Source organism: Theropithecus gelada, chromosome 11 (genome assembly GCF_003255815.1).
Source record: "Theropithecus gelada isolate Dixy chromosome 11, Tgel_1.0, whole genome shotgun sequence".
NCBI classification, from domain to species: Eukaryota; Metazoa; Chordata; class Mammalia; order Primates; family Cercopithecidae; genus Theropithecus; species Theropithecus gelada.
The window spans coordinates 97,117,311-97,185,972 of record NC_037679.1 but is presented as its reverse complement, the minus strand read 5'-3'; the positions used below and the strand labels follow the sequence as shown (position 1 = coordinate 97,185,972).

General features: G+C 37.8%; 1 protein-coding gene across 3 annotated transcripts; it reads right to left on the bottom strand.

Annotated features, from left to right (window-relative positions):
* Positions 1 to 15,944: 15,944 nt before the first annotated feature.
* CD163 (CD163 molecule) lies at positions 15,945 to 42,105 on the bottom strand. 3 transcript variants are annotated; one of them, XM_025403253.1, is made up of 16 exons: positions 41,857 to 42,105; positions 40,683 to 40,769; positions 39,321 to 39,644; positions 37,080 to 37,400; positions 35,035 to 35,355; positions 33,316 to 33,636; positions 23,580 to 23,894; positions 23,166 to 23,480; positions 22,702 to 22,794; positions 22,307 to 22,621; positions 20,873 to 21,193; positions 19,471 to 19,779; positions 19,063 to 19,101; positions 18,744 to 18,860; positions 17,257 to 17,352; positions 15,945 to 16,003 (listed from the first exon to the last, which is right to left on the bottom strand). In XM_025403253.1, the coding sequence occupies exons 1-16, from the start codon at positions 41,900 to 41,902 to the stop codon at positions 15,981 to 15,983; spliced, it is 3,363 nt and encodes a 1,120-aa protein (XP_025259038.1). In that variant the 5' UTR covers positions 41,903 to 42,105; the 3' UTR covers positions 15,945 to 15,980. The 3 variants fall into 3 exon arrangements, with proteins under 3 accessions (XP_025259038.1, XP_025259037.1, XP_025259036.1); XM_025403252.1 differs by having other exon boundaries at positions 15,959 to 16,086; XM_025403251.1 differs by lacking the exon at positions 15,945 to 16,003 and having other exon boundaries at positions 16,856 to 17,352; positions 23,166 to 23,894.
* Between the last annotated feature and the right edge of the window lie 26,557 nt (positions 42,106 to 68,662).

Genomic DNA, 68,662 nt, shown 5'->3' with positions numbered 1-68,662 from the left:
AAAAAAAAAAAAAAAAAAAAAAAGTCAACAAACTAGGTACATCAGGTATGTACCTAAACAAAGTAATTTTTATGCCATATATGACAAGCCTACAGCTAATACCAGATTCAAGGTTTGAAAAAAATTATTAAGTTTTTTCCTCTGAAATAAGGAAAGAATAAGAATGTCCACTCTCCCCACTTCTAGTCAACACAAGAAGATCTAGTTAGAGCAACTAGGCAAGAGAAAGCAATGAAAGACATCTAAATGAAAGAGAAAGAAGTTAAATTGTCCCTTTTTACAGATGACACAGACAGACCGACACACACATACACACATATAATAAAGACTCCACCAAATAACTGTTAGAACTAACGAATTTAACAAGGTTGCAGAATACAAAGTCAACACATAAAAATCAGTGGTGTTTCTATACACTAATGATGAACTTTCTAAGGGAGAAATTTTAAAATCCCATTTGCAATAACATCAAAAAGTATAGAACACTTGGGAAGAAGTTTAACCAGTGAGGTGAAAGGCCTACTTGTATACTGAAACCTATAAAACATTGATGAAAGAAATTGAAAACACAAATAAATGAAAAGACTTCCCATATTTATGGATTAGAAAAATTGATATTGTTAAAGTATCCATGCTACCCAAAAAGATCTACAGATTCAATGCAATCACTGTCAAAAATTTCAATAACATTTTTTTTTCAGAGAAATACAAAAAGTAATCCTAAAATTTGGATAAAATCACAAAATACCCTGAATAGCCAAAGCAATTTTGATCAAAAAGAAAGTTAAAGGCATTGGTTTACCTTATTTCAAAATATATTACAAAGCTATAGTGATCAGAACAACATGGTCCTGGCATAACAACAGACATATAGAGCAATGGAACAGAATAGACAGCTTGGAAATAAATCCACTCATTTGTGGTCAATTGATTTTCAAGAAAGTTGCCAACAACACAGACCAGAGAAAGGGCAGTCTCTTTAATAGACAGTGTTGAGAAAATTGGATATCCACATGCACTAGAATAAAATTAGAGTCTCATCTCACACTGTATATAAAAATCAACTCAAAAGATTAAAGACTTCAATATAAGACTGAAAATTTTAAGTCGTACAAGAAAACATAGGGGATGCCTGTAATCGCAGCACTTTGGGAGGCTGAAGGGAGGATTACTTGAGACCAGGAGTTTATGACCTGACTAGGCAATAAAGTGAGGGCCTGTCTCTATTAGAAAAAAAATTTTTAAAAATTTGCCAAGCATGGTGGCACACATCTAAAGTCTCAGCAACATGGGAGGTTGAGGCAGGAGGATCACTTGGGCCCAGGAGTTCGAGGGTGTAGTGAGCTATGAAAAAGCCACTGCACTCCAGCCTGGATGACAGAGCAAGGCCCTGTCTCAAAAAACAAACAAACAAACAAACAAAACACAAAAAAACCCACAAAACAATAACACAACAACAACAACTTGGGAGAGTGTATGTTTCTAGAAATTTATCCATTTCTTCTAGGTTTTCTAGTTTTTTTGTGTAGAGACGTTTATAGTATTCTCTGATGGTAGTTTGCATTTCTGTGGGATCAGTGGTGATATCCCCTTTATCATTTTTTGTTGCATCTATTTGACTCTTCTCTCTTTTTGATTTTATTAGCCTGACTAATGGGCTATTTTGTTGATCTTTTCAAAAAACCATCTTCTAGATTCATTGATTTTTTAAGGATTTTTCATGTCCCTATCTCCTTCAGTTCTGCTGTGATCTTAGTTATTTCTTGTCTTCTGCTAGCTTTTGAATTTGTTTGCCCTTGCATCTCTTCCTCTTTTAATTGTGATGTTAGCGTGTTGATTTTATATCTTTCCTGCTTTCTCTTGTGGGCATTTAGTGTTATAAATTTCCCTCTACACACTGCTTTAAATGTGTCCCAGAGATTCTGGTACATTGTCTTTGTTCTCATTGGTTTCAAAGAACATTTTTATTTCTGTCCAATTTCTTTATTGACCCAGTAGTCACTCAGGAGTAGGTTGTTCACTTTCCATGTAGTTGTGCAGTTCTGAGTGAGTTTCTTAATCCTGAGGTCTAATTTGATTGCACTGTGGTCTGAGAGACTGTTATGATTTCCAATCTTTTGGATTTGCTGAGGAGTGTTTTATTTCCAATTATGTGGTCAATTTTAGAATAAGTATGATGACGTGCTGAGAAGAATGCATACCCTGTTGATTTGGAGTGGAGAGTTCTGTAGATGACTATTAGGTCCACTTGGACCAGAGCTGAGTTCAAGTCCTGAATATCCTTGTTAATTTTCTGTCTTGTTGATCTGTCTTATTGACAATGGGTGTTAAAATCTCCTGCTATTATTGTATGGGAGTCTAGGTCTATTTGTAGGTCTCTAAGAACTTGTTTTATGAATCTGGGTGCTCCTGTATTGGGTGCATATAATTTAGCACAGTTAGTTCTTCTTGGTGCACTGATCCCTTTCCATTATGTAACAACTTTCTTTGTCTATTTTGATCTCTATTGGTTTAAAGTCTCTTTTATCAGAGACTAGGATTGCAACTTCCACTTTTTTTTGTTTTCCACTTGCTTGGCAAATATTCCTCCATCTTTTTATTTTCAGCCTATGTGTATCTTTGCACATGAGATGGGTCTCTGAATACAGCACACTGATGGGTCTTGACTCTTTATCCAATTTGCCAGTCTGTGTCTTTTAATTGGGGAATTTAGCCCGTTTACATTTAAGATTAATATAGTTATGTGTGAATTTGATCATATCATTATCCCTGACTAGACCAATAACAAGTTCTGAAGTTGAGGCAGTAATTAATAGCCTACCAACCAAAAGAAGTCCAGGGCCAGATGGATTCACAGTCAAATTCTACCAGAGATACAAAGAGGAGATGGTACCATTCCTTCTGAAACTATTCCAATCAATAGAAAAAGAGGGAATCCTCCCTAACTCATTGTAGGAGGCCAGAATCATCCAGATACCAAATCTGGTAGAAACACAACAAAAAAATTTCAGACCAATACCCCCGATGAACATTGATGCAAAAATTCTCCATAAAATACTGGCAAACTGAATCCGACAGCACATCAAAAAGTTTATCCACCACAATCAAGTAGGCTCCATGCCTGGGATGCAAGGCTGGTTCAACATAGCAAAGCAATAAACGTAATCCATCATAAAAACAGAACCAATGACAAAACCACATGTCCCAATAGATGCAGAAATGGCCTTTGACAAAATTCAACAGCCCTTCATGCTAAAAACTCTTAATAGGCTAGGTATCAATGGAATGTATCTCACAATAATAAGAGCTATTTATGACAAACCCACAGCCAATATCATACTGAATGGGCAAAAACTGGAAGTATTCCCTTTGAAAACCGGCACAAAACAAGGATGCCCTCTCTCACCACTCTTATTCAACAGAGTATTGGGAGTTCTGGCCAGGGCAATAAGGCAAGAGGAAGAAATAAAGTGTATTCATATAGGAAATGAGGAAGTCAGATTGTCTCTGTTTGCAGACGACATGATTGTATATTTAGAAAACCCCACTTTCTCAGTCCAAAATCTCCTTAAACTGATAAGCAACTTCAGCAAAGTCTCAGGATACAAAATCAATGTGCAAAAATCACAAGCATTTCTGTACACCAATAACAGACAAACAGAGAGCCAAATCATGAGTGAACTCCCATTCATATTTGCTACAAAGAGAGTAAAATACTTAGGAATACAACTTATAATAGATGTGAAGGACTTCTTCAAGAAGAACTACAAACCAGTGCTCAAGAAAATAAGAGAGGACACAAATAAATGGAAAAACATTCCAGGTTCATGGACAGGAAGAATTGATACCATGAAAATGGCCATAATGCCCAAAGTAATTTATAGATGCAATGCTATCCCCATCAAGCTAACATTGACTTTCTTCACGGAATTGGAAAAAAGCTACTCTAAACTTCATATGGAACCAAAAAAAGGCCTCATAGACAAGACAATCCTAAGCAAAAAGAACAAAGCAGGAGGGATCATGCTATCTGACTTCAAACTATGCTACAAGGCCACAGTTATCAAAACAGCATGGTACTGGTACCAAAACAGATACATAAACCAATGGAACACAACAGAGGCCTCAGAAATAACACCACACCTCTACAACCATCTGATCTTTGACAAACCTGCCAAAAACAAGCAATGGGGAAAGGATTCCCTATTTAATAAATGGTGTTAAGAAAACTGGCTAGCCATATACAGAAAGCAGAAACTGAACCCTTTCCTTACACCTTATGCAAAAATTAAGTCAAGATGGGTTAACAACTTAAAAATAAGACCTAAAACCATAAACATCCTAGAAGAAAACCTGGGCAATACTATTCAGGACATAGGCATGGGCAAAGACTTTGTCTAAAACACCAAAAGCAATGGCAACAAAAACCAAAATTGACAAGTGGGATCTAATTAAACTAAACAGCTTCTGCACAGCAAAAGAAACTATCATCAGAGTAAATAGGCAACCTACAGAATGGGAGAAAATTTTTGCAATCTATCCATCTGACAAACTGCTAATATCCAGAATCTATAAAGGACTTAAACAAATTTACAAGAAAAAAACAACCCCATCAAAAAGTGGGCAAAGGATATGAAACAGACACTTCTCAAAAGAAGACATTTATATATGCAGCCAACAATCATATGAAGAAAAGCTTGTCATCATTGGTCATTAGAGAAATGCAAATCAGAACCACAATGAGATACCATCTCACACCAGTTAGAATGGTGATCTTTAAAATGTCTGGAAACAACAGATGCTGGAGAGGATGTGGACAAATAGAAACACTTTTACACTGTTGGCAGGAGTGGAAGTTAGTTCAACCATTGTGGAAGACAGTGTGGCAGTTCCTCAAGGATCTAGAACTAGAAATACCATTTGACCCAGCAATCTCATTACTGGGTATATACCCAAAGGATTATAAATCATTCCACTATAAAGACACATGCACACGTATCTTTATTGTGGCATTATTCACAATAGCAAAGACTTGGAACCAACCCAAATGTCCATCAATGATAGAATGGATAAAGAAAATGTGGCACATATACACCATGGAACACTATGCAGCCATTAAAAAGAATGAGATCATGTTCTTTGCAGGGACATGGATGAAGCTGGAAACCAACATTATTAGCAAACTAACACAGGAACAGAAAACCAAACACCGCATGTTCTCACTCCTAAGTGGGAGTTGAACAATGAGACCACATGGACACAGGAGAGCAATGTCACATGCAGGGGTCTGTCAGGGAGTTGGGTGCAAGGAGACGGAGAGCATTTGGACAAATACCTTAAAACCTGCAGGGCTTAAAACCTGGATGACAGGTTGATAGGTGCAGCAAACCACCATGGCACATGTATACCTATGTAACAAAACTGCATGTTCTGCACATGTGTCCCAGAACTTAAAGTATAATAATAATAATAATAATAAAGGGCGGGGCACGGGGGAAATTTCATGACAATGATTTTTTGGAAATAAAACACAGACAACAAAGATGAACGTAAACAAATGAGTTTACATCATACTGATAATGGGTTAATATCCAAAATACAGAGAGAACTCAACCCAATATTGAGAAAACAACCTGATTAAAAACGGGCAAAACAACAGATATTTCTCAAAAGAAAACATACAAATGACCAACAGGTATATGAAAAAAAAAATGCTCAACATCACTACTCATCAGGAAAAGGTAAATTAAAACCACAATGAGATATCACCTCACCTTATACCTATTAGATAGCTATAATCAAAAAGATGAAAGATGAGGATTGATGAGGTTGTGGGGAAAAGGGATCCCTTGTAAATTAGTGGTGAGAATGTAAATTAGGACAGCCTTAAAAATTAAAAATAGAATTACCATGTGATTCAGCAATTCCACTTCTGTGTACATTTCCAAAGTAAAGGCAATCAGTATGTTGAAGAGACATCTGCATGCTCATGTTTATTGCAGCACTATTCACAATAACCCACATATGGAATCAACCTAAGTGTCCACTGATGGATGAATGAAGAAAATGTGGTATATATACACAATGGAATACTATTTAGCCTTTAAAAAGAGGGAAATCCTGTGCTTTGCAACAACACAAACGATCCTAGAGGACATTATGTTAAGTGAAATAAGCCAGGCACAGAAAGACAAATGCTATATTATTTCATTTATATGTGCAATGTGAAAAAGTTGAACTTATAGAAACAGAGAGTAGAGTGGTGGTTACCAGTAGCTGGGGGAAGGTGTTGGGAGGATGTTTGGTCAAAGGGTACAAAATTTCAGTTGGGTAGGAAGAGAAAGTTCAAGAGATCTACCACACAACTGTAGTCACAACTGGTGACTACAGTTCATATCCCGGTATTGTATTCTCAAAAATCACTCAGAGGAGTAGGTTTTAAGTGTTCTCCACCAGAAAAAAATAAGTATGTTAAGTAATGCATATGTCAATCAGCTTGATCTAGTCATTCCACAATGTATACATATTTCAAAATATCATATTGAACATGATAAATATGTAAAATTTTGTCACTTAAAAAATAACACAAAGGATATATGCTTGAGGTGATGAATACCTCATTTACCCTGATGTGACAATTACACATTGTGTGCCTTTATCAAAATATCTCATATATCCCATAAATATACACACTTACGGTGGACCCACTGAAATTTTTAAAAAATTAATTGCATAGAAAACTACGATAGTTAGCAAGTTAGTGGACCCTAAGTTTAGTGTTGTACTACTTTAAATGCCAACTTTTCTTTATGTGAATATGTATCATAAGTAACTTTTAGTAATATACAAACTTACCTTATGACCATTATATTTATATAGAAAAGACATAGCTTATGTATTTATTTCAGCTTTAGTTATAATGTCCTGAGGAATGAGAAACTAAACCACTGAGTCTTTGTGCCCTTACCAGGTGTGGCTATGCATTTCATTCCAGTGAACAGAATTACAGTAACAAAAAGCAGTTAAAGAACTGTTGTGAGTCATGCCTTATAAAATTAACCATATATTATTTACAGACCCTTCAATACCATTAACTTTCCCTTTCTTAGAAAAACTAAAGTAAAAATAAACTTATTTTTATTTAGTAATAGAAAAATTATTCAAACCAAATAAGAAAAAATATATATAGTACTCTACATGAAAATTGAAACACTGTCAAATAAAACACATTATAATACGCCTAGGAAACTCTACAAAAAATTAGGAAGCTCATTTAGAAATTAATAGAATTAAGGACAAGTAATTAAAGCAAACTCAAATCAGTAATATTCTTATTTATTTACTTATTTAATTCCCTTGAAAGTCTCATATACACTATTAAGTAGTCACATTCACAAACTTAATTTTTATAAAGTCAGCAGCAGTCTTAGGAATACTAGAAGAAGAAGAACTCCATAAAAATGCAACTGTAATAGTCAGTGAGGGAGGTGAATTTCTGCTCCATTCAATAGTCCAGGTCTTCATCAAGGTATCTTCAAGGCTGAACCAAAACCATAAATAGAAAATTGTCATTTTCCTCTTCATATGCATATAAGAATTCATTACATTATAACACAGAGACAAACTGACTTGTGTTAAAAATTATACTACTTTCCCGAGCAGAAATTTTAAATGCTATTTTTTTTTAACTTCAGTGTGTGTAAGAATTACTTTTATTCCATGGAAATACAGTAAAATTAAGAAATGCCATTTTTAGAAGCTGGCAAGATGGCTGAATAGGAACAGCTCCAGTCTGCAGCTCCCAGTGAGACCAGCGCAGAAGTCGGGTGGTTTCTGCCTTTCCAACTGAGTGGCGCCTGGAACCCCAGGGAGACAGAACCGTTCGCTCCCCTGGAAAGGGGGCTGAAGCAAGGGAACCAAGTGGTCTCACTCAGCGGGTCCCACTCCCACAGAGTGCAGCAAGCCATGAACCACTGGCTTGAAATTCTCGATGCTAGCACTGCAGTCTGAAGTAGACCTCGGACAATCAAGCTTGGTCAGGGGAGGGACATCTGTCATTACTGAGACTTGAGTAGGCAGTTTTCCCCTGACAGTGCTAAGGAGGCCAAAGAGGCCATGGCCAGAAGTCCTCTCTAGATTCCTCCTCTCTGGGCAGGGCATCTCTGAAAGAAAGGCAGCAGCCCCAGTCAGGGGCTTATAGATAAAACTCCCATCTCCCTGGAACAGAGCACCTGGGGGAAGGGGCGACTGTGGGTGCAGCTTCAGCGGACTTAAACATTCCTGTCTTCTGGCTCTGAAGAGAGCAGCAAATCCTGACAAGGAGAATTCTCCCAGCACAGCACACGAGCTCTGCTAAGGGACAGACTGCCTCCTCAAGTGGGTCGCTGACCCCCATGCCTCCTGACTGGGAGAGACCTCTGAGCAGGGGTCAACAGACACCTCATACAGGAGAGCTCTGGCTGGCATGAGGCCAGTACCCCTCTGGGACAAAACTTCCAAAGGAAGGAGAAAGCAGCAATCTTTGCTGTTCCGCAGACTTCACTGGTAATATCCAGGCAAACAGGGTCTGGAGTGGACCTCCAGCAAACTGCAGTAGAACTACAGAAGGGGGCCTGACTCTGTTATAAGAAAGATTAACAAACAGAAATCAGTAACATCAACATCAACCAAAAGGACCCCCACACAAAAATCCCAACAAAGGTCATCAGCCTCAAGTATCAAAGGTAGATAAATCAATGAAGAAGGAAAAACCAGTGCATAAATGCTGAAAGTTCCAAAAACCAGAATGGCTCTTCTCCTTTAAATGATCACAACTCCTCTCCAGCAAGGGCACAAAACTGGACAGATAATGAGTTTGATGAACTGACAGAAGTAGGCTTCAGAAGGTGGATACTAACAGACTTGTCTGAGCTAAAGGAGCATGTTCTAACCCAATGCAAGGAAGCTAAGAACCTTGATAAAAGGTTACAGGAACTGCTAACTAGAATAACCAGTTTAGAGAACATAAATGACCTGATGGAGGTGAAAAACACAGCATGAGAACTTCATGAAGCATACAGAAGTATCAATAGCCAGATCGATCAAGCAGAAGAAAGGATAACAGTAATTGAAGATCAACTTACTGAAAAAAGGAATGAAGACAAGATTGGAGGAAAAAAGAATGAAAAGGAACAACAAGGCCTCCAAGAAATATGGGACTATGTGAAAAGACCAAACCTATGATTGATTGGTGCACCTGAAAGTGATGGGGAGAATGGAACCAAGTTGGAAAACACTCTTCAGGATATTATCCAGGAGAACTTCCCCAACCTAGCAAGACAGGCCAAGATTCAAATTCAGGAAATACAGGGAACACCACTAAAATACTCCTTGAGAGGAGCAACCCCAAGACACATAATCTCAGTTTCTCCAAGGTTGAAATGAATGAAAAAATGTTAAGGACACCAGAGAGAAAGGTCAGGTTACCTACAACGGGCAGCCCATCAGACTAGCAGTGGATCTGTCTCCAGACACCATACAAGCCAGAAGAGAGTGGGGGCCAATATTTAACATTCATAAAGGAAATAATTTTACCCAGAATTTCATATTCAGCCAAGCTAAGCTTCATGAGTGAAGGATAAATAAGATCCTTTACAGAAAAGCAAATGCTGAGGGATTTTGTCACCACCAGGCCTGCCTTACAAGAGCTCCTGAAGGAAGCACTAAATATGGAAAGGAAAAACCAGTACCAGCCATTGTAAAAACACACCAAAATATAAAGACCAATGACACTATGAAGAAACCGCATCAATTAATGTGCAAAATAACCAGTTAGCATCATGATGACAGGATCAAATTCACACATAACAATATTAACCTTAAATGTAAGTGGGTGAAATGCCCCCAATTAAAACACACAGACTGACAAATTGGATAAAGAGTCAAGATCCATTGGTTTGCTGTATTCAGGAGACCCATCTCATGTGCAAGACACACATAGGCTCAAAATAAAGGGATGGAGGAAAACATAACAAGCAAATGGAAAGCAAAAATAAAAGGAAAAAAAGAAAAAAGGGTTGCAATTCTAGTCTGTGATAAAACTGATTTTAAGCCAATAAAGATAAAAAAAAGACACAGAAGGGCATTACATAATAGTAAAGGAATCAATGCAACAAGAAGAGCTAATTATATTAAATATATATGCACCCAATACAGGAGCACCCAGGTTCATAAAACAAGTTCTTAGAGACCTATAAATAGACAGACTCCCACAAAATAGTAGTGGGAGACTTTAACACCCCATTGTCTAATATTAGACAGATCAATGAGACAGAAAATTAACAAGGATATTCATAACTTGAACACAGCTCTGGACCAAATGGACCTAATAGACATTGACAGAACTCTCCACTCCAAATCAACAGAATATACATTCTTCTCAGCACCGCATAGCACTTGTTCTAAAATTGACCTCATAATTGGAAATAAAACACTCCTCAGCAAGTACAAAAGAATGTAAATCATAACAAACAGTCTCACAAACCACAGTACAATCAAATTAGAACTCAAGATTAAGAAACTCACTCAAAACCTTACAACTACATGGAAACTGAACAACCTGCTCCTGAATGACTACTGAATAAGTAACGAAATTACAGCAGAAATAATGAAGTTCTTTGAAACCAATGAGAATAAAGACACAACATACAAAAATCTCTGGGACACAGCTAAAGCAGTGTTAAGAGGGAAATGTATAGCACTAAATGCCCACATCCAAAAGTGGGAAATATCTAGAATCAACACCCTAACATCACAACTAAAAGAACTAGAGAAGTAAGAGCAAACAAATTCAAAAGCTAGCAGAAGACAAGAAATAACTAAGATCAGAACAAAACTGAAGGATAGAGATATGAAAAACCCTTCAAAAATCAATCAATCCAGGAACTGGTTTTTTGAAAAGATCAACAGAATAGACAGATCACTAGCCAGACTAATAAAGAAGAAAAGAGAGAAGAATCAAATAAATATAATAAAAAATGATAGAGGAGATATCACCGCTGATCCCACAGAAATGCAAACTACCATCAGAGAATGCTATAAACACCTCTAAACAAATAAACTAGAAAATCTAAAAGAAATGCATACATTCCTGGACACATACATCCTCCCAAGACTAAACGAGGAAGAAGTCAAATCTGAATAGACCAATAACAAGTCATGAAATTGAGGCAGTAATTAATAGCTTACCAACCAAAAAAAAAAAAAAAAACAACAACAACATGACCAGATGAATTCAAAGCCGAATTCTACCAGAGGTACAAAGATGAGCTAAGAACTAATACCATTCCTTCTGAAACTATCCCAAACAATAGAAAAAGAGAAACTCCTCCCTAACTCATTTTATGAGGCCAACATCATCCTAATACCAAAACCTGGCAGAGACACAACATAGAAAAGAAAATACCAGGCCGATATCCCTGATGAACATTGATGCAAAAATCCTCAATCAAATGCTGGCAAACCAAATCCAGCAGTACATTAAAAAGCTTATCCACCACAATCAAGTTGGCTTCATCCCTGGATGTAAGGCTGGTTCAACATATGCAAATCAATAAATGTAATCCATCATATAAACAGAACCAATCACAAAAACTCAATGATTATCTCAGTAGATGTAGAAAAGGCCTTCGATAAAATTCAACATGCTTCATGCTAAAAACTCTCAATACACTGGGTATTGATGAAACGTATCTCAAAATAATAAGCTATTTATGACAAACCCACAGCCAATATCATACTGAATGGGCAAAACCTAGAAGCTTTCCTCTTGAAAACCAGCACAAGACAAGGATGTCTTCTCTCACCACTCCTATTCAACAGAGTATTGGAAGTTCTGGCCAGGGCAATCAGGCAAGAGAAAGAAATAAAGCATATTCAAACAGGAAAAAGAACTCAAATGATCTCTTGTTGCAGACGACACAAGTGTATAGTTAGAAAACCGCATCATCTCAGCCGAAAAACTCCTTAAGCAGATAAGCAACTTCAGCAAAGTCTCAGGATACAAAATCAATGTGCAAAAATCACAAGCATTCCTATACACCAATAATAGACCAGCAGAGAGCCAAATCATTAGTGAACTCCCATTTACAATTCCTACAAAGAGAATAAAATACCTTGGAATACAACTTACAAGGGATGTGAAGGACCTCTTCAAGGAGAACTACAAACCAGAGCTCAAGGAAAGAAAAGAGGACACAAACAAATGGAAAAACATTCCATGCTCATAGATAGGAAGAATCAATATTGTGAAAATGGCCATACTGCCCAAAGTTATTTATAGATTCAATGCTATCCCCATCAAGCTACCATCGACTATCTTTACAGAATTGGAAAAAACTACTTTAAATTTGACATGGAACCAAAATAGAGCCTGTATAGCCAAGACAATCCTAAGCAAAAAGAACAAAGTTGGAAGCATCAAGCTATCTGACTTCAAACTATACTACAAGGCTACAGTCATCAGAACAGCATAGTACTGGTACCAAAACAGATATATAGACCAATGGAAAAGAACAGAGGCCTCAGAAGTAACACCACACCTCTACAACCATCTGATCCTTGATAAACCTGCCAAAAACAAGCAATGGGGAAAGGATTCCCTATTTAATAAATGGTGCTGAGAAAATTGGCTAACCATATGCAGAAAACAGAAATTGGACCACTTCCTTACACTTTATACAAAAATTAACTCAAGATGGATTAAAGACTTAAACATAAGACCTAAAACCATAAAAACCCTAGAAGAAAACCTAGGCAGTAACATTCAGTACATAGGCATGGGCAAAGACTTCATAACTAAAACACCAAAAGCAATTGCAACAAAAGCCAAGAATTGACAAATGGGATCTAATTAAACTAAAGAGCTTCTACACAGCAAAATAAACTATCAGTTAGGGTGAAAAGGCAACCTACAGAATGGGAGAAAACTTTTGCAATCTATGCATCTGACAAAGAGCTAATATCCAGAATCTACAAGGAACTTTAACAAATCTACAAGAAAAACACAAACAACCCCATCAAAAAGTGGGCAAAGGATATGAACAGACACTTCTCAAAAGAAGACATTTATGTGGCCAATAAACATGATGAAAAGCTCATCATCACTGGTCATTAGAGAAATGCAAACCAAAACCACAATGAGATACCATCTCATGCCAGTTAGAATGGTGATCATTAAAAAGTCAGGAAACAACAGATGCTGGAGAGGATGTGGAGAAATAGAAATGCTTTTACAGTGTTGGTGGGAGTGTAAATTAGTTCAACTATTGTGGAAGACAATGTAGCAATTCCTCAAGGATCTAGAACCAGAAATACCATTTGACCCAGCAATCCCATTACTGGGTATACACCCAAAGGATTATAAATCATTCTACTATAAAGACACAAGCACACGTATGTTTATTGCAGCACTATTTGCAACAGCAAAGACATGGAACCAACTTAAATGCCCATCAATGATAGACTGGATAAAGAAAACGTGGTACATATACACCATGGAATACTATGCAGCCATAAAAAAAGAATGAGTTCATGTCCTTTGCAGGGATATGGATGAAGCTGGAAACCATCATTCTCAGCAAACTAACACAGGAACAGAAAAACCAAAACAGCATGTTCTCACTCATAAGTTGGAGCTGAACAATGAGAACACGTGGACACAGGGAGGGGAACATCACACACCAGGGCCTGCCGGGGGGTAGGGGGCAAAGGGAGGGAGAGCATTAAGACAAATTTAAGCCCCTAATGCATGCAGGGCTTAAAACCTAGATGGCGGGTTGATAGGTGCAACAAACCACCATGACCCGTGTATACCTATGTAACAAACCTGCATGTTCAACACATGTATCCCAGAACTTAAAGATTAAAAAAAAAAAAAAATCGCCATTTTTTAAAAGCACCCTCATGTGATTCTGAAGCAGTTATTCAGTGGTGATTACTCATTAAGGGAAAAGTAGTTCAATTATTATTTATCACATCAGAAAACATTCATATGCTTCAGATTATAAATCAAATATTATTCACGGTTCTCAGTTTACAACACTAGAATTTTTAGCTTCTTTATGCACATACAAATGCATAATTTTATAGATGTAAACATTATATTTCATTATAGCCAATACATAAATGGAATCATATTATTATATTTTATAGCTGATTTTTTCTTTTTTAGTTGCCTAAACCATAATATTTCCAGCCACTACTCTGTCAACTGGCATTCACTTTGTTTCTAGTTTGTTGCCACTTTCAACAACCTTGCAAAAAGGAATCTTTGTGTATTTCTCATTACACACTAGTGACTTTATTGGTATGGAAGAAATTCTCAGGAATAGAATTGCTGGGTCAAAGGCTCTATGAATCTTTGAAAATAATTTTTAATAGAAGTTGCCAGATTGCTTTCTCCAAAGGCTACCTACCATATCTCACACTTCCAAGAGCAGTGTTTGAAATGGCCTTTTTCTCTGTATTACAGCCAGTAATAAATATTGATGGTATTTCAAATTTTTGTTAGTCTGATTTGTATGAAGTGATACCTCATTTTTAATTATAATTTCAATCCTCCAGACATTTAAAAATGTCCGTCATTTGAAATTCATTTTGTCTGAATTGTCTTTTCATAGCTTTGCCCAATTATCTATTGGACGTTACACATACACATGCATACACACAATTTACATTCACATATATTAACCCTTTTGTGCTCTGTACAGTTTATAAGAACTCCATGTATCTATGTGTGTATATATAGTATGTAAAATCAGCTGTGCATTTTATAGATATTCACAATTTACATTTCGTTTGCTTTAAGAATTCCAACTCTTATCCTTTGTCTCAATCTATATTTCGTATATACAATATATAATATTTCTATAAAAAAACTTTTTCTACATTTCATTTCTAGATGTAGTCTTCCCCAAATTATTTTAGAAACAGAAAATGTATCTAGTAACTCATTTCACAAACTTTTTCTCTTGATGTGTAGCTTAACTATACATCTTGTTCACATTTGAAATTTTTTTTATGTTTTTCTCATGAAAGCAAGTTGTGAAAATGCAATTCTAATCATCTTGTCTCATCTGAAACTTTCAAAGCTCATCATCACCTCTTCAACAGACCCCCAAATGAAAGATGAACATAAAATATAGCAGGTAAGACCATTCATTACAGGGCTCTCTGCAGCCTTTTCAGTTTAGATTCTAACCACCTCGCTTCTTTCTATATGGCCTCTTCATATTACCACCTATAGACTATGATATCTTTTATTAAACAATCATGTCTTTGCCAATAGTCTCTTTTATCTCTGTATCTTCAGTGCTCGAGGTACTACTTGTTACCATAAATATGTTCAATATATGTTTTTGAATAAAAAACTTCTAATAGTTCCGTAAAGGCATAGTTCTTTTTTCTGCCTCTAGTTTGCACATATTGTGAACTTTCTTTGGAACTGTCTATTTTTCAGTCATTTTTAAAGTTTACCTTCAATATCACATCACCTTACAACAACCCCAAAGTTTCTTAGGCAAACTTTCTGTATTCTTGTAGTGTCTTGTACAGTCTTTACCATAGCATGTATTATACAATGCAGATGTATAATATGTCTTATCTTTTTCCTGAAATGATACCTGTAATGTCTTCAAAAGATTAATTTATATTTGTTTACTCAGTTTCTCCTTAGCTCCATGGATGTGTTATTATTATTTCTTACTATACATGTATGTGTATAATTAAGAGATGAATCATATTTATAAGCTTTTATATATTCTCAATATAGATATATACATATACAAATATATGCACATAAGCATATAAAATATGTATATTACATTCTTTCTTTCTAATGCCAGAAGAGCTCTCAATCCTCAAAAGGAATGTAGCTGTTTTGAACAATGACTAATAAATTCTCATCACTCACCTCACTGGGTTATAAATTCCCATTTTCCTTTTCAGTGTGCCTCAGAATGGCCTCCTTTTTCATTCCAGAAATAGGAAGAAATTTAGACACAGAAATTAGTTCAGCAGCATTGAAATCAGCTGACTCATTGGAATTTTCTGAAAGGAAGAAAATAATTACTGGGAAATAAACCAGACCTCTCCTCACGTAACTGTGAGGCTCTTTGAGCAACTGAAAACACTACCCATAACTAGGAAGGCAAGCCTGGGTGAGTCACGGGGCAGAGAAAGTCTTTCCTATTCCTTAAATATGTTTCCTGACACAGTACATGTTTCTTATACCTTAAATATATTCCCTGACACAGTGGCAGATGCATAATTGTTTGGATTGAAGAAGTGAGGCAGGCCCCTCTCAGAAGGTCAGGGACCCTTCATGGATAAAGACAATGGTTTTTGGGATATTTCTTCCAACCCAGTAAAGTTATCCTGCCCCAGAGGCACAATTAGTGTCACTGGTGCTAAACAGAAGTTCAAGGACACAACAGCATGATGTGATGAGAAATAAGGCTAGTCCTGTGGATTTTGATGGCTTCTCATGCAATAAAGATATGGAAAGTTTAAGGTTTTCGACTTTTAGGGAAAAATATAATAAATATCAAGCTAGAGAAAAAAGTGACAGGAAATGGGAATGGAAGAAACTGAGAAAGACATACATAGGTCAGAAGATACAAAGTAGCAGCTATGTAGGATGAACGAGTCTAGAGGTCTAATTTACAACAGTAGGATTACAGGCAATAAAATTGTACCGTATATAGGATTCATGTTAAGTGAGTAGGTTTTAGCTGCTCTTGCCACAAGAACAACACAAAAAAGGGTTACTATGTCAGATGATGGATGTGTTAATTTGCTTTGCTTTAGTAAGCTTTTTACTATCTATATACATCCCATAAAATCATGTTGTATGCCTTAAATATACCCAACAAAATTTATTTAAAGAAAAAAGTTAAACTGTCACTTATGACAGTCTTTCATAAGATTAATTTCTGTTTTAATAAAATGAGGTCCAAGTCATAATACTCCGCTGCATGGTTCTTTTCCTACGTCTATCAGCAATAATCACAGACCTCTTAAGCTAAAGGCCTCCCTATGATTGCAATTTTGATATTCTCCAGGAATAATTTTCAGTCATTCTAGTCCATTATATGCATCTAAGCTTCCTATTACATTTTCAGAATTTTTTAGCTGTTTATCAAAGTAAAATGTCTATGCCTCAATTGCAGCCCCTGATCTGAACCCCTGGGCAATAGACCCTCCAAGAACCCCACAGACCTGAGGAATTCATTAGGTCCAGATCATCTGCATTCAGGCAAGAATTCATCTCCCTGTATTGAATTTGGTGGACTAAGTTCTCTCCTCTTGAGGAAACTGAAAACACAGATCCTAGGTTAGGGATCAGCTATCATAATAAAATTTCCCTTCCTGTATGTGTGCTTTTTCCCAGCGCTGCAAACATACCTCGTCCTTATCCATGCTATTGTTTCTATCCCATTCTACTTCCAAGCTCTTCCTTTATAACGCCCCACACTCAAAGGAAATAGGCATGAGGCTAAATCTTCCCCACTGCCATTGTATTAATGTAAAAACCCACTATTTTTACCCAAGGACCATAATTTGGGTAAGCAGTCTTCCATAACTCACTGGAGCTTTTCTTAAGTATCTTTAAAAGTCTTTCTTCTCCCCTCCATTCTCACTATAGTTGTAGTACTTTTCATTTTTCACCTCAACTGTTACAAAATGCCATTCCTGTCAGTCATGTGGTCCTCCTTTAATCTTCATAGATCCTGTTGCCAAAAGATCTTCCTAAAAGATATCTTGACCATTTCACTCCCCTACATAATACTCTAATGACTATGAATCTCATGTGAAACACAAGAACTTCATAATTTGTGCCTTTTCTCTTCTTCAGACTTAGCAGCCTCCCTCCTTGCACTCAACTTTTTCTCCCCCTCCCCCTCAGAAAAAAAACAAGAAATGCTTCATCCTTTAGGCTTCTCTACACTTGTATATACTCTTCTCTAGAATGTTCCTCACCCAATTCTCTAAGCCTCTATGTTTGAAATATGTCCCCCAAGCCTCTTTGAAGCCTCCAGTAATCCCCCTCCCCTTTCAGTTAATTACGCCCTTCTCTATGCCACTTTTGTCCTTTTTTCTATTAATGTACAATGGCTACATTGTAGTATATTTGTTTACATATATATCTCTTCCACTGGACTTGAAGTTCCACCAAGATTTATTGTCCATGTCTGTATCTTCACAGCCTAATACATTGCCCAACAGAACAGTAAAATTTGTAATAAGGAGATTGATTATAGTAAGAGAAAATAAATGTTTAAGTAAAAAAGTCATCCTAAATAATGCCTAACATATTCATTCTGAACTTTCAATTCTATAATGTTCCAATTAAGCATGTAGATAGAACACAGGAATCATCAATGCAACCTAAAGTCCCTTTTCTCCTCTGAAATCTTATTCTCTCTATTTAAAAAAAGAAAAAATATGTAGAAATTGGAGCTCCCTCTGTTGCCCAGGCTGGTCTTGAAGTCCTGGACTCAAGTGATCCTCCTGCCTCAGCCTCCCAAAGTGCAGGGATTACAGGTGTGAGCCACCGTCCTGGCCCTTCCCTCTATTTTGAGAAACTGCTCAAATCTCTTTTAGATTCCGTCTTTCTGGCCATTAGACTTGAGTCTAATTTTTTTTCTTCCCAAGAACCCCCTTATTCTGCAGACATACTAGATAAATCCTAATTTGGCTCAAACCTGTAAGCCGCTGTCTCTGTCTTCGCTTTTGAGTCAAGAATAATGCGATGAAAATGGCCAAGAGAACAACTCCAAGGATTCCTACTGCAATAAGGGATGACTGACGGGATGTGTGACCTAAGTAAAAGTAAATATTAAGAGATATGATCATGTCTTATCAAAAAGACCAAGGTCGCTAGTTACTGACTCTCTCTTAGATCAAATACAGGATCCCTGAGGTAAATATCAAATCCTCAGAACTTCTACCTAAAATTTCTAAACAAGAAAAATTCTATGTATGCAGATAATTGGTCTTATCATCACAAATTCCATGATATACCTCTTGTGGCTTTTTGTGAGGTTTCATGCGCTGAAATACCTGTAGGAGAAAAGAGAGAGAGAGAGAGGCTTAATTCTTTGCGTGATATATAGAACAAACATTTTGATTTCCTTGTCTGATCCCTTAGTACCTCTCAACCAAGTAAATGACTCTTTCCCACCTAAAACTAGAGTCGTCTAGTCTTTCTTCCTCTGCACAGGGGATATAGGTTGTATGTGTCTCCTTGGTGAAGGCCAACGTATAACAACTGTTTTCATCATTCTTTCAGTAGAGACACTATGATTCTCTAATGACAATCCCCACCAGATCCCTGTGTTGATAAGTCCGGTTTTTACACAACGTATGTCACTGCCCAACCCCTCTTTGCTGCCAGAGATTCCAAGCTCAATCCAGGCTTCTGGCACTTACTTGTGCAATTCACTGCAGCGTCTTCCTTATGTCCACACTCACTGTGGCCCCAGCGTCTGGCAGGACAATCCCACAAGGAAGACTCATTCCCTTTGCACTTCACTTCATTGAGCCATATGGGTCCAGTCCCCTGACCAAACTCTGCTTCTTTGAATGCTTTCAAAGCTGGACCACAGCCAAGTTGTTGACACACCACCTGAGCATCGTTCAAGTCCCAGGAGTCATCACACACTGTCCCCCAGGAACCTCCATGCCAGATCTCCACACGTCCAGAACAGGAAGTGGGTCCTTCTTGTAGTCTTATCTTGTCTGAAAAATCAGAGACATGTAGCCTATTTTTAAGACTTCTAAAAGTTTCCAAGAGTTCATAGGTGAAAAAAAAGATCTGAAACTTAAAAAAAAAAAAACTATTTAAAATTTTACTGAATGTGCATTTTAAAATTCAATTTTTACAAAATTTATCTTTTATAAGAGGACTTGTCATTACAGCCAACTAGGTATATTTCATCCTGCACATAATATACATAATGTGACCCAGTAAATATTAAATGATTAAAGTTAACATTATAAATATGTGATGTCAAGTTCTTTCAAATAGGCAAGATCTTAGGAGATTGGCAGGTTGACAGAAATCTCACAGTTTAAGAAGATGTAGAGGCCAGGCACAGTGGCTCACGCCTGTAATCCCAGCACTTTGGGAGGCCAAGGCAGGCAGATCACCTGAGGTCAAAAGTTTGAGACCAGTCTGACCAACATGGGGAAACCCCGGCTCAACTAAAAATACAAAATTAGCTGGGTGTGGTGGCTCATGCTTGTAATCCCAGCCAGCTACTCGGGAGGCTGAGGCAGGAGAATCACTTGAACCTGGAAGGCAGAGGTTGTAGTGAGCCAAGATCACACCATTGCACTCCAGCCTGGGGAACAAGAGCAAAACTCAGTCTCCAAAAAAAAAAAAAAAAAAAAAAACCTGTAGAATGTGGAAATACCTCAGAATTGATCTTTCTGATTTCTGACTGCTTTCCTCCTTATATTAGTGTAACAAGATAATATTTGAAACAAAAATGGGAAGGTAAGGTAAACCACTCAACAGTCAAATATTAAATCACATATTCTCTTCTCCTCAGAGAAAGCAACTGAATAAATCTTTCAAGCCAACCATGGGGAGTATGATACTCTTTAGAATAATAAAAGCTGATCCTGAATATCTACAGGCCAAATTAAATAAAACCAATTACACCATCCAGGTAGAACAGATATTACCCACAAGTTACCCATTCTTGCTTAATTCGATCTAACAACTTAAGCCAGTGTGAGAATAGGAAAATAAAATCCAATGTCCCTCATCAGAAGATGATAGTGGGACTGCGGAATGGAATTTTCATATGGGTCAATGGATACTCACTGTCACATGTGATCCAGGTCTCCTCCAAGGGCCTGGCCAGTCTCTTCTCCCATGGAGATGATGGGCACTGCCACAGCGTGTCAGGTCCTTTTGGACACTGAACATTGTCCACCCACATGGGAATGGACATGGCCTTGTCTAAAGATGCAGGGTTGATTTTCCCTTTGTCTGCACAGCCCAGCTGCCTGCACACCACACCCACAGTGGTTTCAGACATGCTACTCCTGCCAACGCTGCCCCAAGCTCCGTTGTAAAAAACTTCTAGACGTCCTGCACAGGCCTCTCTGCTGGCTTCACTGGTCAATCTGAGAGACATGAACTCTGTAGTGAAACATAGAATTAGTAGTTTTGCATCTTTTCTGAAGATTCAGAGACTCCTTCCCTTTACCTTGATGTAAGAATGGCTTTAAAAATAGGTACAATAGTACAATATGTCAGTTACTAATAATTCGTTAGTAGCTTCTAGATGATTTCATAGATATTATTAAAATATTTTATTTATTCTATAAATGCATTATAGGTGTTTTAGTCTTAGGTTTTGGACTCAGAGACCTCTTCAGATTGCCCTCAATGATTCTAACAGACTTTCCAGAACTCAAAGGCTCAGAGCCTTTTTCAATTACATAGTTTGGATTTTTTTCCCAAAAATATTCTTTTTTTTTTTTTTTTTTGCAGCTTTTTTTTATAGTTAAAATTGTTAGACACTCAGGCACTAAAATCAATGTTCTGTGTACATCTCTCAAAATGACATAGTTCATTTGCTGACACTTCACAGTTTTGCTATGCATGTCTTCTACCAGATTTATGTCATTAAAATAGGAATAAATCACTTCTGGGATACAGAGTTTTTCACTTCCTTGTTACTGAATCATAGTTCTGTTTCCCCCAATATATTATGAAATAGTACATTTTAAAATTTCAGAATGTTTTCTAAAACTCACCGTGTATACAAAGCAAGGGCAGTAACCTCACGCTAATTTTTGTTTCTATGACAAGTAAGTCTCATTTATCTGCCATGAAAAATTGCTTGGGCATGATAATTATCTTTTTTTCTGTAGAATGATGCAACATACGTATTTCTTCTTATCCCTTTAAATCTACTTGTTTATTAACACTGTAATTATCAAGGGTTGCCATTGGATCACTATCTAATATCCAGCCCAAAATATATTTATTAAAAACCTTCATTATGAACTTTGTTGTCATTTTCATGATATACAAGACCATTTCTGGTCTTTTCTCTTTACAATGTTACACTACCTTGCTCATGAAGTACCACCAGCACATCAAACCCAGACTTCTGTTGTCCTGACTCCCACAATAGTTCCTTTTGGACCTACTTTTCAGGAAAATCTTTAAGATTAATACCCCTCACTACCCTCTCTCAGTCCTTTCTCTATGTAATTGTGACCAGAGGTAATATGCATAATTTACCTGAGCAGATAACTCCTGCATCCTCCTTGTGCCTGCAGTTTTGCTGCCCCCAGCCATGTGAATGGCACTGCCAAATGCGGGATTCTTTTCCATTGCATTTCATCTCATCCAGCCAGATGGGCCCTGTTCCTTCTCCAAAATGAGCAGAACCAGTGGCATTAATGGCCTCTCCACAGCCCAGCTGTCTGCACACCACATGGGCATCGCTCAGGTCCCAGCTGTCATCACAGATGGTGCCCCAGGAGCCCTCATGATAAATCTCTACTCTCCCAGCACAGCGACCTCCTCCATTTACCAAGCGAAGTTGACCACTCTCTGCAAAGAGAAATTAAAATATTAATAACAAGCATTCTGCTTGTTATTAATATTTTCATAGATTTGTCACAGAGTCTCACCTATGCAGGCCACAGCACTTTCTTCTGGAATGGTAGGCCTTGTTGGGCCCAGAGATGATGAATTGCATGAGGACAGTGTTTGCGACTGGTTTCCTGCAAACACCAAAGTACTCAGTCATACAAGATACAAAAGGTTAGGGGAGTCAGACGAAATGTTATATGGATGAGTTGAGGACAAACATAGCTTAGAGAGAGGGGGGAAGGTGGATGGTCAACAAGTTTGGAATAAATCAGGTGCTTTGAGATGGGCTTGGCACATAGTAAGCACTGGATAACTATAAAGTCCATCAAAATTAGGTTTGCTCACCCTCTGAAAGACAAATGAGGTTAATACTCTGAAGCATGAATTAGTATTCATTCTTTTCATGACCCTTCAAAATGGATCACTGCATTTCACTTTTGTTCTTCAACCCTATGTACACCTTCTCTTAAGACTCATCACTGGCTGCCCCTCATCCTCTTACCTGAGCAAATTACAGAGGCCACTTGCCCTAAAGGACATAGTGAAGCACCCAGAGCAGTTACAGGACAATCTCCCATGTGCTGCTCAGTCCCAGTGCAGTGAAACATATGCCTCCAGACCTGACCATTTCCTTTTCCAAAATGTGCTCCTCCTGGGGTAGAAAGGGCAACTCCACATTTAAGCTGCTGGCAAAGAACGTGGGCATCTTCTATGTCCCAGTGAGAGTTGCAGAGGGATCCCCAGGCACCAAGCGTTTTGAGCTCCACTCTGCCCTCACATGGGGTCTTGCCATTCACCAAGCGAATTTCTGTGTATCCTGGAAGGAGACAGGGCTTTAGAAAAAGACAGCTATGATTCCCTAATCCCGTCCCTTTCACAGTATGAGAACCAACTAAAGATGTTTTCTGGGTCTTACTTGAGCAGACTACTCCAACATCCCTGCTGTGGCTACAAGTTCCTTCTGGGCGGGGTGCTACTGAGCAGAGTGAAAGATGGGACTCATGTCCCTCACACTGGAATTCTTCAGCCCAGATCTGTCCATTTCCCTCTCCAAAGTGAGCTCCCCCCAGGATAGAGACGACTGTGCCACACTGTAATTCCCTACATAGAACGCTGGCAGCTTCCAGAGAGAAGTCCGAATCACAGACGGAGCCCCATGTGTCACCATGCTTCACTTCAACGCGTCCAGAACAGGGAATGTCTCCTCCAACCAGTCTGGGTTCCCTGTGGGCTGAAAAATAAATATTATTTCAGTGAGAGATAATATGATTCCCAGATTTCCATTCATGATGAGGGTGAGGAAGGTGGTGTGGAGTGGGAAATGGAGACCAGGGTGCTCAGTGATTTCCTACACTTGTTTGTCTTGGCTTTTCTGCCTTAAGTTGGGTATGGATATTTCTAGTCCTCCCTATTCCTAGCTGAACTCATCCATCTGAGAGAATTCTGGGACTTCACCTTGCGCAGCCAACCATCCCCAGAAGCAATGATAACTCTGTTCTTCCAACATTTTCCTTACTTTATTCATAATAACATCAGAGACCACAAACCATGTGTATCTACTATCGCTATCTCTTAGTCTTGCACTCATTCCTGCATGCACTGCAATCTGGGGTCTGCTCAACCTTTTTGAATTGTTCTATGTAAAGCTTTTCAATATACTTCTCATTTTCAAAATGAACATCAGACTTCTTCCTTTTGATGTCTGTTACATTCGGTATACGTGACCCTTCTTTGCACCATTTTCTCCTCCATTCTTTCTGACACTGCTTTATCAAAACATTTCATGTATTCCTTGAGTCAAGGTTCTGTCCGTAACCTTCTCATCTGCTCAATGGACATGTCTCAACTGCCAATAAATATATTTTCATCCATACTTTTTTCTTTAATTTTAGATCCACAAACATATCTGCTTAGACATGTGGAACTTAAAATATTCAAAGTTGAATGAATTATTGTATGACAAGCCCACTATATGCTTTATTTAATTAATGATATGCAGACCAAATTAGAATCACCTAAAATTGAACCACCACTTTATCTCACCACAAATAATGGTAATAATGATAGCAGTGAATATTACGTGAGCATCTATTATATTATATATATGGCATTCCAATAAGCATTTAACAAACATTATTTCATTTAATCCTTAAGATTGCCTTAGGAGACAATTGTTAATATAATTCTGATTTTACAGACAAGGAATCTGAAACATAGAGAGGTGAGATGTGGTAATTTGCTAAGGTAACACAACAAATTACTACAGAATTAGTAAGAAGACAGAATTTGAAGCCAGACAGTATATTCCAGAGCCTAAAGTGCTGACCCTCATGAAACATTACACATGTAGAAAACCACCATATCTCTTGGTCCTCCAGCATAGTTCTTCTTCTGCATATTTATTGCTATTGCCGTAAAGTGATTTGTCATCATCTGTCATGCAGACCTCTACAATAGCTTCCTAAATTGTTTCCTTGCTTCTAAGTCTTTTTTCCAAGAAATTTATGCCATGATTATAAATATATTAATAAATTTCAAATATTTTCATGTGATGTTTTTTCTTTAGCTAACTTAATGTTTCCTTAAAATTTATGCAATGATCCCTTACATACTTTCTTATGATTTCTGTAATAATCATGCATGCAGTAATTAATCCAAAAGTATCAGTGTAACGACCTATGACATAACAACCTATAACGTTGTCTGACTATTTTAGGCATCTGATGATGGGTGGGTTAAAAAGGCTGCCACAGAGTTTAGTCTGTCAGTGAAGATAGATAATACTAAAAATAATAATCATCATCATATTAGCTAACATGTACTTATAGCTCACTGTGTAATTCCTGTGAGGTAGGCCCTATTACCACTCCCATTTTTCTTCTGAGCAAACTGCAGCACAAACAGCTTTTACAGATTCCCTAATTTCATCCAGCTATTAAAATTAAGGAGAGGTGATAAACACTATTTCTTTAGTACACTTTAAAATAGTATGCTGTTACCTTAAAAGCTTTAATATCTATTATCTTATCAACCAAATTTGATGCTCCAGTCTAAAGATGCTTGGGCATGCCATAATTTTCATACTTCTGTGCCTCTGTAGAAACTTTTCTCTCTACTTAAAATGTATTTCCCTACTTTATGTACCTAGGAAAAAGCTACTTCTTTTCAAAGCTATTCAATTTATCACTAACAGCCTTCTCCTCCACGAACACAGTTCACTACAAGATATACATATTTTAATAGTGATGAATCCAAAAATAGAAATATATATTAGACATAAAACTAACAAATAAAGGAGCCATCTGCTCTGTTTTAGACTTTGTAGGAGAGAATACCATAGATCTAAACTGGATCTTGAAAAAAGATGGGGAGTTTGCCAAATACAGAGTGGGTGAAAAAACTTTTAAGGAATATACTCATTAAATAGCATGGAGTCACTGAAGAATTATAAGTAACTTACTGTAGCTGAAATTTAAAATATAAAGAAAAGACACACCAGAAATAATAAATGGAATTTATATTATGAAGATGCTCTTTGTCAAGTTAAGGAACACAACCATCAAGATAAGTGAGTTTCTTTGAAAATACTCAGACACAATATAAAGTACTTAAGAAATACAAACTATGTCTTTTAACTCATTCTTTAAAAGAAATAAAGGAACTGGAAGCATTCCCCTTGAAAACTGGCACAAGACAGGGATGCCCTCTCTCACCACTCTTATTCAACATAGTTTTGGAAGTTCTGGCCACGGCAATCAAGCAAGAGAAAGAAATAAAGGGTATTCAATTAGGAAAAGAAGAAGTCAAATTGTCCCTGTTTGCAGATGACATGATTGTATATTTAGAAAACCCCATCGTCTCAGCCCAAAATCTCCTTAAGCTCATAAGCAACTTCAGCAAAGTTTCAGGATACAAAATGAATGTGCAAAAATCACAAGCATTCCTATACACCAATAACAGACAAACAGAGAGACAAATCATGAGTGAACTCCCATTCACAATTGCTTCAAAGAGAATAAAATACCTAGGAATCCAACTTACAAGGGATGTGAACAACCTCTTCAAGGAGAACTACAAACCACTGCTCAATGAATTAAAGAGGACACAAACAAATGGAGGATCATTCCATGCTCATGGATAGGAAGAATCAATATTGTGAAAATGGCCATACTGCCCAAGGTAATTTATAGATTCAATGCCATCCCCATCAAGCTACCAAAGACTTTCCTTCACAGAATTGGAAAAAACTACTTTAAACTTCATATGGAACCAAAAAAGAGTCCGCATTGCCAAGACAATCCTAAGCCAAAAGAACAAAGCTGGAGGCAGCACACTACTGACTTCAAACTACACTAGAGGGCTACAGTAACCAAAACAGCATGGTACTGGTACCAAAACAGAGATATAGACCAATGGAACAGTGCAGAGCCCTCAGAAATAATACCACACATCTACAACCATCTGATCTTTGACAAACCTGACAAAAACAAGAAATGGAGAAAGGATTCCCTATTTAATAAATGGTGCTAGGAAAACTGGCTAGCCATATGTAGAAAGCTGAAACTGGATCCCTTCCTTACACCTCATACAAAAATTAATTGACTTAAAGACTTAAATGTTAGACCTAAAACCATAAAAACTCTAAAAGAAAACCTAGGCAATATCATTCAGGACATAGGCATGGGCAAGGACTTCGTGTCTAAAACACCAAAAGCAATGGCAACAAAAGCCAAAATTGACAAATGGGATCTAATTAAACTAAAGAGCTTCTGCACAGCAAAAGAAACTATCATCAGATTGAACAGTCAACCTACAGAATGGGAGGAAATTTTTGCAATCTACTCATCTGACAAAGGGCTAATATGCAGAACCTACAAAGAACTCAAACAAATTTACAAGAAATAAGCCCATCAAAAAGTGGGCAAATGATATGAACAGACACTTCTCAGAAGAAGACATTTATGCAGCCAACAGACACATGAAAAAATGCTCATCATCGCTAGCCATCAGAGAAATGCAAATCAAAACCACAATGAGATACCATCTCACACCAGTTAGAATGGTGATCATTAAAAAGTCAGGAAACAACAGGTGCTGGAGAGGATGTGGAGAAACAGGAACACTTTTACACTCTTGGTGGGACTGTAAACAGTTCAACCATTGTGGAAGACAGTGTGGTGATTCCTCAAGGATCTAGAACCAGAAATACCATTTGACCCAGCCATCCCTTTACTGGGTATATACCCAAAGGATTATAAATCATGCTGCTATAAAGACACATGCACACGTATGTTTATTGCGGTACTATTCACAATAGCAAAGACTTGGAACCAACCCAAATGTCCATCAATGACAGACTGGATTAAGAAAATGTGACATGGCCGGGCACGGTGGCTCAAGTCTGTAATCCCAGCACTTTGGGAGGCCGAGACGGGTGGATCACGAGGTCAGGAGATCGAGACCATCCTGGCTAACACGGTGAAACCCCATCTCTACTAAAAAATACAAAAAACTAGCCGGGCGAGGTGGCAGGCGCCTGTAGTCCCAGCTACTCGGGAGGCTGAGGCAGGAGAATGGTGTAAACCCGGTAGGCGGAGCTTGCAGTGAGTTGAGATCCGGCCACTGCACCCCAGCCTGGGCGACAGAGCAAGACTCCGTCTCAAAAAAAAAAAAAAAAAAAGAAAATGTGACATATACACCATGGAGTACCATGCAGCCATAAAAAAGGATGAGTTCCTGTCCTTTGTAGGAACATGGATTCAGCTGGAAACCATCATTGTCAGCAAACTATCGCAAGAACAAAAAACCAAACACCGCATGTTCTCACTCATAGGTGGGAATTGAACAATGAGAACACTTGGACACAGGAAGAGGAACATCACACACTGGGGCCTGTCGTGGGGTCGGGGGAGGGGTGAGGGATAGCATTAGGAGATATACCTAATGTAAATGACGAGTTAATGGGTGCAGCACACCAAGATGGCACATGTATACATATGTAACAAACCTGCACATTGTGCACATGTACCCTAGAACTTAAAGTATTAAAAAAAAAAAAAGAAAATTCAGTTGAAAATGAGGCCTTCTAAAGGTCTTAAGTCCTTTATAGATATCTGCTATCGAATATCAACAATTTTTGTAATCTCTTGATGTTACTATCACCATTATATAGATACACCGTCAGCCCATGCCAATCTACATACTCTGATTTACTTTCATCTCTCATAAACCTTTCACCTGATACTAAAATGTCTTAGAAAATGTTTTGAATATGACCGTATTTTGTACTACAGCAATATAGAATATCTCAGCATGTCAAAATTTCACCAATTATCCATTAAATCTGCACAAAGCAAATTCCTATCCAAATTTGAGATGAAAAACATGTTACTTTCTAAACATAGGTCAGAGTTTAAAGCAAACAACACCTCTACAACACAAATAGTTTATGACCCTTGAGTGGGATGGTCTTTCATTTCTTCTTTTTGAGTCTTTATTCAAGCATGAAATTTCTCTAAGATATCATTAACTAGTATTCATATGATCCCAACCCCTTTTGGACAGCCCTAAATCTTTAAGTAAAAGCAATTTCCTAGATCAAGTCAAATTCTGGTTTGTTGTAACCTCTTACTCTTTTGTTTGGATCCATCTTGAACAAAATAAAGCAAAAGAAAACCAGTTAAAAAGAAAAAAACAAAAAAACAAATATTTTGTTTTCCATTGTGACAACTCATTAAGCAATTGAAAAAAAGTCCCTTCTATAAATATCCTCTTGTTTTCTTTGTCCTAACATATTTGAGTCAGGGCAGAGGACAAATTCTCCTACTCAGAAAGTGACTTGGAGACTCCATCCTCAGCCTTTATTTCGTGAATCTGCTAGTAACATGTTAATCTATCCTATGGGTCGCTTTGCTTGTATTATTACTCTTTAGACATGGTGAGAATATTGGAAATTTATCCCTTTAATTGATTTTTTTCTGCTAAATCTCTGACTGTGTTTTTACATAAAAGCCATTAAGTAAATTTTTGCACCTGGATTTAGTGCCATTATCAACAACTTTTCCCCTGGCATAGGTAACTGAATCTGTTTTCCTTTCTTTCTCTAGAAAGATGAAGAGATCTACAAAGAGCTTTAACATAATTAGAGATATAATTAACTAGAATTACTTCCTTTTGTTTAGTGATAAATAAAATATGCAATTATGATTTAAAGAAGCATTAATGTGTTTTCAACATCTAATGCTTTTCAGACTCTGAAGAAGTATAGATCATCATAATCTCAGAATTATTTTTCAATCCTAAGTTGAAATACAGCATAGCTCAGATGAACTGTTTCTTAAGGTCAGATGTCCTCTCTAGTACATACATAGACATCACAAACAAAATGTCTGAGATTCAAAGTAATTTTATGACCAAAATTTCCTAGACCTTTTTCTGTCAACAATTTATCTTAAATTGTTTCCAATTCTCCTGCTTAGTTGAATTCTTCTGGTTCTTTTCAGCTATATAGCCCTGTGTTATATAAAAGTTAAAGAATTTAAACAGATTATCAAATTCGTAGCTTGAATTTGGCAGGCACAGAGAAAGCATGTCCATTATTGAAAGAGACAGCATGTCATCATTGACAGAGACAGTATCAGTATGTCATCATTGAAAGTATCAAGTAAATCAAGAAACAAAAGTATAAACTATATTACTAACAAAACATGTAAAAAGCTAAAAACCAAGGCCCCCAACATAAGTAGAAGAACTTCCAAAACCTAAAGAAATATAACAAAGGAGTTTGCAAAAGGAAATAAAAAGTGCACATGGCAAATAGCAAACAAAAATACAGCTCTGTAAAGTACGGAGCCCATATTAAGTTGCAAATTTATATTATTTATGATTTCTATTATACACATCTGAATAGAATCCTGAATAATTTAGAACGTGTTACCGTAAGTAAGGGATTCTAGTAATGCAACCTAAAATATGGGTGTGGTTGAATGGAGTTGATGGGCAGAATGGATTAATGACTCAGGTATGAGAGGCTAAAAAGCTAATGAGTCTTACACATGGTAAAATGTTTGGGCAAACCTCACTTTGAAAAGAAAACCGTGTGCTCACTGATGCTTAAAAAATGCAGAATTTATTGGGCAAAGTACAAGAAACAAAACTACAAAAAAATCAGAATATTTGCATGCGTGGATTCTTCTTGCCACTTTTAGCATTTACAAGAAAGATGAATTCAGACTACAGTAGTCAGAATGCAAGCAGAAATGGGAGGAGAAATATCAATTTTATAAGGTGGTATAGTCTGCCTGCAGGTGTTGTACATAGTTAATCAAGAGTCCCATAATTTGGAATTGAAAAATTGAAGATAAAACTCTAAGTATCCTATCCCCCAAATTGAGATGGTGGTAAAACTATAGCCTTATCAGAAGATAAAACTGATGCTCCAGATACAAAGGCAATGAGTCCACTGGCAAAGACGGAATTTAGGTCTTGTCCTTCCTCCCAAACCCACAGTTTCAAATGGCCTTAAGGCAGTGGTCAATAATTAAAGAGAAGGGCTGGTCATAGCATAGATCAAAGTATATTTATATGCTCTTGGACTATAGTTCCTTTCAGATGGCATTGGGTTATAAAGCAAGTAGACTAGAAGCTTAGTAACCTTGTAAAGAACTTTTTTGTTGAATTTGAGAGTAGCTGACATCAGCCCTTGATTAGTCAATCTTTAAAGTAATCCAAAGGTCCCTAAAACAATATTAGCAGAAGGTGGATTGTAAAAGGTGTGCTGTCCTTAGATAGAGATACTCTCCAAACCAAACTTGGAGGTAACTGTGAAGAATAATGTGCCAGGAAGAACTACCCTGAGAGCAACACTAGGGCCCATGAAGGAGAGTGGACAGAAGATACCTTCTCAGAGGCCCGCACGTCGTCTACTAGATTGGCTTTCCAAGGAACTCTCTGAGCTGTGGGGTGGCTCATCCTTCCTGTCCAGTAGCGTTTGATAATCACTTCAGCAAATCTATTCTGGATGTTTCTTGGTGACAACAGAGACACCAAAACAGCCTTAAACTGCTTACCTATTTGACTAATTTTAAATGAGAAAAAGTAAACACTGTCTTTCTTTAGCCACTATTATTTGTTTCTCTTTTACATACAGCAGAACTTAATGCTAATCAATGTAAAATACAATTAATAGGAAAATATACAAACCATTATAAATTTAGAAGAAAAACCTATAAACTAAAATATTTATATTAGTAAAGCAGAAGAAATAAAACTTAAGACTCAACTCAAGAAGTTAGGGGCCAAAAAGAAATCAAACTTTAGGAAATCTGAAAGAATTATTAGAAAGAAAAGTAAATTTTAATGAATTCGAAAGCAAATAAAGGTAATATTAATTTTTTAAAATCCAAATAATGATTTTCTAAAAAAATTTAGCTAAGAAAATGGCTAATCTTGTCAGGTAAAATAAATTAAAAGAATAAATGAATACACACGGTAATAAATACTAAGAAATGTTATAGATATGGAAGTAATTTCAGACAGCTCTTTAAATACTGATGTGAAATTTGATCAAGAAATTTTACTAAGTGAATACTTAAGGTATAAAACAATTTATACAACATGTCACCCTTTGGCTAATGAAAGCAAATGATAGCTATATATAGATTTGTTTGTATTTTCTTGTATTTACCTGAAATATCTCAAATAATATATAAATATTCCAACCACATAAGTTGTCTGTGAGGAAAAGAATTGGATAGTAGTGGGGGAAGAGTTTACACTTTTTTCTTTTGAAGTTTAAACCATCTGATTATATTGCCAGGTCAAGAATATTTTCTAAAAAGTAATATAGCAATTCAAATTTACATCTTAAATGATTGCCTTTTTTTCAATCGGAGGATAATTTCCACTTAACTAGAGGTAAGCACCATTTGTAACATCAGGGAAATGCCCCTCGCTGCATGCCTAGGTTGGGAGGTATCTGGAGCCATACTGTTGGTTACAGGACATGCAACACATACAAGTTTCCATTCTGTGAGGTCTCTACATATTTAATGGTTTTCTTGTACACTGTGTTTTCTAAAGTCTTTCCGTTGCAGAGTAAAAGTTACATTTACTTTAGAATTATTTTAAAAGCATCACTTTTCAACAAAGTTAGCATTTGTATAAATATAATTAGCATAAAATACTAAAGATTATCCACAAACCCAACCAGTTTACAACTCATTTTTGAGCTTTTTAAAGAGGTTGCGGTGAAATATCCACAGGTTTTCAAAAAAAAGACAATTCTTTCACAGTACAATAGAGGGAGCTGAAGGTTATGTCAGTTTATCCAACATGGTTATTTTTAAATCTTTTGGTGACATCCTGTGAAAGAAACATTGAATTCTCTTTCTTAAATTTTAATCCTCCTTAATCTCTTATACTTCTATTGATTTAAAAATTACTCAAAAACCAAAGTGAGCAAAACCCAAACACTTCTATCTAAAGTGCAATGTGAATTGTAAACTTATCTGTCTCTCCCAGTGGAAATTGTGCAGATATTTTCTGGTTTCTTGAGAATGATCTAGTCATAAGGACCAATGTTTCTTTTCAATGTTAAAGGCAGTACTGGAAATTTACACCCTTCTTCTTAACAAGTTGATTGAAAGTCATACCTGAGCAGGTAATTTTGGCTTCTTCATAGTGATCACAGGTAAGTCCACCCCATTGCCAGTTCTTGCAGTCCCAAAGAGAAGTTTCATTTCCGTTACAGCTACTTAGAAACAGCCACGTGTTTGTTGCCTGGATTTTGGAGTATACTTGATAGGATGTTTTGAGTGCAGATCCACATCCCAGCTGCCTGCAAACCACGTCAGCTTCTTTCAGTCCCCAGCCTCTGTCACACACCTTCCCTAACAGTCTCTGAATCTCCACCTCAACTGTCCCAGCACAGCGGCTGCCTCCACCTCTAAGTCTTAGCTCCAGATCTGATCCATCTGCAAAAGAAACATAAACTTAAACCATCGATACATATGGAGGTTAGCTTCCAGAGGATTTTTTTTGTCTTTTTTCTTCTCTGATACTGATACACTGGAAATTATAGCTTACTTATTTCCTGACTTTTTAAGAAACAATAAGATAGACCACAAATTTTTGTTAGAAATGGGACTGTAGTTTCAAGGGTTGATAAAAATTGTCAATGGCAGAAAGATATAAGCAATTCTGCTTTAAAAGAGATTTCTCAAAAAGTGGGTGAAGGATATGAACAGATACTTCTGAAAACAAGGCATTTATGTGGACAACAAACATATGAAAAATAGCTCATCATCGCTGGTCATTAGAGAAATGCAAATCAAAACCACAATGAGATACCATCTCATCACAGTTAGAATCGCGATCATTAAAAAGTGTGGAAACAGATGTTGGCAAGGATGTGGAGAAATAGGAATGCTTTTACACTGTTTGGTGGGAGTGTAAATTAGTTCAACCATTATGGAAGACAGTGTGGTGATTCCTTAAGGATCTAGAACTAGAAATACCATTTGACCCAGCGATCCCATTACTGGGTATACACCCAAAGGATTATAAATCTTTCTACTATAAAGACACATGCACATGTATGTTTACTGCAGCACTATTCACAATAGCAAAGACTTGGAACCAACCCAAATGCCCATCAATAATAGACTGGATAAAGAACATGTGGTACACATACACCATGGAATACTACGCAGCCATAAAAAAGAATGAGTTTATGTCCCTTGAAGGGACACGGATAAAGCTACAAACCATCATCCTCAGCAAACTAACACAAGAACAGAAAACCAAACACCTCATGTTCTCACTCAAAACTGGGAATTGAACAATGAGAACACATGGACACAGGAAAAGGAACATCACACACTGGGGCCTGTCAGGGGGTGGGGGAAAAGGGGAGAGAGAGCATTAGGACAAGTACCTAATGCATGGGGGGTTAAAACCTAGATGACAGGTTGATATGTGAAGCAGACCACCATGGCACATGTATACCCATGTAACAAACCTGCACATTAAACACATGTATCCCAGAACTTAAAGTTAAAAAAATAAGTAAATTTAAAATTTTACAAAGAGATTCCTATGAAATTTTGTCTCTCTGAGCTCCAGGTAGATTCTGAGTTTGAAGTGTGCTCCATAACAGTAGTCTGAGTAATTATTACAGAGAATGATGTCAGACAACTCTCCAAACTAGTTGAATAAAGAACATGTCAAAGATTACAAGTATAAAGGAATTCCCAGCAAGGAATCTCCTAGGCATTTCTACTTCTTACATCTATTCCTACTCCTAAGGAGCACAGGACTTTCTCTTTCTGCTTTTCTTTTTGTTTAGTGTTTTGATTTTGGTTTTAACGTACCAGAACATGTTACGCCAGCATCTTCATTGTGATTGCAATAATGCTTTCCCCATTCATGGTGTTTACATTGCCAGACCGCAGGTTCATGTCCCTGGCAAGAAACACTGTCAAGCCAGATGTGTCCGAATCCCTCACTGGCGTTAACTCGACCAATGGCGGTGATAGCAGTTGGACATCCCAGTTGCTTGCATGCCACAGCAGCATCATGGCTGTCCCAGCCGTCATCACATATTGTCCCCCATTCTCCTTGGAATCTCACTTCTAATCTTCCTGAACATTCAGTGACTCCATCTACCAGTCTCAGGCTCAGATCTGCTCCCTCTGTAACAGAGATACACAACAGGTCTGCGATAGGGAAGTAAGAACATGAGACTATAAATAGCTGTACCTAAGATGAGTTAAGGAAAACGGGAGAGATATAAGTGGAGACAGAGAAAACTGTGATGTACTGTACTAGCACTGGAAATCATTCAAGATGGAAGGAGGAGTGGATCAGGCAAGAAGATGGACATCTCAGTATAGACAGCATATACTACAGGAAGTGTTTCTAACAGGAGATCCAGGGACTGAATTTCATCTAGAGACCTGCTATTTGACCACCACAGAGTTCTTGTTAGAACTGTTTACTTTTTCTGGTTAATATATATTCGCACGTGTTTAACTGGCACCCGCATCCTTCAGTTTGCCTCCATACTTAGCAATCCCTTTTGCCTCTGACTGCATTCTCCATTGATACTACCTAGCCTGTGTTGTATACCTGAACCTGTTGTGTCCACTTCCTTAGTTTAAAAGCAGAGCAAAGAGAAAGGAGGCTTCAGTACTACAATTTTCACCTTCCCCAAATCAATATTCTTCAAAGAATAGACGTTGATTCTGAAGAATATTCTGTAATAAATTAAACTGGTTTTTTCCTCTGGCAGTTTCCATTTTCATTCTCACAATATTATTTATTGTGATTCCTCAGCATGTGCTAACTGGGGGCCTAGAGAAATTTTGATGGGTAAAAGAGAATGGAAGATATAGTCTGTGGTTTTTCTACTCCAAATTCTTCATATTCTTCAGCTAACAAAACCTATCTTTCTTGTAGGAGTTCCATTCATTGTGGTTCAGGCTATAGCTGATCACATTGTTCAACAAGAAAAAGCCTGTTCAAGACATGCAGAAAGAGATAGAACCCAGATGACATTGTTCAAGAACCTGAATCCAACCATGCATGAGGCTAACTATACCCTCTGAATTTCCCAGTTTTGTGAGCCAGTATTCTCTTGGTTTTAAATGAGTTTGAATGGAAGTTCATTTATTTGCACAGAGAGAGAGAGAAAGAGAGAGAGAGAGAGAGAGAAAGAAACCTGGTGAAGATAGGGATTTTTTTACTCTTATTTTCCTAAGTGTTCTCTGGGGTTCAAGACACACTCAATCTCCTTTTATACTAAGAATTCAACAGAAAAATGAAGAGTGGTTCTCTGCACACACAAACCATTGTACCTGCCCCCAGTCTGAGTATCAACGTGAAAAGTCTCTAGACAGATACAATGCATATCCAGTATAAATAAAATTTTAATGGGAAACCAATATTGATTTTTAAAAAGTGATTTGCTTCTGTGAATTTGAAAAATGATTTGGGAAAGAGTGGGTTAATGAGGCTAATGAGGAGGCTTTTGTGGATTAGATGATAACTGGAGTGGTTTTGTCTTAAAACTTCATAGTGCAAAATTTCCTAGTAAAGCCCTTCCTTTCTTCCTTTTTCAAACCTTTTTCTTTTCGGTCTCTCCCTTTCTTTATGGGCTTTTCCTAAACACTGTCTTCTTTTCTTATGACCTGGATCTCAGTTTCACTATACACCCTTCTTCCCTAACCTATTTCTCCTAATTTCAGGTAAGGTAAAAAGTCCACAGGTATCAGAACTGAAACCTGAAGTTAGGTTAAAATGTGGTGACAAAAGAAGCAGATTTCATTATGTTCTTAAGAGTTCAGGCTTTTAAGATTTATTACCCCTTTCTTTTGTCCTCTCCTGGAGAATAGAATGAGCCAAGATCAGTCCTTACTTGAGCAAATCACTCCAGCATCCTCAGCATGATCACAGTTATGCTTTCTCCATCCTTGATGTTTGCAGTCCCAGAGAGCTGACTCATTTCCGTTGCATATAAGATCATCAAACCAGATTGGTCCAGAGCCTTCTCCAAAATTAGCTGAACCAGAGAAACTGACAGCACTTCCACATTCAAGTTGTTTACAAACCACAGATGCATGATCGATGCTGAAGTTATCATCACACACTGTTCCCCACTGTCCTTGGAATTTGATCTCTATTCTTCCAGAACACATATTCCCTCCATTCGTCAGCCTCATTTCCAAATCGGATCCATCTGGAGCAGAGAAAAGACCAGAGTTCAGAAGTTACATTCATTTAGAAGTGATTTTAGAAAATAAGTTTCCTCTGGACACTTGGGATTTGATGTTGTCCTTAAAATGGTGCCTGATTTTGGATGTTGCCCAGCTCCACACAGTGGATAATTTTAGTATGTTAAAATCTAGGAAGCAATTAGGATTTTTATCTGTATCTACTTACAAAGGAAAATATTTACAGATTAAAGTTTTTAAATTTTCTGTTTTGTTTTGTTTCCTCCCATTACTAGGATAGATGTAAATACTTTTTATATAGAAATAGATAAATTCGACTCAACTTATTTAAATTTGACTCCAGCTAAAGCTTTAGGTGTATAAATTTCAAAAAGCAAATTGATTAACTCCACTGGTAGTTATAAAACGACAGAAAATAAGAGCTAAAAGTACTACACTGATGTTTTAGCTAAACAGCCCGTTCTATAGACAGCAATAATTATGATAAGAGCCTGCTAAAATTTATGATAATTTTAAACTTTGCAGTAGATGTTACTTTTGTTATTCTCCATTTCACACCTCCCATAGTGGTTAAAAATAAGAGGAAAGAAGGAGGAGACGGAAGAGGAAGAGGAGAAAGAAGAAAGAGAACTGAGTCACCAAGAGAACCATGAGGATCTTCAGCACCTGTTACTTACCAAACAGTATGCTAGTAGTTTTACATGTATTATATCATTGAGTCCTCAGAGACTGAAGTTTAAAGAGATTTGACAACTTGCACAAAATCATAGGATATTAGCTATGGAAAATTTATTTCAGCATTTTTCTAGATGCTACTGTGTGTTTCTCTTATCACATCACAATACCTGGACAGAGATAAGTCCTTTCTATAGTCAGTCCTCTGGGAGAGACAGAGGCTGGGAGGTGAGAGGGTTGCATAAAAAATTAATGAAACAGGCCAATCATGGTGGCTCACGCCTGTAATTCCAGCATTTTGGAAGGCCAAGTCAGGCAGATCACCTGAGGTCAGGAGTTGGAGACCAGCCGGGCCAACATGGTAAAACACCGTCTCTACTAAAAATACAAAAATTAGCCAGGTGTGGTGGCAGGTGTCTATAATCCCAGCTACTCGGGAGGCTAAGGCAGGAGAATCACTTGAACCTGGGAGGTGGAGGTTGCAGTGAGCCGAGATTGTACCATCGCACTCCAGGCTGGGGGACAAGAGTGAGACTTCGTTTCCAAAAAAAAAAGAATGAAACAAACAAGGAGAAATGGGGAGCCCAGGAATCTGAATTGGGTCAGAAATGTGCCCTTGGGATTTGCCAGCAGAAAGTCCTGACACATGGCTTTCTCAGTTATTGTGGGGTCAATTGCAATAAAACATAAAGATGTTTTGTAAATTAAAACCACAACGTAAATGAAATGAATAGCACTGCACACTGGATCAAGCAATTATACTTTCAAAGAATCCTTCCTACAACAAGAAATGATGTATTAAAGCTAGAAATAGTTGATTTTTGTTCACTAAGTTGATTATCAGTTAATGGACAAAAGGGTAATAATTTGTGGGTCAACATATCAAAACAAGTCACTGGGAAAGAGAAAAAGGAAATAACTTAGATGTCACGATATTTTTATGATATAGGAATAGTAGGTTACATTAAGCTTACTGAATATAAAATTTAAGCCACCACTTTTTGGCTTTTTGGCTAAGATCACGTATAAAATTGAAGCCAGTCACTTCCTCATTAATCACAGTGTTCAGAATTATTTTCATTTAAAAAAAAAATGCCCTTGTGTTTTGTGGTTTTCTAGCAATGGATTGAGTACTTTTATGCAGGAACTATTGCTTACAGGAAAATGGCTTATTCTAGGTTTTAACCCATCTGCATATTTCTTCCCCACCAAGGATTTTGTGTTGAGGCTTTGACTAATGCAAGTCTTACCTGAGCAAGTCACTCCAGCATCTTGTTGGTGAGTACAGTTACTATGCTTTCCCCATCCATCATGTTTGCAGTCCCAAAGAGCTGACTCATTCCCACGACAAGAAACATGATCCATCCAAATGCGTCCAGAACCTGCACTGAAATTAGCCCATCCAGTGGCTTTGATAGCAGTTGGACATCCCAGCTGGTTACAAATCACAGAGACCGCTTCCATGCTCCAGCCATTATTACACACCGTTCCCCACTCCTCCTGGACTTTCACTTCCACTCTCCCACTACACTTGTTTTCACCATCCACCAGCCTCAGCTCCTTGGTTGTTCCTCCTGCAACAATGGATTAAGACAGTCACTGGCCAAGGTCGCAAAAAGCAGGTAAAAAATTATTTTTTACATAAATTATTTATCCTCCAAACTCAGATTTGAGAACCATCCCAGTTCTATACATGGTAAAATAGAAGAACGTTATTTCACAGTCATTCAAATATAAGTATCAGTATTACTGGTTTCAAATTAAGCAGTGCTATATAACCAGTAAAGGCAAGTAACTCAATAATGTTTAATAGCTTTATTTTATGGTTGAAGAGTCTTAATAGTGGCAATTTATATAATTTCCATGAAGCGTTTTCAAGTTAAATAAGATTCTACAAAACGTTATGGGGATGAACTTTTTACATTTCTCCAAAACCGTAAGGTCGATAGAAAGAAGGCTAATAGAGAATTTATGAAGATGAAAAGACTAGTTGTAAGAAATTTAACCCTTATTTCATACAAATATGTAAAATAGCATAAATCTTAAAAACACTAGACTGAAACTTAATCTACTTAAATAAAAATTAAGATGGATATATTTTCCTGCTATTTTCTACCATAAAATAAACCTGTTTGTACTCTCTTCCCACCCCCAGATGATAGATGATCTCAGTTGCCTCCTTGGCATTATTTTAGCTTTATTTAGGAATCCAGTGGTCCCACCAACCAGGCATCTCTCAATACATTTTTAGATAAATTTTGGCATTTGAATTCACTAATGTGTTTCCCAAATTCACTTTTGTTCTAATGATTCTGAAGTTTCTCCTCCTTTGTATTCTTTCCTATTTTTTAGCTCAACATTATTTCTAATCTTTAAGTAAAATTCATCTTTCTGCTGTGAGTTTATTTTATTTGGTGAGGAACCATGCTAATATTTTGGTGTCGCATGGTTAGATTTTTATTGTGTGCTTTTAATAATATCTGATCCTTTGAATACATGGAGCATGTCACCTAGTTTTTAGATGCTACTCAGCCTTCAGAAAAATTGTTTGCTTTTTAACTGTTCTTGTCAGAGTGGGTGAAGGCTGTAAGTAAATTTGACAGAGTACTCACCAAGAGAACTGGTGACAAAACAGGCACTGAGAAGTAAGACCACAGCAATAGTGAAGGGACTCAAGTTGACAAAATGTCTTCTGACGTCTGTGAAAAAAAAAAGAGGGCAAAAGTAGCATCTTCCCAAAAAAAGACTTTGGAGAAGATAGACAGTTTCAGAGGTTAATTAACAAAGAAGGTCAAACCAAGACAGAAAACCCTTCCTTTTAAATTGCAAGGCGGGCAGGAAACATTCATACCCAGGCTCTTATAGTTTCAGTGAAATAGCTTTGAAAATGTTCATGTTTATAGGCAACCTAGAGGTGAGGGACTAGAAGAAGGTTGGTGGTGGAAATGAGAATTGCAAGGGCAACCCTTAAAACCTGGAAAATGAGAACAACATCAATGAAACTTATAGTAGACAATTCTCCCAGCAGGCACAGGGAAGGTATCCTGAGATTTCTCTATTCCCTAACCACCTCGATATTCAATTACGGATGCTCCCATCTTCAAGACTACCTGAGCCGCACTGAAAGAGGATAAGTTCCATGAGTAAATGAATTATATCTATCATGTTCACCATAATTTCACCAGTACCTGTCTTGATGCTTGCCAAATAGTAGCTAGCTGAACAATACCTTGATGGAATAAAGTGACGATATTCATATCTGAAAAGCTCAAATATTAAATCTTGTCATCTTTACCTGTATCATTATCACATAATACACTCTTTAATGCTGTTATTACTCTCATATCTTCTCATTACTCTAACCCAACACTAATTTAAAACTAAAACTGCTAAATGATTTTAACATGTCCAAATAACTCTTGAAATAGATAACTCACTTATCAGAGTAGATAATCTTCTTTATGTAATTAACTCTCTATCCATATTCATTTCTGCGTATTCCATCTTTTCTAACAACTATTTTTTCATACTCAATACATTTCAGTTAACTTTAGTTCCTGACTTAATTTCACCTCAGCAGTTTTACAAAATTAATGCCAACTCTGATTCCTATATCACATCTTCAATTTTGAATCTATGGCAAATCAAAGATGCTGCCATATAAGCCTATGTCCTTTTTCCACTCCTTACTCTCCTCATGCCAATCACTTTTAAATCACATCCATTGACTGTCATAATAATATACCCCATTAAAGGGGAAATGTAGAATAAATGAGAAGCTTTTACCAGCAGATCCAGAGTCTTCAAGTAGCACCATTCTGAGTTTGTTCATTCCAAAGTTTTATAACTTCAATGATTCTTAAATCTTCTTGTATTATTCCGTAGAAATGTTCTTCTAAAGAAAAGGACTAAGAATTCTAAAAATCACTTCACTCTCATGAAAATGAAAAGGCTACATACGGAGGCGGAGTCAACCCAAAAAGGGAAGTCATTGAAAGAGCTGAGGTTCCATTTCGTACTCATGTTTTCTTCAATATGGGACATGAAACAACCAAAGGAAATTGGGAAACACTTCCCACAGATTTCGAAAAATTAGAGGAAATACTAACTCATATGCTGCTGTTGCTGAATTAAATATTTTATATTTTTGAACTTCATTTTGGACAAAATATATGAGATACAAAAAGGTACTGTCATGTAGAAAAATTATGTAAAAAAACTAAAGCAAAACAGGTAAAACATAATTAAATAATTAATGTTTTATTATATCTACTTTTAATTTTATTTCCATAATCAAATGTGTCTAATGAGTAATTTTGTGTAAGTTGTTGAGACACAGCATTTGTCATTTCTTTTCTAATGGGATGAAGTACACCAAGAGAATTAGCCATGACTATTACTGATATTACAAATGGTGAAACAAAAATTAGCAAAACATGGTTTTAGCTCTATATAACTCAGATTCAAGTAAGAGAAACACATATGATAACAACAATGAACATAAAGTTAAAGTGTGGGGGTAAAAATAATGGATGAAGTAGTCCTATCTATTGAGAGAAAGGAATGAACAGTCAGAAAACTCTTTTCTCTGAGGAAAGGCTTAAATTGTGTCCTAAAAGATGAGAAAAACATTGCCAAAGGGACAAATGATAAAGGAGTTTAAGGCATAAGAAATAGCACATACAAATGAATATTTATATATAAAAACATATCAGCTCGAAATAACTACTAATAGTTCATCATGGCATACATATTGTCAGGTGTTAGTGATGGGCCTGAAATGGGGAATTAAAGTAGCACCTCCAGCCTTCCAAAGAAATATTCACTAGAACCCAGTCAACAAAGGCACCCTGCTTTCTTCCATTTCTTGGGCATGCCAAATCTCTCCCTGCCTCATGGTATGTCATACATATTGTTCCTTCTGTGTTTACTGCCTCCCTACCAGTACCTTTCTCTAAGATAATTCTTACTCACGTATACTTTATTTCTCAGTTAATCATCCCTTCATTAGGAGAAATAACTCCAACCCTGAATGACCCCAGAAAATAAACACTCAAGATACCCTGTACTTATGAGGACTGTCGACTATGTTTTTATATTTATTGTTTATCTTACTTGCTAGTCTTAAGATACCAGGATAGGAACTGCCTTTTTTAAAAAAAGACATCTACCAGTCCCTGCCAGATGGTAGGCTCGATATTACCTTTTTGTTGTTGTTGATAATGTTGTTATCATCACTGAGGTAAACAAGGACTACATGAAGAGGAGTTTTATATACCAAGGTAAAGAATTATAATTTTACACTGCAGGCAAGTAATGACATTAAATAGTTTGAAACATGAATATTAAAGTGCTTTGTCTTTTACATATTTCATCTTGCTAGCAACTTTGAGGATGATTGGTGGCCAGGGTAAAAATGGAAATAAGAGCAAGACTAAATGCAGTGAAAGTGAATATTATAGCAAAAACCTAGTAGAATAAGAGCCTACTTGAAAAGATATAGTAGAAAAATGGAAGAAATAGATTGGTGCAAAATTAAAAAGCTAGGTGAACAAGACATTTTTGCTTTCATTCAAAATGAAGAAACAGGAAGTGCGTTTACCATCCCACCTGAAACAACTAAAAGCCAAACCAAATATATGTAGCAGTGATTTTCAAGACACTGAAAATGAGGCAACAAGAATAGTTGTTGCCTGGATCTCAAGGATTGTGATCCATGAGTGATGAGAAGCTAAGCTGAGTTTACTGCCTTGAGATAGTTTCCAGGCTACCATGGAGTAGGAAACCCAGAGAATGATCAGAGGAGTACCAGAGTTGGGGAGAAGCAGCTGAGAATCTGGGAGACTAAGGTGGCTAGAATTCACAGGAAATAGTCTCATAGAGGAGAAAGTTGCAGGGAGAGGGAGAGAGAGAGAGAGAGAGCGGGAGTAGGGAGGAGGCAAGGAGAGAGAGCTGAATATCTGTAGAGTCCCCTTTGAGTATTCAGCTGAGTATTGTTAAGTGCATGCATGTGAGCAAATTACCTGAGTTTGGGGAAAGAATAATGAAAGGATTAGAGTTACACACAGGGCCAGGAAAAGTGACCGTTCACATGGAAAACTCACAATTCATGGGGTATTTGGTAGAGTTCACAGATGAGTCTTACTACAGTGGTGGGAAATAATTAGCCCTAGCTACTTGCTGTTTGGATCCCACCTAACAAATTTTAAAGACAAGACCCAAAGAATCAAATTGTTTCCAAGAACATAACAGTGCTCTAGACTAAACCTTGAAATATCTAAAGCAATAAAAATAATTTAAAACTCAGCAAAGTTTAGTTTACGATGTCTGGAATTAAACAAAATATTACTTAGTGCTATGGTCTAAATGTTTGTGTCTCCTCAAAATTCATATGTTGAGATCCTAACCTCCAAGGTATTAGTAGGTAGGGCCTTTGGGAGATAACTAGGTCATGAGGGCTCCGCCTTCATGAATGGGGTTACTGCCCTCATGAAAGAGATCCCTGAGAGACGACTGATCCCTTTTGCCATGTGAAGTACAGCTTAAACATGGTAATCTATAACCCTGGAAGTGGACTCTCACCAGACACTGAATCTGACAGGATCTTGATCTTGGACTTCCCAGCCTCCAAAACAAAGAAATAAATTGCTGTTTACAAACCTCTGAGTCCATGTTGTGTAGTTTCTTTTTTGGGGAGTCGGGAGGGGTGCTGATTATAATCTCAAAACATGCAATTAGAAATGCCATAATCCTAAATGTTAAAATCCCAAAGTCCAACATCCCTGAAGATCAACATCTCTGAAATCTAAAATTTCCTAACATCAAAAACTGCAGAAATTACAATTCAGAATGTTGAAATTCTGAAAGTTGAATTCTGGGGAAGACATCGGTACATTTTTGGTTGCATACAGGATATTGCATTCTGTTAATTACAACATGTTAGACAGAACTATTCCTTTGGTATCGCCTTTATTTGGAAATTAAGTATAGTTTAAGGAGATGCAATTAAGTATGGGTGCCAAGTTGACAAGGGGTGCATTTATAGACATAATTTTAGGTGTCAACTTGATTGGATTAAGGACGATCTAGACACTTGATAAAGCATTATTTCCCATGGGTCTGTAAGAGTGCTTCCAGACACATTCAAAATAATGGGCAAGATTAGTGTGTGAGTCTGACTGGACTAGGTGGGGAAGATCTTCCCTCAGTGCTGGCCTGCGTCAGGGAACCAGAGAGAACACATGCAGAAGGAAAATTGATCTCTCTCTGAGAGCTGGGACAGACTTTTCTTGTGCTACTTTGGACAGCAGAACTGCAGGCTCACTGGCCTTTCAACTACAGCAATTATATCTGGAGTGGCTCCAGAATGCTAAGACTTTTAGCCTCAGACTGAGAGTTGCACCATGGGCTTCCCTAGTGCTGAGGCCTTTGGACTTGGGCTGAGTCATGCTACAGTCATCCCCTGGTCTTCAGCTTACAGACCGCCTATCATGGGACTTCTCAGCCGCCAAAATTATGCAAGCCAATTCCCCTAATAAATTCACTCTCAGTGTCTATAGATATATCCTACTGGATCCGCCTCTCTGAAAGACCCTGACTAATACAGATTTGGTATTGGGGAAACTAAATTGATTCCTTCTTACTGTATTTTATGACACAGTGAAAGAGATCTGTGAAATTTTACTCTTGTAAAATGTGATTAACTGTGCAAGGCGAGTTTAAAAGCTAATTGTTATTGGTGCTGTAAAAGCAGAAAATAGGTTAATTTCAATAGCGGTGTTGGACAGTATATTCTTACAAATCTTATACTGCATGATTCTATTTATATGGAATTCTGGAAAGTGAAAATTAATCAATTGTGACTAGAAGCAGTGGTTGCTTAGAGAGGGATGGGAAGGAGTTCAAGGGAAGAATCACAGTAAGGGATAATCATGATGAAGTTTTTAGAGTAATTGATATGTTCATTGTCTTGATTGTGTTGGTAATTTCATAGGTATACACATACATCAAAACTAAACAAATTGAACACTTTAAATATGGGCAACTTAGTGTATATTAACTATGCTCCAATAAAGCTGTTTTTAAAAATCTTTGTGAGCTATCACTGGTGGAGGACAAAAGAAAGAGAGAAGTCCACCAGCAGCTCAATCTTTAAGGTTTACAACAATAATGGTACAGGTCAAACCCTCCAAAAAGGGCCAGGCTTGGGGGTAGCTGAAGATACCAAAATGTTGAGTGGACCTGGAAGTTAGCAGATGATTTACTCAGAAATCTGTGACATTTTTGTGTGGGCATATTTATGCAGAATTAGAAAAAGAAGAGGAATAAATAAAGGGAGTGGTATCAGATTTTGAAACTTGTTCTGAATTTTGGAATAGATTTGAGGCTTGTTAGTAATCTCATTGTGTCCCTTTTTGGCATAAAGTCACTAATTTTGTCAGTCAGATAGGTTTTTAACAGTGAAATAAGTTTCTGTATTGCTGCATTGAAAAGCTCTACATATAAATTGCAGGTGTATGGTATTATTATGTAAATTCTAGAACAAGCCTATGCCTTTTTCTTACTCAGTTTTCTACCACCCAACAAGACAGAATCTGTGCTCTCTTCTTAATTTGTCCAATATATAGCCTCTTTAGAATGCTGAGCAAACTCAAGTTCAACTTCCTCTTTTTCTTAGGTTCAATCACTGAATAGTATTATTTTCTTTTTTTCTTATATACTGTCAACTCTAGAGACTTTACCCGCCCCCTCCCCCCCAAAAAGCTGTTAGAACTAATAAATGAACTCAGTAAATTTGCAGGATACAAAAAATATTTTTTAAGGCTGCATTTCTTTATGTATTTTATTTTTATTATTATTGAGACAGAGTCTCGCTCTGTCGCCCAGGCTGGAGTGCAGTGGCATGATCTTGGCTCACTGCAACCTCTGCTTCCCGGGTTCAAGTGATTCTCCTGCCTCAGCCTCTGAGTAGCTGGGATTACAGGCATGTGCCACCACACCCACCTAACTTTTGTATTTTTAGTAGAGAGGAGGTTTCACCATGCTGGCCAGGCTGGTCTCAAACTCCTGACCTCAAGTAATCCACTTGCCTCGGCCTCCCAAAGTGCTGGGATTATAGGCCTGAGCCACTGTGCCCGGCCTAATCACTGAATAAAATTAATTGTCCAGCCATCTGTTGCAGTTCAGGTAGAATGGCCATCTAGACTTAATTACCCTTTCTGCTAGAGTGTTAGAAACATGGTTTCAATTTCTTCAGCTATCCTTTTCAGCCATTTTTGAAAGTTCTTAATTGCTCATATCAGATTTTTTCCCCATCAAAACCCCATAGCACAGTGTCTTCTGACTCCTCCTACTTTTTTTTTTTTTTTTTGAGACGGAGTCTCACTCTGTCGCCCAGGCTGGAGTGCAGTGGTGCGATCTCGGCTCACTGCAAGCTCCGCCTCCTGGGTTCACGTCGTTCTCCTGCCTCAGCCTCCCGAGTAGCTGGGACCACAGGCGTCCGCCACCATGCCCGGCTATTTTTTGTATTTTTGGTAGAGACAGGGTTTCACCATGTTAGTCAGGATGGTCTCGATCTCCTGACCTCGTGATCTGCCCGCCTCAGCCTCCCAAAGTGCTGGGATTACAGGCGTGAGCCACCGCGCCCAGCCCTGACTCCTCTTACTCTTTAATTAACTCAATTTTGTTCTTTATCTCAGATTATTTCCCCCTTACTATTCCTGTATGTTGAATACAAATTTAAGCTATGCATTTGGAAACTCAGTCTAAATGAGTCTTGCTTTCCAAAAAATATTTATGGAAATAGAACATAGGGTAATAAGGAAGACCCTGAAGTTTGGCAAGCAGAATAGTGATATAATCAAATTTCTGTTTTCAACAATGACTCTGACTACAGTATAAAAGAGAGCTTGCAAAAGGGCAAAAGTAGATGTAAGAATGCCTTATAGAAGGGTCATATAGTGTGGTAGAAATGATGGGATGTAGAGGTGGGCTCAACAGTGTTTAATTACTACTGGAGTAAATGACTGCCAAATAAAGTATATACATGTACTAAATAAAGTATATACCAAATAAAGTATATACATGTACCAATAACAATATTCCATTTCCCAAGGATTATCATTGATTCAATTATGTCCGCTTGAAATCCAAAAGTAGAAGAAACAGAAAATAAATGGATATGTGTGTCAACCTAAATAACAAACAGAGGCTTTCTAGAAGAAAAGGATATTTATTCAGGAATATGGCATTGCAATGAGAAAACACATGCCATCGTAAACTATGTGCATGTTCAGAGAAGAAAGACAAAGTTTTTTAAAGAAAAAATGAAGAGGATTACCTGATATTTTGATATAATTATTCTTGGCTACAAAGATCAATAACAGGGGTGATACCAATTCAAGGTTAGACAGGAAATTGCTGGACAGATGTCCTTGCAGAAGCATTTTTGTGTGTGTATGGATGCGATGGCCTTGTATTTTTTGCAGTTTTTTGTGATAATTTTTGTTATCAGGCATTTGTGTATGAGAACCCTCTCGTCACAGCCTTCCCCAGCTCTATTTGTCAGAGTTTGTTCTGTTTTGGTTTGGTTTTTGCTTTTTTTTAAAAAAAAAAAAAGAAAAGAAAAGAAAAGAAACAAAACACTAGTGACTCCATCTTGATTCTGAGAACTTTCTCATTTTCCCCTTTTGATCAAGATCTTTCTCCAAAATCATAATTGATCAATCAACTTGTAGTTAGGTTTTGACATCCCTCAGTGCTGGGATGAACCTGTTCTAGGTTGCTGGTCTAATCTCACACTGGAAGGAGTAAAAGGAGGCTAACAGTCAGTGTCAAAACCCTTTTAGTAACATTTGAGCAAGAAGGGAGTTTTGAAGGAAGTGACTGTCAGGCTGTCTACCTGGATGGTGCCCATTATAAAGTTTAATTTTGTCTATTCCATAGCTTTTTGTTAACATCCCAAAGTGTTAGGCCAGTATTATTTTGCCAGGAATTGTACTTCTGAAAAAAAATTAACAAGTGACAGATAAGAAGTTTTAAAAGGGAAAGTACAAAGTGAAATTCATACTAATATGACAATCCGAGTTTGCATGATGGTTTTGAGCCGTGAACTCAAGCTAAAAACAACGAATTGAATAAATCAAGTAACCATTATCTTCTCAAGTAAAAAAGTGGGCATTAAGAGGGATAGGAGTCTCATTATGACATAAAGTCTTATTGTGAAACCTTCAGAAAAGCTCTCTACAGCATGGAAACATCAACTTCTCATCCTGGTTTATAGATGGAATTATGGAATTGGGTGGTTTGGTAACTTTCTTGTGACCAAAGGATCAAGCATGAGACTTATTCCTTAAAATTCATCTAGTTTCAGCTTATAGGAGTTCAGGAACAGAGCAATTCTTGTTTTTAATAATACCATGGAAGAAAGCTGGATTGGGCTGGAAGTGGTGGCTCACACCTGTGATCCTAGCACTTTGGGAGGCAGAAGCGGGTGGATCACTTGAGGTCAGGAGTTCAAGACCAGTCTGACCAACATGGTGGAACTCTGCCTCTACTGAAAACACAAAATTAGCTGGGTGGTGGCACACGCCTGTAATCCCAGCTATTTGGGATGCAGAGGCAGGAGAATGACTTGAACCTGGGAGGCAGAGGTTGCAGTGAGCTGATATGGCGCCCTTGCACTCCAGCCGGGACAACAAGAACAAAACTCTGTCACAAAAAAAAAAAAGAAAGAAAGAAAAGGAAAGAAAAGAAAGAAAGAAAAGAAAAAGAAAGAAAGAAAGAAAGAAAGAAAGAAAGAAAGAAAGAAAGAAAGAAAGAAAGAAAGAAAGAAAGAAAGAAAGAAAGAAAGAAAGAGGAAGGAAGGAAGGGAAAGAGAGAGAGAAAGAAAGAAGAGAGAGAAAGAAAAAGAAAGAAAGAGAAAAGAAAGAAAAGAAAGAAAGAAAAAGAAAAAGAAAGAGACAGACAGATGCTGGATTGGAGGAATCTAAAAGAATTCAGGATCTAGTCTAGTCTATAGTTAAATAAGAACTCAAAAACAATGCACAGAGCTACAATCTAATAATAAGTATATTATAGCTTTTCTTTAGAAACGTAACTTTCCCTAATACCATATAGGAATCTCAGATTTAAATAACTCTTTAGGCTAGGAAGGTAAACCAAGGCTGACTTTACATTTTGCCTACAATTTTAAGGTTCCTGGCCCTTGCAGGAAGTGACAATTTTTACTCACTCACCGTAAGGCTGAGAATCATTGAAGTCAGGCATTCTATGCACATTTTCAAATATGATATTTTAGTCAAATCCTTGGTAATATAATCAATGTTTCCAATTGTATCCTGCTATAAAGAGAAAGCAGATTATTATTGGACTTATTCAAATAACCAAATTGTTATAAAAATAAAAACATTTATGAATAGTTTCCAAATTTTAGAGAGATCAGGTAGGGAGAAAAAGCAAATGCTTTCATCTTTGTTCATAAAGTATACTTTACCAAATTGCTTTGTTTATATTGTAAACTATACACAACTTAAAAGAGAAAATTTCCTTAAATATGGAAAACAAAATATTTTAGCAAATAATCAATAATGCTTTATTTTTTATTTTTATATAAGATTTTTTTAAATTTTTTAAAATTTTTGTGGGTACATAGTAGGAGTATATGTTTGTGAGGTACCTGACATGTTTTAATACAGGCATGCAATGTGTAGTAATCACATCCTGGAGAATGGAGTATTCATCCCCTCAAACATTTATATTCTGTATTACAAGCAATCCAATTACACACTTTTAGTTATTTTTAAATGTACAATTAAGTTATTATTGACTATCAGCACCCTTTTATGCTGTCAAATAGTATGTCTTATTCGTTCTTTCTAACTTTTTTTGTACCTATTAACCATTCCCACCTCACCCCCAGCTCCCCACTACTCTTCCCACTACCCTCTCTATTCTCTATGTCCATCCTTGTACTGTCTATGTCCATGATTTCAATTGCTTTGACTCTTAGATTCTACAAATAAGTAAGAACATGTTTTGTTTTTTCTGTGCCTGGGTTATTTCACTTAACATAATGATCTTCAGTTTCATCCATGTTGTTGCAAAGTACAGAATCGTGGCAGAATAGTACTCAATTATGTATATGTACCACATTGTCTCTATCCATTAATCTGTTGAGGGCCACTTAAGTTGCTTTCAAATCTTAGTTATTGTGGACAGTGCTGCAACAAAAATGGGAGTGCAAATACCTCTTCAATATACTGATTTTCTTTCTTTTGGGTGTATACCCAAAAGCAGTGGGATTGCTGGATCACATGGTAGTGCAATTTTTCATTTTGTGAGAAATCTCCAAACTGTTCTCCATAGTGGTTGTACTAATGTACATTCCCACCAACAGTGTAGGAGTGTTCCCTTTTCTCCACTTTCTTATCAGCATTTATTGCCTGTTTTTTTAATATAAGCCATTTTAACTGGTGTGAAATATCTCATTGTAGTTTTGATTTGCTTTCTTTTATGATCAATGATGTTGAGCACCTTTTCATATGCCTGTTTGCCATGTGTGTGTTTTCTGAGAAATGTCTATTCAAGTATTTTGCCCATTTTTTGATCAGATTACTAGATTTTTTCCTATACAGCTGTTTAAACTCCTTATATATTCTGGTAATAATGCCCTGTCAGATAGGTAGTTTGCAAATATATTCTCCCATTTTGTGGGTTGTCTCTTCACTTTGTTGACTGTTTTCTTTGCTGTGCAGAAGCTTTTTAACTTGATGTGATCCCATTTGTCCATTTATCCTTTGGTTGACTGTGCTTGTGGAGTATTGCTCAATAAAGTTTTGCCCAGACCAATGTCCTGAAGATTTTCCCTGTTTTCTTATGGCAGTTCTATAGTTTGAGGTCTTAGATTTAAGTCTTTAGTGCATTTTTATTTAATTTTTGTATATGGTGAGAGATGGGGGGGGGCTAGTTTCATTCTTCTGCATACGAATATCCAGCTTTCTTAGCACCATTTATTGAAAAGACTGTCTTTTCCTCAGTGTATGTTCTTGGTGCCTTTGTCAAAAATGAGTTCACTATAGGTGTTTGGATTTGTTTCTGAGTTCTCTGTTCTGTTCTATCGGTCCTCGTGCTCATTTTCACACCAGTATGATGCTGTTTTGGTTACTATAGCTCTGTAATACAATTTGAAGTCAGGTAATGTGATTCCTCCAGTTTTATTCTTTTTGCTTAGGATAGCTTTGGCTATTCTGGCTCTTTTGCGGTTCCATATAGATTTTAGAATATTTTTCTATTTCTGTAAAGAATGCCATTGTTATCTTGATGTGGATTGCATTGAATATGTAGATTGCTTTGGGTAGTGTGGAATTTTAGCAATATTGATTCTTCCAATCCATAAACCTGAAGTATCTTCCCATTTTTTGGTGTCCTCTTCAATTTCTTTCATCACTTTTGAAGTTTTCATTATAAAGATCTTTCACTCCTTTGGCTAAGTTAGTTCCTAGGTATTTTATTTTATTTGTGGCTATTGTAAATGAGATTACTTTCTTATTTCTTTTTTGGATTGTTTACTGTTGGCATGTAGAAATGTTACTGATTTTTATAGGTTGATTTCATATCCTGCAACTTTACTGAATTTGTTCATCAGTTCTAATATTTTTGGTGGAGTCTATAGGTATTTCCAAATATAAGATTATATCACCTGCAAACAAGAATGATTTGACTTCCTCTTTCCAATTTGGATACCCTTTGTATCTTTCTCTTGTTTGATTGCTCTAGCTAGGACTTCCCGTACTATGTCAAATAATAGGGGTGACAGTGGGCATCTTCGTCGTCTTCCAGATTACAGATGAAAGGCTTTCAGTTTTTCACCATTCAGTATGATACTAGCTGTGGGTGTGTCAAATATGGCTTTCATTATGTTATGTTTCTTCTGTAACCAGTTTTTTGAGAGATTTTGTCATGAAGGGATGTTGAACTTTATACTTTTTCAGCATCAATTGAAATGGTCATATGGTTTTTATCCTTTTTCTGTTGATATAGTGTATCACATTGATTTGCATATGCCTAACCATCCTTTCATCCTAGAGATAAAACCCACGTGCTCATGATGAATGATCTTTCTAACATATTGTTAAATTCCATTTGCTAGTATTTTGTTGAGAATTGTTCCATCAATATTCATCAGTGATATTGGCCTGTAGCTTTCTTTTTTTGATATGCCTTTGTCTGGTTTTGATATCTGGGTAATACTGGCCTCATATAATTAGTTTGGAAGTATTCCCTCCTCCTCTATTTTTCAGAATAGTTTGAGTAGAATTGGTATTAGTTCTTCAAATATTTGGTACAATTCAGCAGTGAAGCCATCAGATTCTGGGCTTCTCTTTAGTGGAAGACTTTTTATTATTGCTTCAATCCCATTACTTGTTACTGGACTGTTCAGATTTTGGATTCTTCCCTGGTACAATATTGCTAGATTGTATGTGTGCAGGAATTTGTCCATTTCTTCTAGATTTTCCATCCTTTTGCATTCGGTTGCATATATTAGCCACTAATAATCCTTTGAATTCCTGCCATATCAGTTGTAATGTCTGCTTTTTCATTTCTTGTTTTATTTATTTTGATCTTCTCTCTTTTTTCCTTAGTCTGTTTAAGGGTTTATGAATTTTGTTTAAATTTTCAAAACAGCAACTTTTTGTTTCATTAATCTTTTATGTTGTTTTATTTCAATTTCATTTATTCCTGCTCTAATCTTTATTATCACTTTCCTTTTTTTACCTCAAATTTTTATTTTTAGTTCTGGGGTATATGTGCAGGATGTGCAGGTTTGTTACATAGGTAGACATGTGCCATAGTGGTTTGTGCACCTAACAACTCATCACCTAGATATTAAGCCCAGCATGCATTAGTTCTTTTTCCTAATACTCTTCCTGCCCCCACCCCACCACCTGACAGGCCCCAGTGTATGTTACTCCCTTCACTGTGTCCATGTGATCTCGTTGTTCAGCTCCCACTTATAAGTGAGAACATGTGATGTTTGGTTTTCTGTTCTTGCATTTGTTTGCTGAAGATAATGGCTTCCAGCTTCATCCATGTCCCTGCAAAGGACATGACCTAATTCCTTTTTATGGCCACATAGTATTCCATGGTGTATATGTACTACATTTTCTTTATCCAGTCTATCGTTAATGGGCATTTGGATTGAGTCCATTGTTCTTATTATTGTGAATAGTGCTGCAATGAACATACATGTGCATGTATCTTTGTAATAGAATAATTTATATTCCTTTGGGTATATACTCAATAATGGGATTGCTGGGTCAAATGGTATTTCTGGTTCTAGATCTTTGAGGAATCACCACACCATCTTCCACAATGGTTGAACTAATTTACATTCCCACCAACAGTGTAAAAGTGTTCCTTTTACTCCACAACCTCACCAGCATCTGTTGTTTCTTGACTTTCTAATAATGGCCATTCTGACTGGCATGAGACAGTATCTCATTGTGGTTTTGATTTGCATTTGTCTAATGATCAGTGATGTTGAGCTTTTTTTCATATGTTTGTTGGCTGCATAAATGTCTTCTTTTGAGAAGGGTCTGTTAATGTCCTTTGCCCACTTTTTAATGGAGTTTTTTTTTTTTTCTTGTAAATTTGTTTGAGTTCCTTGTAGATTCTGGATATTAGACCTTTGTCAGATGGCTAAATTGCAGATTTCCCCCACTCTGCAGGTTGCCTGTTCACTCTGATGATAATCTGTTTTGCTCTACAGAAGCTCTTTAGTTTAGTGAGATCCCATTTGTCAATTTTTGCTTTTGTTGCAGTTGCTTTTGACGATTTCATCATGAAATCTTTGCTTATGCCTATGTCCTTAACTATATTGCCTAGATTTTCTTCTATGGTTTTTATAGTTTTGGGTTTTACATTTAAGTCTTTAATCCATCTTAAGTTAATTTTTGTATAAGGTGTGAAGAAGGGGTCCGTTTCAATTTTCTGCAAATGGATAGCCAGTTTTCCCAGCACCATTTGTTAAATAGGGAATCCTTTCTCCATTGCTTGTTTTGGTCAGGTTTGTCAAACATTAGATGGTTGTAGATGTGTGATCTTATTTCTGAGTTCTCTATTCTGTTCCATTGGTCTATATGTCTGTTTTTGTACCAGTACCATGCTGTTTTGGTTATTGTAGCCTTATAGTATTGTTTGAAGTCCTGTATGGTGATGCCTCCAGCTTTGTTCTTTTTGCTTAGAATTATCTTGGCTATACGGGCTCTTTTTCAGTTCCATACAAAATTTAAAGTAGTTTTTTCTAATTCTGTGAAGAGTTATCAGTGGTACTTTAATGGGAATAGCATTGAATTGATTAATTACTTTGGGCAGTATGGCCATTTTCACAATATTGATTCTTCCTATCCATAAGCATAGAATATTTTTCCATTTGTTTGTGTTCTCTCTGGTTTCCTTGAGCAGAGATTTGTAGTTCTCCTTGAAGAGGTCCTTCATTTCCCTTGTTACCTGTGTTCCTAGGTATTTTGTTATCTTTGTAGCAACTGTGAATGGGAGTTCACTCATAATTTGGCTTTCTGCTTGCCTGTTGGTGTATAGGAATGCTTGTGACTTCTGCACAATGATTTTGTATCCTGAGATTTTGCTGAAGTTGTTTATCAGCTTAAAAAGCTTTCGGGTTGAGACAATGAGGTTTTCTAGATATACGATCATGTCATCTGCAAACAAAGAAATTTTGACTTCCTCCCTTCCTATCTGAATACTCTTTATTTCTTTCTCTTGCCTGATTGCCCTGGCCAGAACTTCCAAAACTACGTTGAATAGGAGTGGTGAGAGAGGGCATCCTTGTCTGTGATGGTTTTCAAGGGGAATGCTTCCAGCTTTTGCCCATTCAGTATGATATTGGCTGTGGGTTTGCCATAAGTGGCTCTTATTATTTGGAGGTATGTTCCTTCAATATCTAGTTTGTTGAGGATTTTTAACATGAAAGTATGTTGAATTTTATCAAAGGTTTATTCTGTGTCTATTGAGATAATCATGTGTTTTTTGTCTTTAGGTCTGTTTATGTGACAAATCACATTTATTGATTTATGTATGTTGAACCAGCCTTTCATCCTGGAAATGCAGCCTACTTGATTGTGGTGGATAAGCTTTTTGATGTGCTGCTGGATTCAGTTTGCAGTATTTTATTGAAAATTTTTGCATCGACCTTTGTCAGGGATATTGGCCTGAAGTTTTCCTTTTTGTTGTATCTCTGCCTGGTTTTGCTATCAGGATGATTCCAGCCTCATAGAATGAGTTATGGAGGAATTCCTCGTTTCCAATTGTTTGGAATAGTTTCACAAGGAATGGTATCAGCTCCTTTTTGTATTTCTGGTAGAATTCAGCTGTAAATCCATCTGGTCCTGGGCTTTTTTTGTTGTTGTTGTTGGTAGGCTATTTGTTACTGCCTCAGTTTGGGAACTTGTTATTGGTCTATCCAGGGATTCAAATTCTTCCTGGTTCAGTCTCGGGAGGGTATATATGTCCAGGAATATATCCATTTCTTCTAGATTTTCTAGTTTATTTGCATAGAGCTGTTTAAAGTATTCTCTGATGATGGTTGTATTTCTGTGGGGCGAGTGGCAATATCCCTTTTATCATTTTTTATTGTGTCTATTTGATTCTTCTCTCTTTTCTTCTTTCTTAGTCTAGCTAGCAGTCTATTTTATTAATTTTTTCAAAAAAATCAGCTTCTGGATTCATTGATTTTTTTTAAAGGTTTTTTTTTTTTTTTTTTTTTTTTTTTGTTCTGCCTCCTTCAGCTCCTCTCTAATCTTGGTTATTTCTTGTCTTCTGCTAGCTTTGAGGTTTGCTTGTGCTTGGTTTCTAGTTCTTTTAATTGTGATGCTAGGGTATCAATTTGAGATCTTTCTAGCTTTTTGATGTGAGCATTTAGTGCTATAAATTTCTCTTTTAACACTGCTTTAGTTGCATCCCAGAGATACTGGTATATTGTCTCTTTGTTTTCATTGGTTTTCTCTTAATTTCTGCATTAATTTCATTATTTACCCAGGAGTCATTCAGGAGCAGGTTGTTCAATTTCCATGTAGTTGTATAATTTTGAGTGAGTTTCTTACTCTTGAGTTTTAATTTGATTGCACTCTGGTCTGAGAGACTGTTTGTTATGATTTCAGTTATTTTGCATTTGCTGAGGAGTGATTTACTTCCAATTATGTGTTTAATTTTAGAGTAAGTGACACCAAGAAGAATATGTATTCTGTTGTTTTGGCAAGGAAAGATCTATAGATGTCTATCAGGTCAACTTGGTCCCGAGCTGAATTTAAGTTCTGAATATCTTTGTTAATTTTCTGTCTCAAAGATCTGTCTAATATTGACAGTGTGGTGTTAAAGTCTTCCACCACTATTGTGTAGGAGTCTAAGTCTCTTTGTAGGTCACTAAGAACTTGCTTTATGAATCTGGGTGCTCCTGTATTGGGTGCATATACATTTAGGATAGTTAGATTTTCTTGTTGAGCTGAACCCTTTACCAATACATAATGCCCTTTTTTGTCTTTTTTGATCTTTGTTGGCTTAAAGTCTATTCTGTCAGAAACTAGGATTGCAACCCCTGCTTTTCTCTGTTTTCCATTGCTTGATAAATTTTCTTCCATCCTTTTATTTTGGGTCTATGTGTGTCCTTGCATTTGCAATGGGTCTCTTGAATACAGCACACCGATGGATTTTGACTCTATTTAGCTTTCTACTCTATGTCTTTTAATTGGGGCTTTTAGCCATTTTACATTTAAGGCTAATATTGTTATGCGTAAATTTGATTCTGACATCATGATGCTAGTTGGTTATTTTGCAGACTTGTTTACATGTTTGCTTCGTAGTGTCACTGATCTGTGTATTTCAGTGTGTTTTTGTAGTGGCTGGTAATGGTGTTTCTTTTCCATATTTAATGCTTCCTTCAGGAGTGCTTGCAAAGCAGGCCTGGTGGTGAAAAATTCCCTCAGCATTTGCTTGTCTGAAATATATTTTATTTTTCTTTAATTTATGAAGCTTAGTTTGGCAGGGTATTAAGTTCTAGGTTGAAAATTCTTTCTTTAAGAATGTTGAAAACTGGCCCCCAATCTCCTCTGGCTTGTAGGTTGTCTGTTGAGAGGTCTGCTGTTAGTTTGATGAGCTTCCCTTTATAGGTGACCTGGCCATTCTCTCTGGCTAGCATTAACGTTTTTTCCTTCATTTCAATCTTGGAGAATCTGATGATTATGTGTCTTGGGGTTGATCTCATGGAGTATTTTACTGAGGTTCTCTGGATTTCCTGAATTTGATTGATAGCCTGGGTTGCTAGGTTAGGGAATTTCACCTGGATTATATCCTGAAGTGTGTTTTCCAACTTGGTTCCGTTATCCCCATCTCTTTCATGTACACCTATCATTTGTAGGTTCAGTCTTTTAACATAGTTCCATAGTTCTCAGAGGTTTTGCTCATTCCTTTTCCTTCTTTTTTCACTGATCTTGTCTGTCTGCCTTATTCCAGCAAGACAGTATTCAAGCTCTTATATCTTTCTTTCACTTGGTCTATTCAGCTATTGATACTTGTGTTTGCATTATGAAGTGCTCGTGGTGTGTTTTTCAGCTCCATCGGGTGATTTATGTTCCTCTCCAAACTGATTATTCTGGTTAACAGCTCCTGTAATGTTTATCATGGTTCTTAGCTTTTTTGCAGTGCATTAAAACATAATCCTTTAGCTCAGCAAAGTTCATTATTACCCATCTTCTGAGTCCTACTTCTGTCAATTCATCCATCTCAGCCTTAGCCCAGTTCTGTACTCTTGCTGGAGACATGTTACTACCTTTTGGAGGAGAAGAGGCACTCTGGCTTTTTGAGTTCTCATCATTTTTGCAATGATCCTTTTTCATCATCATGGGTTTACCTACCTTTGATCTTTGAGGCTGCTGATTTTTGGAAGGGTTTTTGTGGCATCTTTTTGTTGATGTTGTTACATTTTGTTTCTTTTTCTTTTAGCAGTCAGGCATCTCTTCTTTAGGGCTGCTGCAGTTTTCTTGGGGTCTACTCCAGCCCCTATTCACTTGGGTCCTTCCTGTCCCTGGAGATATTGTCAGTGAAGGCTGCAGACCAGCGAAGATGTCAGCCTGCTTCTTCCTGTGGGAGCTCTGTCCCAGAGGGGCACTGGCCTGATGCCAGCCAGAATGCTCCTGTACGAGGTGTTCTGGAGACTCCTGTTGGGAAGTCTCACTCAGAGAGGAGGAGCAGGGTCAGAGACCCACTTAAATAAGCAGTGTGTCTGACACTTGACAGGGTGGGTGTAATGAACTTGGAGAAATTACCTTCATCTGGGCTGCCCTGCCTCTCCAGACCCAGCAAACAGAAAAGACTAAGATCATTGATCCATGATACTGCAGCTGCCCCTCTTCCTAGGGGCTCCCTTCAGAGTTGCCAGTGTTCTGTCCATAAATCACTGGCTGGGGATGCTGAGATTCCCACAAGGAGGCTCCACGCAGTGAGGAGGAGTGGATCTTCCCCATCTCACTTGTGCCAGTGGTGAGGGAAAGCAGCTGCCTGGAGCCACATGGTGGCAGCTGCACCTCTCCCTGGGGAACTCAGTCTTCTTAGGCAGTTTCTAGCTGGCAGTGCTGGCTGAGGGAGGATTCCAAGCTAGCGGGTTTTGGCTTGCTTCTATGGAAGCAAGGCCACTTGGCTCCCTGGCTTCGGTCCCCTCCTTATGAGAGTGGACAGATATCTTCCTCATGGGATTTCTGAGAGCTGGAGTATGCTAACACTACTGTGTCTCAGTGCCTATTCAAAGTGGCCACCTACCCGAGCAGCTGCCATGATTCTGCATAGCTTTGTGCTTGGGATCCAAGGCTTTGGCAGCATGTGCTCAGGAGAGGACTTCCTCATCTGCAGGTTGCAAGGATCTGTAGGAAAAACCTCATTTTCAGTGAGGGAAAGCACAGTTCCTCACTGTCTCCCTTGGCAGTGGGAGGGAACTCCTTTTGCATGTGCAGCTCCTGGGTGGGATCTGGCTTCACCCTGTTGTTGCTTGCTCTCCACCTAGCCAGTCCCAATAAGAGAACTTCAATACCTCAATTAAAGAAGCAGAGTTCACTCACAGTTTCCATCTTATATGGTTTGGCTGTGTCCCCACTCAAATCTCAATTTGAATGGTATCTCCCAGAATTCCCACGAGTTGTGGGAGGGACCCAGGGGGAGGTAATTGAATCATGGGGACCAGTCATTCCCATGCTATTCTCATGATAGTAAATAAGTTTTACGAGATCTGATGGGTTTATCAGGGGGTTCTGCTTTTGCTTTTTCCCATTTTTCTCTTGCCACTGCCATGTAAGAAGTGCCTTTTGCTTCCCACCATGATTCTGAGGCCTCCCTAGCCATGTGGAACTGTAAGTCCAATTAAACCTCTTTTTCTTGACAGTCTCAGGTGTATCTTTAACAGTAGCATGAAAACAGATGAATGCAATAAATTTCTGCTGGTGGAGTAGGGCATTGCTGAGAAGATACCAAAAAGCGTGGAAGTGAGTTTGGAACTGGGTAACAGCAGAGGCTGGAACTGTTTAGAGGGCTCAGAAGAAGACAGAAAAATATGGGAAAGTTTGGAACCTCCTAGAGACTTTTTGAATGGCTCTTCCCAAAATGCCAATAGCAATATGGACAATAAGGTCCAGGCCGAGGTCTCAGATGGAGATGAGGAACTTGTTGGAAACTAGAGTAAAGGTGATTCTTATGTTTTAGCAAAGAAACTGGAGGCATTTTGCCCCTGTCCTAGAGATTTGTGGGACTTTGAACTTAGGAGATGATTTAGGGTATATTGTGAAAGAAATTTCTAAGCAGCAGGGTTCCAGTTCCAAGATGGCTGAATAGGAACAGCTCCAGTCTACAGCTCCCAGGGTAAGTGATGCAGAAGATGGGTGAATTCTCCATTTCCAACTGAGGTAGTGGGTTCATCTCACTGGTGCTTGTCGGACAGTGGGTGCAGCCTACGGATTGTGAGCCAAAGCAGGGTGGGGCATCACCTCTCCTGGGAAGTGCAAGGGGTCGGGGAATTCCCTTTCCTAGCCAAGGGAAGCCAAGACAGATGGCACCTGGAAAATAGGGACACTCCCCCCCTAATACTGCACTTTTCCAACGGTCTTAGCAAATGGCACACCAGGAGATAACATCCTGCACCTGGCTCGGAGGGTCCAATGCCCACAGAGCCTCACTCACTGATAGCACAGCACTCTGAGATCAAACTGCAAGGTGGCAGTGAGGGTGGGGGAGGGGCACCCACCATTGCTGAGGCTTGAGTAGGTAAACAAAGCAGCCGGGAAGCTTGAACTGGGTGGAGCCCACTGTAGTTCAAGGAGGCCTGCCTGCCTCTGTAGACTCCACCTCTAGGGGCGGGGCATAGCTGAACGAAAGGCAGCAGAAACTTCTACAGACTTAAACATCCCTGTCTGACAGCTTTGAAAAGAGTAGTGGCTCTCCCAGCATGGAGTTTGAGATCTGAGAACGGACAGACTGCCTCCTCAAGTGGGTCTCTGACTCCTGAGTAGCCTAACTGGGAGACACCTCCCAGTAGGGGCCGACTGACACCTCATACAGCTGGGTGTGCCTCTGAGATGAAGCTCCCAGAAGAAGGTTGAGGCAGCAACATCTGCAATATTTGCTGTTCTGCAGCCTCCACTGGTGATACCCAGGCAAACAGAGTCTGGAGTGGACCTCAGGAAACTCCAACAGACCTGCAGCTGACGGTGCTGATGGTTAGAAGGAAAATTAACAAACAGCAAGGACATCCACAACAAAACCCCATCTGTATGTCACCATCATCAAAGACCAAAGGTAGATAAAACCACAAAGATGGGGAGAAACCAAGGAGAAAAACTGAAAATTCTAAAAATCAGAGCACCTCTTCTCCTCCAAAGCAACACAGCTCCTCACCAGCAATGGAACAAAGCTGGATGGAGAATGACTTTGACAAGTTGAGAGAAGAAGGCTTCAGATGATCAGTAATAAGAAACTTCTCTGAGCTAAAGGAGGATGTTTGAAACCATCGCAAAGAAGCTAAAAACTTTGAAAAAAGATTAGTCAAATGGCTACCTAGAATAAACAGTGCAGAGAAGATAAATGAACTGACAGAGCCAAAAACTATGGCATGAGGACTATGCGATACATGCGCAAGTTTTAGTAGCCAATTCAATCAAATTGAAGAAAGACTGCCAGTAATTGAAGATCAAATGAATGAAATGAAGTGATAAGAGAAGTTTAGAGAAAAAAGAGTAAAAAGAAATGAACAAAGCCTCCAGGAAACATGGGACTATGTGAAAAGACCAAATCTACATCTGATTGGTGTACCTGAAAGTGACGGGCAGAATGGAACCAAGTTGGAAAACACTCTTCAGGATTTTATCCAGGAGAACATACCCAACCTAGCAAGGCAGGCCAACATTCAAATTCAGGAAATACAGAGAATGCCACAAAGAAACTCCTCAAGAAGAGCAACTCCAAGACACATAATTGTCAGATTCACCAAAGTTTAAATGAAGGAAAAAATGTTAAGGGCAGCCAGAAAGAAAGCTCGGATTACCAACAAAGAGAGGCCGATCAGACTAAAAGCGGATCTCTCAGCCAAAACTGTACAAGTCAGAAGAGAGTGGGGGACAATATTCAACATTCTTAAAGAAAATAATTTTCAACCCAGAATTTCATATCCAGCCAAATTAAGCTTCATAAGTGAAGGAGAAATAAAATCCTTTACAGACAAGCAAATGCAGAGAGATTTTGTCACCACCAGGCCTACTTTACAAGTGCTCCTGAAGGAAACACTAAACAAGGAAAGGAACAACCAGTACCAGCCACTGCAAAAACATGCCAAGTTGTAAAGACCATCAATGCTAGGAAGAAACTGAATCAACTAATGAGCAAAATAACCAGCTAACATCATAATAACAGGATCAAACTCACATATAACAATATTAACCTGAAATGTAAATGGGCTAAATGCTCCAATTAAAAGACACAGATTGGCAACTTGGACAAAGAGTCAAGACCCATCAGTGTGCTGTATTCAGGTGACACATCTCATGTGCAGAGACACACATAGGCTCAAAATAAAGGGATGGAGGAAGATCTACCAAGCAAATCAAAAGCAAAAAACAAAACAAAACAAAAAACAAAAAACAGGGTGTTGCAATCCTAGTCTCTGATTAAACAGATATTAAACCAACAAAGATCAAAAGAGAAAAAGAAGGTCATTGATAATGGTAAAGGGATCAATTCAATAAGAAGTGCTAACTATCCTAAATATATGTACCCAATACAAGAGTACCCAGATTCATGAAACAAGTCCTTAGAGACCTACAAAGAGACTTAGACTGCCACACAACAATAATGGGAGACTTTAATGTTACTGTCAACATTAGACAGATCAATGAGACAGAAAGTTAACAAGGACATCCAGGAATTGAACTCAGCTCTGCACCAAGCACACCTAATAGACACCTACAGAACTCTCCACCCCAAATCAACAGAATATACATTCTTCTCAGCACCACATCGCACTTATTCCAAAATTGACCACATACTTGGAAGTAAAGCACTCCTCAGCAAATGTAAAAGAATAGAAATTATAACACACTGTCTCTCAGACCACAGTGCAATCAAATTAGAACTCAGGATTAAGAAACTCACTCAAAACCACTCAACTACATGGAAACTGAACAACCTGCTCCTGAATGACTACTGGGTACATAACAAAATGAAGGCAGAAATAAAGATATTCTTTGAAACCAATGAGAACAAAAACACAACATACCAGAATTTCTGGGACACATTTAAAGCAGTGTGTAGAGGGAAATTTATAGCACCAAATGCCCACAAGAGAAAGCAGGAAAGTCTAAAATTGACACCCTAACATCACAATCAAAAGAACTAGAGAAGCAAGAGCAAACACATTCAAAAGCTAGGAGAAGGCAAAAAATAACTAAGATCAGAGCAGAACTGAAGGAGATAGAGACACAAAAAACCCTTCAAAAAAGCAATGAATTCAGGAGCTGGTTTTTTGAAAAGATCAACAAAGTGATAGACCACTAGCAAATAAAGAGAGAAGAAACAAATAGATGCAATAAAAAATGATAAAGGGGCTATCACCACAGATCCCACAGAAATACAAACTACCATCAGAGAATACTATAAACACCTCTACGCAAATAAACTAGAAAATCTAGAAGAAATAGATAAATTCCTGGACACATACACCCTCCCAAAACTAAACCAGGAAGAAGGCGAATCCCTGAATAGACCAATAACAGACTCTGAAATAGAGGCAATAATTAATAGCCTACCAACCAAAAAAAGTCCAGGACTAGACGGATTCACAGTGGAATTCTACCAGAGGTACAAAGAGAAGCTGGTACCATTCCTTCTGAAACTATTTCAATCAATAGAGAAAGAGGGAATTCTTCCTAACTCATTTTATGAGGCCAGCATCATCCTGATACAAACGCCTGACAGAGACCCACACAAAAAGAGAGAATTTTAAACCAACATCGCTGATGAACATCGATGCAAAAATCCTCAATAAAATACTGGCAAACCGAATCCAGCAGCACATCAAAAAGTTTATACACCACCATCAAGTTGGCTTCATCCCTGGGATGCAAGACTGGTTCAACATATGCAAATCAATAAATGTAATCCATCATATAAACAGAACCAAAGACAAAAACCACATGATTATCTCAATAGATGCCGGAAAGGCCTTTGACAAAATTCAACAGCGCTTCATGCTAAAAACTCTCAACAAACTAGGTATTGATGGAACATATCTCAAAATAATAAGAGCTATTTATGACAGACCCACAGACAATATCACACTGAATGGGTGAAAACAGGAAGCATTCCCTTTGAAAACCAGCACAAGAAAAGGGTGCCCGCTCTCACCACTCCTATTCAACATAGTGTTGGAAGTTCTGGTCAGGGCAGGACAATCATGCAGGAGAAAGAAATAAAAGACATTCAATTAGGAAAAGAGGAAGTCAAATTGTTCCTGTTTGCAGATGACATGATTTTATATTTAGAAAAATCCCATTGTTTCAGCCCAAAATCTCCTTAAGCTCATAAGCAACTTCAGCAAAGTCTCAGAATACAAAATCAACGTGCAAAAATCACAAGCATTCTTAAACACCAATAACAGACAAGCAGAGAGCCAAATCATGAGTGGATTCCCATTCACAATTGCTTCAAAGATAATAAAATACCTAGGAATCCAACTTACAAGGGATGTGAGGACCTTTTCAAGGAGAACTACAAAACACTGCTCAATGAAATAAAAGAGGACACAAACAAATGGAAGAACATTCCATGCTCATGGATTGGAAGAATCAATATCGTGAAAATGGCCATACTGCCCAAGGTAATTTATAGATTCAATGCCACTTCCATCAAGCTACCAATGACTTTCTTCACAGAATTGGAAAAAACTACTTTGAAGTTCATATGGAACCAAAAACAGCCCGCATTGCCAAGAAAATCCTAAGCCAAAAGAACAAAGCTGGAGGCAGCACACTACCTGACTACAGTAACCAAAATAGCATGGTACTGGTACCAAAACAGAGATATAGACAAATGGAACAGAGCAGAGCCCTCAGAAATAATACCACACATCTACAACCATGTGGTCTTTGACAAACCTGACAAAAACAAGAAATGGGGAAAGAATCCATATTTAATAAATCGTGCTGGGAAAACTGGCTAGCCATAAGTAGAAAGCTGAAACTGGATCCCTTCCTTACACCTTATACAAAAATTAATTCAAGATGGATTAGAGACTTAAATGTTAGACCTAAAACCATAAAAACCCTAGAAGAAAACCTAGGCAATACCATTCAGGACATAGGCATGGGCAAGGACTTCATGACTAAAACACCAAAAGCAATGGCAACAAAAGCCAAAATTGACAAATGGGATCTAATTAAACTAAAGAGCTTCTGCACAGCAAAAGAAACTACTATCAGAGTGAACAGGCAACCTATAGAATGGGAGAAAATTTTTACAATGTACCCATCTGACAAAAGACTAATATTCAGAATCCATAAAGAACTTAAACAAATTTACAAGAAAAAATCAAACAACCCCATCAAAAAGTGGGCAAAGGATATGAACAGACACTTCTCAAAAGAAGACATTTATGCAGCCAAGAGACACATGAAAAAATGCTCATCATCACTGGCCATCAGAGAAATGCAAATCAAAACCGCAATGAGGTACCATCTCACACCAGTTAGAATGACGATCATTGAAAAGTCAGGAAACAACAGATGCTGGACAGGAGGTGGAGAAATAGGAACATTTTTACACTGTTGATGGTACTGTAAACTAGTTCAACCATTGTGGAAAACAGTGTGGTGATTCCTCAAGGATCTAGAACTAGCAATACCATATGACCTAGCCATCCCATTACTGTGTATATACCCAAAGGATTATAAATCATGCTGCTATAAAGACACATGCACAGATACGTTTATTGTGGCACTATTTACAATAGCAAAGACTTGGAACCAACCCAAACATCCATCAGTGATAGACTGGAGTAAGAAAATGTGACATATACACCATGGAGTACCATGCAGCCATAAAAAAGGATGAGTTCCTGTCCTTTGTAGGGACATGGATTCAGCTGGAAACTATCATTCTGAGCAAACTATTGCAATGACAGAGAACCAAACACTGCATGTTCTCACTTATAGGTGAGAACTGAACAATGAGAACACTTGGACATGGGATGGAGAACATCACACACTGGGGCCTGCCAGTTGGGGGGACGGGGATGGATAGCATTAGGAGATATACTTAATGTAAATGACAAGTTAATGGGTGCAGCACACCTTCATGGCACATGCATACATATGTAACAAATCTGTATTTTGTGCACATGTACCCTAGAACTTAAAGTATAATAATAATAAATAAAAAATTCCAAGCAGCAAAGCATTCAAGAGGTGACCCGGGTACTGTTAAAGGCATTCAGTTTTATAAAGAAAGCAGAGCATAAAAGTTTGAAAAATTTGCAGAAAAAAAAAATTTTTTGAGAAGATATTCAAGCCAGCTGCAGAAATTTGCATTAAGTAGCGTGGAGCCTAATATTAATACTGAAGACCTTGGGGAAAATGTCTCAAGGCCATGTCAGAGGCCTTCATGACAGACCCTCCATCACAGGCCTGGAAGCCCAGGAGGAAAAAGTGGTTTTGTGGGCCAGGCACAGGGTCTCCATGCTGTGTGCAGCCTAGGGACTTGGTGTCCTGTGTCCCAGCCACTCTAGCCATGGCTGAAAGGGGCCAACGTAGAGCCCAGGATGTGGCTTTGGAAGATGCAAGCCCCAAGCTTTGGCATTTTCCATGTGGTGTTGAGCCAGTGGGTGCAGAGAAGTCAAGAATTGAGGTTTGGGAAGCTCTGCCTAGATTTCAGAAGATGTGTGTAAATGCCTGGATGCCCAGGTAAAAGTTTGCTGCAGGGGTGGGGCCCTCATGGAGAACGTCTGCTAGGACAGTGTGGAAGCGAAATGTGGGGTTGGAACCCACACACATAGTCCTATAGTACCATCCTACAGGGTACCACCTGGTAAAATGGTGAGAAGAGAGCCACCATCCTCCAGATCCCAGAATGGTAGATCCACTGACAGCTTGCACCGTACACCTGAAAAATCCACAGACACTCAATGCCAGCCCATGAAAGCAGCCAGGAGGGAGGCTATACCCTGCAAAGCCAAAGGAGCAGGGCTGCCCAAGCCCAAGGGAATCCACCTCTCGTATCAGCATGACCTGGATATGAGACCCAGAATCAACAGAGATTATTTTGGAGCTTTAAAATTCGACTGCCCCACTGGATTTTGGACTTGCGTGGGCCCTGTAATCCCTTTGTTTTGGCCAATTTCCCCCATTTAGAATTGCTGTATTTACCCAATACCTGTACCCGCATGGTGTCTAGGAAGTAACTAGCTTCCTTTTGATTTTGCAGGCTTATCAGCAAAAGGGACTTGCCTTGTCTCAGATGAGACTTTGGACTGTGGACTTTTGGGTTAATGCTGAAATAGGTTAAGATTTTGGGGGACTGTTGGGAAGACATAATTGGTTTTTAAACATGAAGACATGAGATTTGGAAGGGTCAGGGGTGGGAAGATATGATTTGGCTATGTCCCCACATAAACCTCAACTTGAATTGTATCTCCCAGAATTCCCACATGTTGTGGGAGGAACCCAGGGAGAGGTAATTGTATCATGGAGGCCAGTCTTTCTTGTGCTATTCTCATGATAGTGAATAAGTTTCATTAGATCTGAAGGGTTTATTAGGGGTTTCTGCTTTTGCTTTTTCCTCAGTTTTCTCTTGACACTGCTGTGTAAGAAGTACATTTTCCCTCCTGCCACGATTCTGAGGTCTCCCCAGTCATGTGGAACTGTAAGTCCAATTAAACCTCTTTTTCTTCCCAGTCTTGGGTATGTCTTTATCAGCAGCATGAAAACAGACTAATACACCATCCTTCTCAGTGGGAGCTTTAGAGCAGATATTTTTTTTTTTTTTTTTTTTTTTTTTT

What these genes read in the sequence shown, in the direction of transcription:
- CD163 (XM_025403251.1), bottom strand. Translation starts at nt 41,902, where the DNA reads ATGAACAAACTCAGAATGGTGCTACTTGAAGACTCTGGATCTGCTG. An exon ending in AAGTGCTGTGGCCTGCATAG is followed by an intron (nt 22,622 to 22,701) that starts GTGAGACTCTGT and finishes TTCTCTTTGCAG; the next exon opens with AGAGTGGTCAACTTCGCTTG. An exon ending in CTCACAAAAAGCCACAAGAG is followed by an intron (nt 18,861 to 19,062) that starts GTATATCATGGA and finishes ACTTTTACTTAG; the next exon opens with GTCACACATCCCGTCAGTCA.